Source organism: Leptodactylus fuscus, chromosome 5, assembly GCF_031893055.1.
Source record: "Leptodactylus fuscus isolate aLepFus1 chromosome 5, aLepFus1.hap2, whole genome shotgun sequence".
Taxonomy (NCBI): Eukaryota; Metazoa; Chordata; class Amphibia; order Anura; family Leptodactylidae; genus Leptodactylus; species Leptodactylus fuscus.
Window position 1 is genome coordinate 29,680,340 of NC_134269.1, and position 60,948 is coordinate 29,741,287.

The 60,948-nt window shown below is 43.6% G+C and overlaps 3 protein-coding genes across 6 annotated transcripts; 1 reads left to right on the forward strand and 2 right to left on the reverse strand.

Moving 5' to 3' along the window:
* Positions 1–23,011: 23,011 nt before the first annotated feature.
* Positions 23,012–25,008, reverse strand: LOC142204792 (tumor necrosis factor receptor superfamily member 23-like). Its single transcript, XM_075276116.1, has 3 exons — positions 24,872–25,008; positions 24,239–24,370; positions 23,012–23,097 (listed from the first exon to the last, which is right to left on the reverse strand). Exons 1-3 carry the CDS (start codon positions 24,930–24,932, stop codon positions 23,030–23,032), a joined length of 261 nt encoding a protein of 86 aa, XP_075132217.1. The 5' UTR covers positions 24,933–25,008; the 3' UTR covers positions 23,012–23,029.
* Positions 25,009–31,473: 6,465 nt separating this feature from the next.
* On the reverse strand, positions 31,474–46,984 carry CHMP7 (charged multivesicular body protein 7). 4 transcript variants are annotated; one of them, XM_075272703.1, is made up of 12 exons: positions 46,919–46,984; positions 45,595–45,870; positions 44,820–44,988; positions 44,359–44,544; positions 44,094–44,227; positions 41,770–41,818; positions 41,243–41,362; positions 41,003–41,101; positions 39,310–39,370; positions 38,229–38,366; positions 37,671–37,769; positions 31,474–34,579 (listed from the first exon to the last, which is right to left on the reverse strand). In XM_075272703.1, the coding sequence occupies exons 2-12, from the start codon at positions 45,843–45,845 to the stop codon at positions 34,542–34,544; spliced, it is 1,344 nt and encodes a 447-aa protein (XP_075128804.1). In that variant the 5' UTR covers positions 45,846–45,870; positions 46,919–46,984; the 3' UTR covers positions 31,474–34,541. The 4 variants fall into 4 exon arrangements, with proteins under 4 accessions (XP_075128804.1, XP_075128805.1, XP_075128806.1 ...); XM_075272704.1 differs by having other exon boundaries at positions 46,887–46,973; XM_075272705.1 differs by lacking the exon at positions 46,919–46,984 and adding an exon at positions 46,867–46,884.
* A 165-nt stretch (positions 46,985–47,149) lies between these two features.
* Positions 47,150–58,721, forward strand: GINS4 (GINS complex subunit 4). The gene is made up of 8 exons (XM_075276117.1): positions 47,150–47,201; positions 47,502–47,614; positions 50,984–51,070; positions 51,152–51,265; positions 56,679–56,776; positions 57,050–57,138; positions 57,221–57,311; positions 58,253–58,721. The coding sequence occupies exons 2-8, from the start codon at positions 47,522–47,524 to the stop codon at positions 58,347–58,349; spliced, it is 669 nt and encodes a 222-aa protein (XP_075132218.1). The 5' UTR covers positions 47,150–47,201; positions 47,502–47,521; the 3' UTR covers positions 58,350–58,721.
* The last annotated feature ends 2,227 nt before the right edge of the window (positions 58,722–60,948 follow it).

Here is a 60,948-nt window from a genome sequence, read left to right on the forward strand (position 1 = left end):
TCTTAGGGAGGTGCACGATCCGCTGCCTTTGGGACTCCAAGACCAGGATAATGTATATACCAATTTCAGGTTAAAGATGGATCTGCGACACTCCTCTTCATTAATAAAACTTTTACTTTATTCCATTATCCAAGACAATACAAAAACTCCATGTAAAAGGTAGAAAAAACAAAAAATACAAAAAGACGCAATAAAAACCGCTGTCAGTGAAACATAGCTGACGCGTTTCAAGACCGTCTAGGTCTCTTATTCATAGCTGTTTAAGGTCTGCTGATGCACTGGTGAAATGCTACATATATACCCTTATTCAACATGTGTAAGCTATAACACTAATGACACTTGACATTAACAAAAAAAGGGGGGAGCAACCCGCCTCTAATTATGCATGTGACCAGAAAGCTTCTCCATCATAACACAACCATAGGTGAAACGAAGAATAACTATTAATACAAAAATATAGTTACTAAAGATCCAACCCAAACACTTGGCTAAAAGCTCAAATCTCACCTTATATAATTAGGGCTGTAGTCGTGTCTAAGATCGGATATTACTTCCTGGTTCATGTCTCCGGAAGCAGCTTCCGGAGACATGAACCAGGAAGTAATATCCGATCTTAGACACGACTACAGCCCTAATTATATAAGGTGAGATTTGAGCTTTTAGCCAAGTGTTTGGGTTGGATCTTTAGTAACTATATTTTTGTATTAATAGTTATTCTTCGTTTCACCTATGGTTGTGTTATGATGGAGAAGCTTTCTGGTCACATGCATAATTAGAGGCGGGTTGCTCCCCCCTTTTTTTGTTAATGTCAAGTGTCATTAGTGTTATAGCTTACACATGTTGAATAAGGGTATATATGTAGCATTTCACCAGTGCATCAGCAGACCTTAAACAGCTATGAATAAGAGACCTAGACGGTCTTGAAACGCGTCAGCTATGTTTCACTGACAGCGGTTTTTATTGCGTCTTTTTGTATTTTTTGTTTTTTCTACCTTTTACATGAAGTTTTTGTATTGTCTTGGATAATGGAATAAAGTAAAAGTTTTATTAATGAAGAGGAGTGTCGCAGATCCATCTTTAACCTGAAATTATTACTATTGGTGAAAATTAGGCTCTCTAGTGTCAAGTGGGTGGCCCTGGGCAGAAACAGAGAATCTGGGACTGCCCACTTGGCAGTAGGGAGCCTAATTAGCATATATGGTGGTGAAACTGACAGCACCGATTACTCAGGAACGGTGGGGGCTAGAGAAAAAAAATTCCAACTGCATGGGAACCACTGGAGCAACACCTATTGAAAAATGCAAAGAGTTGGGCTTGATGAAGGTGGTGAAAGGTCCTCTTTAAATGGAGTATTCCTGCAATACCAGAGACAACCTATAGATATAAGTGGCGCTGTTTTTGGAAGAAGGCAACCATGTTCTTGTAATCTCAAACAACCTCCCACTGTTGGAATTTTTACTCTAGCCGTTCAAGAGCAATCAGTGCTGTTAGTTTTGGTCCCTGATATGCTATTTAGGCTCTGCACTGTCAGGGGGCGGTGTCAGGCAGAAGCAGAGAAGGGGCGTGATTCTGAGCTCTGACAATGGCTGTATCTGATTGGATAACTGAATCACACACCCCCACACACACACACACCTGACACCGCCCACCTGACATTGCAGAGCTTACACAGCACATCAGGAACCAAAACCGCCTGCGCTTATTGCTCAGGAATGGTGGGTTTCTCTGGGAGTGCCTAGCATCTTCTGGATTTATAGTAGATCAGTTAAATAGGAGACTGTTCTCTCTCCAGACTTCAATAAAATATAGCTTTTAATTCATCTTTTAAAAATTAACAAAGACGATACAAGAAAGTGAAAAAGTAGGAAATAACAAAAAAAGTGCTTAAAACCGCTATTCAGTAGGTTCCCACGCTCTGACAGTGGAATACACATTGGCCTGAAGAAGACGCTTCATCATCATCGAAACGCGTCGCCTATCATTTTATCTTCTGTCATTGGTACCAATAAAGTGACGTTACCAATTAACCCTTGGACTCTTCACTCAGTAGCGCTCTCTCTATTCCCGGTTTTTACCCCATTTGTATTCTATGTTTGTTCCCCCCCCTTTGGATGGTGCCCGGGAGGAGCTGCAACTGATAGATCATTATCTTTTTCCAACATACAGGCGCCAGTCCTTTTTATATTTTTAACCTAGATTTTGCATGTAGGGGTGTGTAAAATATCCAATATTTGGGTGAAACTTGTGATCACGTGTTGAGCGGCCTTAAGAGATAGGTCTCATAATGTAACATGATAGGAAGAGCCAGCGTCTTATAAAAACGATATGGAGGTTTATTAATGTCTTCAAGGAAAAACAGGAACAGGGAAACTTCCAGAATAAGAGAAATATCAGTCAATGTCTCATTAGCTTACATCAGAGAAGCTCATAGTTCGGTTTCCTCATCTGGATATCTTGTAGAGTTACCGCTTGGTTCATGCTTGATCATCTAGTTGATGGACTCTGGGATGGTCACGACGTCTTGTCCAGTATAACAGAGAGAGCAGGCAGACCTGCCATAGATCCCCCATGGATGACCCCCCCCCCCCCCCCTGTGTGTGTCTGTCACTCATTTATGCTCATGAGAGGGGGTGTTGCCCTCCATCTTGTTGCTTTATAAGGACACTCTAAAATGGTGTATCCTAACCGCACCCATATACCCAAAATATAGAAGAGTGAAGTCAGCAGACTATTAACCCTATGTATGCCATGAATATTGTAATATCATAATATTTAACAGGGTGAACGTGGTCCACGAGGATAGATGCATACTTGTGTTGATCCATCGAGCCTTCCACAATGGTGAGTGCACCCAGATGGCTGATGACACGCGACTTCTGTGATTGGTTATTTAACGGTGATGTCAAAAGTAGGCGGTGGTCACAATAATATGACTGGACTGCGTATAAACTACATGGCAGACACTTTATACCGTCATGTTTATTTACTTCTGTAATGGAAGAAAAGTAAAAAACATGGCAGAAGAAAACTTCCGTCTTTTTTTTTTTCTTAGTTTGGGGTGAATGCAGACAGACACCCAACAGAGGAGTCTCTTTTAGCATTTGTCATTTAATGTCTGTTGCTCTCATCCTGTGACGGGAAAGAGCAACGGACATTAGAGGGAGTCTATCACCTTCCCCAGCCACTTTAAACCACTGGTATTTTGCTGTTTAGGCTCTGAATACAAGTCAGACCACAGCTTTGTAATGTTGATGAGCCCCCGGGAAGGTGTTTTAATTGACATGCAAATGAGATCCACGGAGCACAGGGAATGTAGTCTTCAATTCCTGAGCACAGCCAAGTCATCCATAAACTCTTCCATCCTGGCTTTTAGTTTGTTTCCTTGGACAGTGGAAGATTCTGAGGTCACTGAGTGTTTCGATGAAATCCTGCGCATGCGCAGTATGCTTCTGTAGTCCACGATGTGTCTGATCATACTGAGAAGAAAAAGGAGGCTTGTGTGTGAGGACTCTCACCTCTTCTTCTCTTTTAGTTTTAGGGCGATACTCATCAACAGTGTGAACCTAGCCTTAGAGTCCAGCCTAAAAACAATGAGCTTCAACCAGAGTCCTTTCCCTTCCAGAAACCAGTAGGTATCACTTCCCCTGACACTCCTGATTCTCATGGCAAGAGCCTGTCAGCAGACCACAGAGTCACAAGCCAGGGTTAACCAGATGAGTTCTGTGCGGATTAGTATTATCTCACTAATACTCGGTCTCTCCTGTTCTGATGCTTACAGGTCACATGCCAGTCTCTAGTTCCTGGTCCCCTGTTTTCACACAGGAAATGTCACTGGCCTTCCGGGGCCGAAATTCTGCAGTGTATGGAGCAGGCAGCAGATAGTCCCATACACTGTCTAGTGGCTGTGATAGCTTACTGGCTAAAAACAACTGGTCAGCAGAGGTACCAGGAGTCTGACTAATCTGATCCAAAGTCTAAGTCATCAATATCAAAATCCCGAAAAGCCCCTTTAAGTACCAGACCCTCTTATACTATGACCCCAAGGCAGTTGTCTCTATGATATGGACACCAAGAATTGCATATAAGATATAAAACTTAATAATTGTATCAGAGCTCTGCCGTGTCATCTTCAAGTCACTAGAAGTAGAAACCTTTAACCCATTTCCCTTAAAGACACAGCCACTCCTAAGACAAACATTCCAGGTAGTAAGGCTACATTTACAGTAACAGGAATATAGATGGCACCATGTAAGTAGAAATAACATATTGGTGCCATTTTGGCTGCTAGAAGTAGAGATCTGTGGCGGTATTATACGGCTCTTACATAGGGAACCATATTAACCTGGCAGGTCCTCTATAAAAGAAAAGATCAGATGTAAAGTAAAAGGCCCCTAAAGGTCTCCACATTATTATATGGCAATCTATTACATACACATTTGGTATCTCAATAAGAATATCTATTAACTATGTTACCTGTTATAAACTGTAGTGAAGTTAATATTCTTACCAGTGACTGTATTTGTCAGCTATCCACCGCTTTGGTCCTTAGCTGTGTCACATGACTAGTACCCTGTTTCCCCGAAAATAAGACGGTGTCTTATATTAATTTTTGCTCCCAAAGATGCGCCATGTTTTATTTTCAGGGGGTGTCTTATTTTTTTCCAAGAAGAATTCACATATATTGCTAAATATAAAAATTTACATTTATTAAATACTGTACAGTATAAAAATATTTTTATAGATTTGTAGAGCAGGCGATTTTGGACACAGGGATACCTAACATGTACGGTATGTGTTTCACAGTATTTACATACTTTTATATGTGTTCTAGGGAAATGGGTTGATTTGAATTTTTAATACTTTTATTATATATATATATATATATATATATATATATATATATATATATTTTCTTTTTTTGCATTTATTAACCCCCTGTAATACATTGCAGACAGGCAGCCTGCCTTCAAAAGAAATGACGATTTTTTGCAATGCAATTGCAAAGGTCTGATCACTAATGCAATGCATTGCATTAGTGATCAGACCTTTGCAATTGCATTGCATTGCAAAAAAATCATCATTTCTTTTGCAGGCTGCATAGAGCAGCCTGCAAAAGAAAAGCACTGCAGACAGGCCAGGGAGCCTTTACAAGGCTCCCGGTTGTCAAGCCAACGTGATGTCGGCCTGGAGCATGTTCCAGGTGCCGGAGGTCACCGGCGCTAGAAGGGTTAATGCCCACGGTCGGTGGCATAGTTAAACACCGGGTGTCGGGCGGCCGCCATAGCCGCCTGGTGTCTGCTGGTGTCAGCAGACATCCAGCGCTAATGCCTCCGGTCGGTGCCCACACACGCTCCCATAGAAATGAATGGAAGCGCCCGACACGCCGATTAACCCCCCACTTGCCGGCTACTTCCATTAATTTCTATTCACTACGTCTTACTTTCGGGGGAGTGCCTTATATTAGGCAAGGCAGCAAAATGTCTGCCATGCCTTACTTTTGGGGTACGTCCTATTTTCGGGGAAACACGGTAATAAGACTCTCTAGCGGACAGGGTTCCCTTGAGGTTCTCTCAAGTCAGGGACGCTAGCTATAAGGGGTGCAAAAGTAGCAGCTTCCAAAGGGTCCCAAAGGTCTCTCTGTCACATAACATATATCACTATTCTAACTGACTCAAGGTAGGGGCACCATTACAGATTTTACATTGCGGCCCTGTAATGTTATGGCTCTGCATAAGGTCCTGAGGAGGTGGTTCAAAAATCCACATAGACCTTTGCAGAAAATATATATCCTACCAATATCACTGCCATTGTACCTGCATGTTCTTTGATAGGTATGTCACATGGCATAAAATTGATTCCGCTTGTGAACATACCGCGAGGGTAGCCACGACAGAATGCCAATGCATTGCACCAGCATCCAGTAGCGGCATTCTGCTCCAGATTAGGCCCGAATGACTGGGCCTAATCAGGAGAGAGTTTCGCGCCGTGGCTGAGTCAGCCGCGGAATCCACGGGAAGAAGGGGCATGTGGCTTCTTTTTTCCGCTACTAGCAATTAGAAAAAAGAAGCGAGCATCTCTCATTGAAGTCTATGCGAGCCATTTTTGGCAGTGGATTTTGAGGCGGATTCCGTATCAAAATCCGCTGCCAAAAAACTGTGTGAACTAGCCCTTAGGAGCCCAGCAGACGTATGAAACTAGGTTCCTGCCACAGTTGCTGGGGGCAGATTACTCAGCAGTTTATTCCCCTAGATGTCATTAAATTTAAGCCATACTAAAACATATCACTGTACAATGAGTGTGGTGTTATTTCAAAACACATGTGGTGCACAAAGAGCTCAGATACAAGAAGTTACAATATAAACGGAGTTTTATTGAGGAATACATCATTTCTCATTCACATTGTAAGTCAATAACAATCAAGGTCCAACCATTGTTGACTCACATACAACCAAAAATTTATTTTATCAAAGTTATTTTATCAAAGTATTATGCAGCACTGTACAGATATTCATTACTCAAATAAGTCTCTCTCCCTATTAGGGCTCACAATCTAAACTTCTAAATACAGTTTTCCCTTGCGGTGCTAATGCAGAGTCCACACTGGGTTCTAGGGTCTGGCTAAACACTGTTCCTCTAAACCTTCATGTCGTAGCCAAACTGCCACGAGTCCATGTCACGAGTTTCCACACACATAGGTCATTCTGCAGAACTGTACATTATCATTAAGTCACATTAGATCCTGTCCCCATTAGGGCTCACAATCTAAACAGAATACAGTTTGCCCATTAGATGCTAATGCACAGAGTCAGCAGCGGGTTCTGGGGTCTGGGAAATCACCACTCTTCAAAACCTTCATGTCATGGCCAAACTGCCACAAGCTACTGTCGAGTCCAAACTGCATCAGCACCTTGAGGGAGCCCATTCTAATGAAGACAATGTCCTCCACCCATTTCCAAAACATTGAGGGGCCACTCAAAGAAAGGGGCAGTCGGACCGAAGCCACAGACGGTTGTCTTCATACTGTATTTTTATAATTTATTTTATGGAAATTTGAAAATAAATAAAATGTTTTGAATTCTAATACTTTTTAGCAAGGATTTCTTAAATTGAAACTCATTAAGTTAAATAAAATTTGCTGTTGAGTTTCCACACACATAGTTTGTTCTGCAGAACTGTACATTATCATTAAGTCACATTAGATCCTGTCCCCATTTGGGCTCACAATCTGAACAGAATACAGTTTGCCCATTAGATGCTAATGCACAGAGTCGGCACCGGGTTCTGGGGTCTGGGAAATCACCACTCTTCAAAACCTTCATGTCATGGCCAAACTGCCACGAGCTAATGTCGAGTCCAAACTGCATCAGCACCTCGGGGAGCCCATTCTAATGAAGACAATGTCCTCCACCCATTTCCAAAACATTGAGGGGCCACTCAAAGAAAGGGGCAGTTGGACCGAAGCCACAGACGGTTGTCTTCATCCTGTATTTTTATAATCTATTCTATGTGAATTTGAAATTAAATACAAATTTTTGAATCCTAATACTTTTTAGCAATGTTTTCTTAAGTTGAAACTCATTAAGGTAAAAATAATTTGCTGTTGAGTTTCCGCACACATAGTTCATTCTGCAGAACTGTACATTATCATTAAGTCACATTAGATCCTGTCCCCATTTGGGCTCACAATCTAAACAGAATACAGTTTGCCCATTAGATGCTAATGCACAGAGTCGGCACCGGGTTCTGGGGTCTGGGAAATCACCACTCTTCAAAACCTTCATGTCATGGCCAAACTGCCACGAGCTAATGTCGAGTCCAAACTGCATCAGCATCTCAGGGGAGCCCATTCTAATGAAGACAATGTCCTCCACACATTTCCAAAACATTGAGGGGCCACTCAAAGAAAGGGGCAGTCGGACCGAAGCCACAGACGGTTGTCTTCATCCTGTATTTTTATAATTTATTTTATGTAAATCTGAAATTAAATAAAATGTTTTGAATCCTAATACTTTTTAGCAAGGTTTTCTTAAGTTGAAACTCATTAAGGTAAAAATAATTTGCTGTTGAGTTTCTGCACACATAGTTCATTCTGCAGAACTGTACATTATCATTAAGTCACATTAGATCCTGTCCCCATTTGGGCTCACAATCTAAACAGAATACAGTTTGCCCATTAGATGCTAATGCACAGAGTCGGCACCGGGTTCTGGGGTCTGGGAAATCACCACTCTTCAAAACCTTCATGTCATGGCCAAACTGCCACGAGCTAATGTCGAGTCCAAACTGCATCAGCATCTCAGGGGAGCCCATTCTAATGAAGACAATGTCCTCCACCCATTTCCAAAACATTGAGGGGCCACTCAAAGAAAGGGGCAGTCGGACCGAAGCCACAGACGGTTGTCTTCATACTGTATTTTTATAATTTATTTTATGGAAATTTGAAAATAAATAAAATGTTTTGAATCCTAATACTTTTTAGCAAGGATTTCTTAAATTGAAACTCATTAAGTTAAATAAAATTTGCTGTTGAGTTTCCACACACATAGTTTGTTCTGCAGAACTGTACATTATCATTAAGTCACATTAGATCCTGTCCCCATTTGGGCTCACAATCTGAACAGAATACAGTTTGCCCATTAGATGCTAATGCACAGAGTCGGCACCGGGTTCTGGGGTCTGGGAAATCACCACTCTTCAAAACCTTCATGTCATGGCCAAACTGCCACGAGCTAATGTCGAGTCCAAACTGCATCAGCACCTCGGGGAGCCCATTCTAATGAAGACAATGTCCTCCACCCATTTCCAAAACATTGAGGGGCCACTCAAAGAAAGGGGCAGTCGGACCGAAGCCACAGACGGTTGTCTTCATCCTGTATTTTTATAATCTATTCTATGTGAATTTGAAATTAAATACAAATTTTTGAATCCTAATACTTTTTAGCAATGTTTTCTTAAGTTGAAACTCATTAAGGTAAAAATAATTTGCTGTTGAGTTTCCGCACTCATAGTTCATTCTGCAGAACTGTACATTATCATTAAGTCACATTAGATCCTGTCCCCATTTGGGCTCACAATCTGAACAGAATACAGTTTGCCCATTAGATGCTAGTGCACAGAGTCGGCACCGGGTTCTGGGGTCTGGGAAATCACCACTCTTCAAAACCTTCATGTCATGGCCAAACTGCCACGAACTAATGTCGAGTCCAAACTGCATCAGCACCTCGGGGAGCCCATTCTAATGAAGACAATGTCCTCCACCCATTTCCAAAACATTGAGGGGCCACTCAAAGAAAAGGGGCAGTCGGACCGAAGCCTCAGACGGTTGTCTTCATCCTGTATTTTTATAATCTATGTTATGTTAATTTGTAAATAAATAAAATGTTTGCTTTACATTAGGAACTGAAGGGTTTCTTTTAGTGACACATTCCCTTTTAAGAGCACTGTGGGGTGTTGGTGAGCGGATACAACACATAATATAGGGGACAGTTTCCCTTTAAATCCATGACAACGATTTCAACCAACAATTAAGTTGCTTAAAAGTGTTGTCAAACAAGTCATGTGCACATGTACCAATAATCTACAACATATAATGCCATCTGATAGTGGAGACCTAACCCCAGGAGATGTGAGTCCTTCCTCTGGTCGGAGCCCAAGTGTCTTGAGGTTGTCGTCCACTGCTGAGGATCAGGACTCCGGCTGTAGTGAGGTAGAGTTCTTCTCCGTCTAGGATCAGGTCCATGTTTGCAGGTCTGTAGTGACTGTGGACAGGAGATGAGCAGTCTCTATAGCACGAGCAGCTTTCTTCACATGGATCCTGGTCTCGCTCCTCTCAGACTTCACAATCTAGAAATGAATCAGAAAGACAAACCATCACCAAAACAAAGTCCCAGTCCTCAGTATTAGCACAGGCGGACTACAATACCCAGCAAACACTTCATTGGTACAACACAAAGAAACTCTCTGACATAACAGGAAAAGGCCTATCCTGAATGGGGACTTCTCATCTGTCCCACATAAGTCTGTGTAATATGTTAGGCTGCTCTTACACGGCCGTAATGTAAGTCCACAAATGGTCCACAATTCAGGGTTTTCAATTGCGGACACATTATATTCAGTGCGGCCTCTTACACCACCGGATATTTTATCTGTGGTGTGCCGGGCCGCAACCGAGGTCCGCACTTTATAGAGAAGGTCCGCAAAGGCCGTGAATTCACGACACTGCACGGACTCGCCCATAGAACTCTAGGGGCGAGTGCGGCAGGACACGGGCGTCTGCGGTGTCTATGTTGCTGATCAGCAACTTGTGGACAGTAAAATCAATACGGTCATGTAAGACCAGCCTTATCTGGAGTAATAAGGGGTTAAATTATTTATCTCTTTGGAGCAAAAACAACGTCCTTGTTTCTCCTACATTTTGTCCTATGTATGGACGGAGCTGTATTGGTTAATATAATCGGTAGAGATGAGCGAGTACTGTTCGGATCAGCCGATCCAAACAGCACGCTCCATAGAAATGAATGGATGCACCTGGTACTTCCGCTTTGACGGCGGCCGGCCGCTTAACCCCCCGTGTGCTGGCTACGTCCATTCATTTCTATGTGAGCGTGCTGTTCGGATCGGCTGATCCGAACAGTACTTGCTCATGTCTAATAATCGGCCATTATGGCCAACACTCTGCAGTTACCTAAGCTGACTACAGGGGGCGCATTTTTCTGTGATTTTACTATCTACAGGAACCATCAGGGTCATTGATATGATCTTGAGCCCCTTGTATAATCCTGGAATAAACTCTACATTTTTCATATTCTGCCCCTTAGGCTTGGTTCACACATCAGTATGCCATCCGTCCGTTTGAATTCAGGTTGAGACTAAAAACGGACTCATGCACATACTGATTGTATACTGACACCTTTATATGCTGATAGCAAACACTGTGCGCCCCCTAGAGGACAGATAAGGAGATTAAAAGTAGCAATTGTAACAGAGTAGAGATAAGGACATTTATTATATGAGATAAGGACATGTTTGTGAGTTTGGATGTTTGTGTGTTTGGATGTTTGTTCCTCAATCACGCAAAACCCGCTCCACCGATTTGGCTGAAATTTTCCACAAACATAGTTAGTACACAGGATTGTGCAATAGGCTACTTTTCGTCACAATAGCGCACATACGTTTTTCCCAGGACCCCCACAAAACCCAAACTCACATCACTATCTCTGCAATCTCACACACTTTGGACCATAGTAAGCCGCAAAAATTGATATTACCCTTTACAGCAGAGGTTGGCAACCCCTGGCACACGTGCCAAGAGTGGCACTCCTGCCATATTTCACTTGCACACCAGCAGCACAGGACCTGCAAGAGTTAAATGAAGTCGGAGCGTCCCTTCAGTGCTCTGCTAGAGCTGAAGCATAAGGACACTCCCCTTCTCTCACTGCCCTCCAATGAGAAGGGTGCAGGAAACCCAGGGGGTGGAGCTTAATCGCTCAGGTCTCTGCCTGCTATAGCGATAGCTCCTGCCGTCTGCATCCTGCAAAGGTTCCCCGAGGAGGAGGAGAGGAAGCTGCTAGCAAAGTGAAAGTAAGAAACACACAGGTCCCTTCCTTTAGTTCCTATTTTCATTAATGTCAGGCATTTAGGGTTATTAGTTTAGTGTTAGTAACACCATGTGCCTCACATTAATAGGAATAAACCCCATCATGTCCCTCATATTAACCCCTGTGTGCCCCATATAAAGGTTAGTAATATGTGAGACATATGGAAGTATTAATAAAAGACCTCAATAATGAAGATACTTAATTATTACCTCCAAGTCTCTCACATATCAGTAACTCTTACACAGGGGTTAATGTGAGGGATATGATGGGGTTAATTGCTATTAATAAGAGGCACATGGAGGTACTAAACTGTCATGCACAGGGCCAGACTTTTATCCACAATTGGTCCTGTACATTTCAATGGGCCCATACACATAGATCCTGTTTTTGCGGCTGTGTGTCCGGGACAAATTGAGCTGTAAAATATAGAGCAGGTCCTATATTTGTCCTATACCTTCCCTACACCTGTCCTATATTTGTCCTATACCTTTCCTACACCTGTGTATTTGCAGCCCTGTCCATTTATTTTTAATCTATAGGTCAGTGAAACCCATATCCGTGCCATTTCTGTGCAGGAGGCCTAAGGCTGAAGTGCCACGTTGCGTTAACAGCGTTTTGGTTGCAAATTTTGCTGCGGTTTTATGAGCCAAAGTCAGGAATGAATTGAGTAGAAGAGAGAAGCAGAAGAACTTCTTGTATATTCCCATTCATTTTGTAGCCATTCATGGCTTTGGATCAAAAAAACCACAGCAAAATCTGCAACAACAAAAAAAATGCGTTTTCACAACGTGGAGCCTTAGGGTGTTTCTTTTTGGGTAGTGACATCGTGTACCCAGGTGCTCCTAATGCCAAATGCAGTTCCTGGGCACCAGCACGGTCATGGCCCGTGCACACATGTATTTTTGCATTGTACACGTGTATAGAATACACGTGTAAAAATAACACTCCCATTGACTTCAATGAAATCTTTTACACGTGTAAAAAATGCACCAAAAACTTTCATTGAAGTCAATGGGAGTGTTATTATTACACGTGTATTCCATACACGTGTACAGTGCAAAACTACACTCGTGTTAACTCAGTGTGCACAGGCCATCATTTTGGTGTAAGTGTGACACCTATTAATTCCTGGATGTGGTTTAGCTGTTACCACTCCACCAGGAATTAAATGTGGCTGAAATTAATCCAAATTTCACTTACAGAAAAGTGCAGGTACTGCCGCGCTGGGATGTCGCATCCAGGTACATAGTGTGTCACCCCTGTACAGATGTCTCCTCACTCTGCTACCAGTCACATATGTTATCACTAATTGTGGGTTACATATCTGCTTACATCGCTTCTAATGGAAAAGTACAGGTGTCTCAAGGCAAATAACAATAAACATGTGACTGAGAGCACAGTATGGCTTAGTTCACACGTGGAGCATAATGGCGGATTTTGGCACCAAGAATGACATGGGGAGCCGCGTCACTCTCAGGTCAAAACCCGCTTGCCACAACAGTCGGGGCTTCCCCTTCCAGAGTAGGCTCAAATGAATGGGCCTACTCCGGAGGTTGCTACCACCTGAAGAAAGGGCAGCCCGCCCTGGCGGTCTCCATAGACGACCATTGTGAGGGGCCGGATTATGACGTGGATTATGCACCATAATCCACCCCTCTGTGCCCATGTTAACAAGCCCTATGACAGCACCTCTACGTTACAGTTTGTTCTATATGACTTTAGTGTAGGTGTCATCAGCCTAAAAATTATTGTGCGGCACTCCGAGGACCTCATCTTTGATTTTTTAAATTTATATCGGCACACCGAACAAAAAAGGTTTCCTACCCCTGCTCTACAGCCGAGCCCCTAACCCCACACAATCACAGTTACATATACTTTACCACTTTCCCCCTCACCTTAATGATACTCCAGGAAGCTACCTCTTTAAGGCAGCCATGTTTGCTGACCCCCACCGCTCTGACGATCCGCGACACCGCCCACCCAGCCACTCCACTCTGTCGCCAGGAACATGCGCATCTTAGCCACCTACAGAACGTGTTTCCAGCACGCCCCATTTTGCGCCACCACCGTAGGCCGCAGCACCCGAACTACTCTCTCCAGCCCGCCACACTCCCCGACGGCACTCTCACCGCACTGCTGTTTCGTCTTCACGATCCATCCACCTTCCCTAGCTCTCCACGCCAACGACACTGGTAAGTTCTGATAGCATGTTTGCATTGGGACTACTTCTGGCCTGTATACTCCCATGTACCGTTTCAACACACCACGGACACGTAACGGTGGATAATAATGTCACCAATCTGCCTTACTGCCCACCTTAGAATTACCCGGCGTCCCTTCACATAAACTAGAAGTGAAGATTGGCGTCCCTGTTCTACTCATGCGTAATCTGGATGCCCCCGATTGTGTAATGGCAGGAGGCTACGTGTCACACAACTAGGAACAAATATCATTGCAGCCACTATTCTTACAGGAGCAGCGACAGGTGACAGTGTGTTAACCCCACGCATCCCAATTATACCAAATCATTTCCCATTACAATTCACACGACTACAATTTCCCCTTAAATTGGATTTTACAATGACCATTAATAAATCCCAAGGACAAACGCTGAGAGTAGCAGGAATACATTTACCACACCAGGCTGCTCACATGGACAACTTTATGTGGCTGCTCAAGAGTATCCTGTGCCCAAAACTTACATGTACTGGCGGAAAATAACAAATCCTACAATGTCGTATATCCAAGTATATTCACCTGTAATCCCTCTGTCCCAAAGACACTATGTACAGTTTATACCAACACCGTATAGCAGCTGAAATACAAATTACATTCAACACAAAAGTCTCACGTATTCTCAGAATTACAACAAAAACAAGATACAAAGTTACATTTCATATCCCATCCCTTATACACAGTACGAAAACCTTACCCGCGCCCCTTCTTAGCTCCACCCACTGACGCACCATCTATTAGCCACTCCCCTTACACATATGAAGGAGCCCTCCAGTGTCAGAGCTGACCTTACCTCCATGTTGTCAGGCTTTGGGCCTATCTCTTGCTGGCTCAGGCCGGGCTCTGTTGCTCTTGTATTTCCCTTTCTCCAGACCGGTGTCGGCCAGAAGAGATGGCAGTTGGAACAGAACAAGGGGGCGGGGCTTATGCCTAGAGACAACACGTGCCATAGCTGACCACAGCAACCAATCAGTGCACTGCTTTTAAAACTGAATTGCAATAACGAAAGCTGCAATCTGATTGGCTATAAGGGACCACACCAGTCTGCCAATCTCCAATCGGTTTATACAGTCGGGGTAATGTGCAGGTTACTGAGTCGGCATCTCTGGGGCCCCGAGCAAAGTTATATGTGGGGGTGTCCTTATTCAGTATGTTTAGGCCACGCCTCATGATTACAGGAACTGCCCCCTATTACCAGCTCAATAAATCTGCCCAAAATAGTCTCCCTATGCTACACCCTCTACATGTTACTATAAATTACCACAAGTTGCCCCCAGGTCTGTATTCCCTGCCCCTGAGCACAGGAATAGGTTATTTTTGCTGTAGATCCCTGCACCGCTGCCATAAGCAATGTGGAGGGGACTCTGGCTTATCCCATTCACACATTGCAGAAAAAAAATGTGAATGTTGGACACTGGAGGGCGCTGTTATACAGTGATGTCAATGCAGTAAAAATATATGATTATACAGTGCAAATGTAGGCAGTCTGTTACTACACCAGATTTATCACAGTGACTGATGCTGGATGATATATCTGCTGTATCTACTCACTGTCTGGTTGGGGTTTTTAGCTCAAACTAAATACACTTAATATGCTTTTTGTACAAAAGTAACATATATGCAGCCAACAAGTTGGCAAGATTTAATGAATTGATGATAGTACAACATTCAACCCCCGGAGGACACATCAATCATCCGTTTTCATTTTTCACTTCCTATCTTCCCATGTGTGATCATGGTGATACCAAATATATATATATATATATATATATATATATATATAATTTATTTTTCATGATTTAAAGGGGTTACCCAGTTTTTAGTACTGATGGCCTAGGATAGGACCTACGTGGGTCCAACATCCAGGACCCACCACACTGTTCACCTGCCGTATACACTGTAGCAGTGAATATATATACTGCAGTACTGCCCTATTGTAGAGTACAGTATCTGAAGTCTAAGATGATTGGAGTGGGTCTAAGGCCCCTACTGATAATAAGAGGAAGGGTCACTAGTACGGCACTCAGCTGTCTCCAACATAGAAGTGAATGGAGAGACAGTGCACCTCCACAAACATCACTTACTCAGATGTCTGTATTTTTGGTCTATGTGATGTCTGTTTCTATAAGTCATAGTAGTACATATCACAACCAGTGGCGTAAATAGGAATGGCGGGGCCCCGTGGCGAACTTTTGACATGGGGCCCCCAACAGACACCGACTTCGAAGACCTTGACCGACCCCCTCCTCCGCACTCTATTATGTCCCTTAGTAAGCCCTGCACACAGTATTATGTCCATTAGTGGCCCCTGCACACAGTATTATGTCCCTTACTGGCCCCTGCACACAGTATTATGTCCATTAGTGGCCCCTGCACACAGTATTATGTCCCTTACTGGCCCCTGCACACAGTATTATCCCCCATAGTGGCACCTGCACACAGTATTATGTCCCTTACTGGCCTCTGCACACAGTATTATGCCCCATTATGTCCCCTGCACACAGTATTATCCCCCATAGTTGCACCTGCACACAGTATTATGTCCCTTACTGGCCCCTGCACACAGTATTATGCCCCATTATGTCCCCTGCACACAGTATTATCCCCCATAGTGGCCCCTGCACACAGTATTATCCCCCATAGTGGCCCTGCACACAGTATTATCCCCCATAGTGGCCCCTGCACACACTATTATGTCCCACTGTGGACACCCATAACCAATTATTATACTCTGGGGTCTTTTCAGATCCCAGAGTATAATAATCGGAGACCCGGGGGAATAAAAACAAAAAAATTACTGTTACTTACCTGTCCCCCGGCTCCTGCGCTGTTGGCCCCAGCTGCCGTCCTTCTGCAATGATGTCAGACGTCACATGACCCGGGACGCAGGCCGGGTTCATGTGACGTCAGAGACGTCAGAAAGGACGTCAGGAACGAGGCCTGGCAGGATCGCGGAGAGGTAAGTAACAGTGTTTGTTACGTTCCCTTACCTCTCCCGGTCCGCCAATCATTATACTCGGGGGTCTGCAAAGACCCCGAGTATAATGATCGTATTTGTGGGGCCCGCGGTGTCACTTACCGATCCCGGCCCAGCCAGGATCGGCAAGTGAATAGAGCCCGTAACGGCCTATTTAAAAAAAAAAACGCAGCGGTAGCGGCTGTCACCGGGCCCCCTAATGGCCCGGGCCCTGTGCCTCTAAGGTAGTTACGCCCCTGATCACAACTCACACCGATCCACTGTCCGCGTGGGAGAAGGGGCAGCATATCCTATTTTAGTCTATTTTTAGGGGTCAAGGACCTTCATTGACACAGGAATGAAAAACTATCTGTTTGTAGCAGACACAACCTGGACATCTGAGTGAAAAACATTTGGGACTTTGGAGCTTTATATGTAAAACCTCAGCGCCAATAAAGATAAATTATAACATTATGCAAGACAAACGTATGGAGTAAGTCAGAATATTAAACGGGTTGTCCAGGAAATACAGTTTTTTACCTGGAATCCAGGGTAGGTGAAAAATAATATATAAAAATACTCACCTGTCCCGGCGCTCTGGTGTCTCCCACCATTGTCCCGCAGGTCCCCTGGGCTTCTTCTGGCAGAAGTCCTCACCGCATGACCAGTGACGTATGGAAGTGATGTCCCGGGTCTTTTCTTTAGGTTGAGGACTTTTGCTGGAAGAAGCCCCGGGCATCACAGGACCAGGCAGCAGTGGGGGGCGCTGGAGCACCAGGAAAGGGTATGTTTTTTTTTTGTTTTTTTTAATCTTTGGGACAACCCCTTTAAAGGGGTAATCCACCTTTGCAGTACTATTGGCCTATGTAATATTAGATTTAAGAGAGTCCGACAGCCAGGACCCCTACAGATCATCTCTTCCAGGACAAATTGTGGCTACGGGTTTAGGTACTGCAGTGCTGTCCCATAGACTGTCCTGGAACAGCTGAACTGTGGGGAGGGTCTCTGTTGTTGGACCCCCACAAATCCACTATGAATGGCCCATTCTAAGGATAGGCTATCAACATAAAGTATATATCTCTCTTTTAAGGGGCCATTTTCACAGTGGAAAAGAAAGAGGAACTCCTCTTCATTCTCTGGCCGCTGGCTACCTGCAACGGGATGCTGATGTAAGACATTGGGATTCCGTTGCGGCTTTCCACTGCTGAATAGCCCAAGATTAATGGACCTAATCGGCGGGGAGGCACGAGCCACAGACTCCATAGCTAAATGAGCCGTGGCATCCTCAGCAAGATCGAGCAAGACGCTTACCGTATTTTTCAGCTTCCTGCTGCAATCTGGGCAGACTTTATGCTCATTCGGGGTGAAATCTAGATGTGAACAGCCCCTAACTGATCTGATGCCATAAATAAAAGAATACACTGGACACGATTGTAAAGGACCACCCCGAGGCCTCATATAAAGCACAAAGCAAAGTATTCTTTATTTCATCTCTAAAATATAGAGAAGTACTCAATCTGTATGATTTTATATAAGTCATTTTTCAACAGAAAATATCATAAACCCCCCGAAATATCTGGAACCCCCACAACATAATCCAATGATGAGGGATTATACAAATTGTCCACTAGAATTATATACAGACTAGTGCACATTACGGGACATCTGTATACAGCCTTATAGACAAGTGAAATGCTTTATACATGAGGGCGGTGCCAGGTTTAAAGTGCACTAAAGAGTTAACAGTAGTACAAGAGAAGGGGAGATCCATCTGTCAGGGACAACCGGACTCCCCAATCTACAGAGTGACTTATTGGGGAAAATGTATCCCATGCCGTATCAGTTTTATAGTGTACAAGGCATGAAAAAATTGCAAAAAGTCAGGTTATGTGCCAAAAAAACATGACTTTTTTTTCTCTTTTTGCACCCTGCCCACCACTTTTGAATATAGTGGAGGGGGATGGAGTGTGTGCAGGGGCCACTATGGGGCATAATAGTGTGTTATAGAAGGACCCTTCATGAGCTCCACATTCAATCTGACCACAGCCAGGCTGAATCTAGACAGGACTGGTGGCAGTCGGTGCTCCCATTCACTTTGGCAATCTCTGGTGTCCCCATCGAAGATAACGGAGCGCCGACCCCCAACAATCCTGCCCACATTCAGCCTAGCTGCAGTCAGGGTGACTGTGGAGCATGAGAAAGGTCCTTGTTGGACAATCCCTTTAAGCCAAGCAGCGACTTAGCCAGGAAATGCAGCCACATAAGGACGATGTTTCCTGGCCCATAAAACAGCCCCCTGAACCTGGCCTAAATCCAGATAAGACCTGTTATTATTCTCAGCCATCTAATACATGGACAGGCCGGGTCCACCACAACAAGAGATACTCTCTACTCTGGCCAAAAAGGCTTCAAACAAAGACTAATATACAATGAACATGTATCAGGTATCTACAGGGTAGGTGATAAACGTCTGACTGCGGGGGCCCACCGATCACCAGAATGAGGGTCCCGAGTCTCCCCTACAGTAAAGAAGAGTCCATGAGCCCCACTGCTTCATTCACACCAACAATAACAGAGTAGTCAGCTATTTCTGGTCAGCCCTGTGGACTTCGACTCCCCAGCGATCGGACAGCCTGCAATACCCAGAACAGCCACTACTAGGTGTGCAGCGCTGTGGTACTGAACGAACACTTGTTTTGGGTTTTTTTTTTGTACTTGCACTTTGACCACAAGGGGCCTGCAAGAAAAAACAGAGGTCATTAAAATTACTTATTTACATGTGTTATTAAAGGTATACTGTAGATACAGCAAAGAGAGTAAAACGGAAAAGGAGTATATATTACTAATAGACTGGTTGATCTGTGTCCACACATACCTGCCAACTCTCCAGGAAGCTCCAGTAGTCTCACAAATAAAAGTGCTGACCTCCTGGACTTCCAGAAGAGCAGGCAAATGTCTCTTGCTACCGGGGTAATGGTTGATTTATACGCGATGTGGGTGGTTTATGTGCTGGTCACATCTGATGGATGCAGGTTTAGGATTCATGTCACAAGAAAAGGGGCGTAGTAATGTCCAGAAGCCGTTTGGCTTAACCCTAAAATTTTCAGAGCAAGATGAACCATGACAGTAACCCATTGGACCTTGTAATGAAGGGGATGCTGTTGATATAACTATAATGAACGACCACAATGTGAACAGAGCCTAAAGAGTTGTGTAAGATTTAAAAAACATGGGTGCTTTCTTCCATAGACATCACTAACCTTGTCCATAGACTTTGTCTAGTATTGCACATATTCCATTACTGAATACCTTTCATGATCACCACCAACTCCAAACTCTTTGCATACATAAATAGGCGTCACTGAATCTGATGCAGTTGGATTTTTTTTTCTATAGGAGCGCCCATATAGTTGATTGTAATGTGTCCATACTCTTCAAGGCTATGAAGGTGACCAAGGCCAAATGCAGATGGAATACTTACAAAATAATGACGGTGATGATCGGAATAGATCTGTCATCTAGGCAACAATTTTTCTGAAGAATTAGTATTACTGTCCTTCTCTTCAATACTTTTTGGTGTGGAACTCTCATCTTTCTCCTGTATGTATAAGAGGGAGAAATTAGGTTCACTGCCATTATTCTAGGACCATGTACACACAATAAGCAGCAATAATGATGTAGCCGGCACCTCTGTCACCCACAAGGATATTTTCATGGCCTATGAATGGAGCGGGAGGTCAAGCATGCACGCTGCTCTATTCATATCCGAATAGCTCTGTAGACTTCAGTGCCCTGGATTCTTAGAGTTAAGATGGTTACAACATGTCTTGAGGTACTACTGGCTAGGATAATGAGTCCTCCAGCCTTTTCACTACTCATCAAGCACAGTGCCATATATTGTGTAGTGGCGGTGCTTGGTATTGCAGATCATTTGAATAGGACTAAGGGCTCGTTCACATCTGTGCCCGGTCTCTGTTCTGCAGGTTTCCGTTTTTTGCACAAAACTGAGCAGGAGACAGAAACCTGCAGGACTCTTTCATACCCATTCAAACGAGCCCTTAGTCCTATTCAAATGATCTGCAATACCAAGCACCGCCACTACACAATATAGGGCGCTGTGCTTGATGAGTAGTGAAAAGGCTGGAGGACTCAGTATCCTAGCCAGTAGTACCTCAAGATATGTTGTAACCATCTTAACTCTAAGAATCCAGGGCACTGAAGTCTACAGAGCTTTTCAGATATGAATGGAGCAGTGATAAGAGCAGCGCTGCGGCCCCATCCAATGCATAATTCAGAGCGGTGCTGCATGAGCTCCCATTGAGCACCTCCTGCTGTATAACCACCTGGCCATATATTGGACTCCATGATCAATGTGACAGGTTCCCCTTGAAAAAAAAAAGTGCATTAGCCTTCTGTTCACACTGACCTTGCGATGTCTGGATTTCCGAACATAACAGAAACATACAGCAGAACATCCAATGATGAAAATGATGCTGAGAGCGGAAATGATCCAAATTGTAGCTGGAAAATGAAAGAATGACATGTCCTAGTGAGGAGATAAAGTGAGCAGAACATCTTGGAATCATTATTGAATCTTAGGGTGTCTTTGTGTATTAGGTAAATGTTGGCTGAAGCTTCCGACATTGGATAGAGGATATATTGCTGACCTTAAGGGGGCATTCAGATGGGGTAAAATGGCTCAGATTCTGGCGCGACTCTACGTGAAATTTACACGGTGTCCGTGGCAATTCCATGCGGGATTGGCACCAGAATCCGCACGGTTAAAAAGCCTTCCCATAGAACTCTATTGAGAGGCTTTGTAACCGCATGGATTCTGGAGGCAATCCTGCACAGAATTTGCGCAAACACCACGTGAATTCCGCGCAGAGTCGCGCCAGAATCCAAGCCATATTACCCCATGTTAATGCCCGCAAAGACTGGAGGGGGGGGGGAGGGATTACCACCACCTTGAATGTAACCAGAGGAATATCAGCCAGACCCCCTGATGGATGCAGACTCCCTCCCCCCCCCCCCCCCACTTCCCTCTCATACATGCCGGAGATGGTCGAAGTACAGCACTCATTTCAATGCAGCAGGTGTGAACCTATCGTGTCCCCAACCTGTTTTAACAGTAGTCAGCCTATAATGTACTAGTATGGGGATGTGGATCTGATCTAGGAGTAGACCTGGCATTAAATACAGCTGACACCGGCGGGTGGCATTGATAACAGACTTATCCATAGACATGGTCAGTGGACAAGCTGAGGTCAGGGCAGGCAGAGTTTGTTCATTGCAATAACCCAGGCAAAAGTCAGGGCAGGAGGAACAGAATCAGGTACAAGAAACAGATCCGAAGTCCGGAAACAGGTAAACAGGCAGAGCACAGAGAAGAACTTCTGGAACCCACTAACAAGCTAGGAACATTTATTGCTCAGGCAATCTGTCACAAGTTCAGGAGATTGACTGGGAGCAAGGACAGAAACACAGAACCCATGATAAGGAAAGAAGAACAACGTGGTGGGCAGAGAGAGGATGGCAGCAAGAAAGAACAAGTGGCACAATATTTATTTAAAGGGGTTGTCTCATCACAAGGATGCTATCTATACTGCTAGTTTATGTGGATTTAAGACTTTTCCTAAATGCATTGCTTTATCAAAACTGCTTTGTTTGGCCGCTATCTTAATTTATTCTCACTTCATTGTTTACACCCCGTTTCTATGGCCCTTGGGATTATCTGCTTATTTGTCAAGTGATGTAGCTGCCTGCTCTCAGGGAGGGAGGGGCTGGGAGCAGCTCTGAGCTGTTTGTGTCTGATAAGTAGCGGAGCTTCTCAGATAGGGGAGGTGAGAGCTCTGAGCTCTTATCAGTCGGTTTAATAGAATTTGGCTGATAAGGGCTGAGATAGGGAGTCCGTTATCTCTGTATGTAATGCAAACTGACTCAAACCCAGCTCTGCTACATCAGCTTCATACTGTGGTAATTCATTTACAACCAATCCTGTGCAATTGAAACCCTGCCCACCAATATGCCGAGAAAAGCAGGAAGTGAAGAGAGCACAACAGCCTGCAGGTTAGTGAAGAAGCGTCATGGGAATACCCCTTTAACTCCCCTCCATTATCCCGGCTATGCCAGTGTATCCCAGACTGGTGAGCGTCCTAGATACAAGTATATTATGCCTATATATTGTTACCAGGATATAGATTGACATTTCCCGTTGCCATCTTACCTGAAAGTTGAGATGTTACGGTAACACATACAATATCAGACGTTGCATTACAGCCACGTTGTAAAACCTGTCCCTCAGGACAACTGGAAGACAAATAAGCAAGAGCTGTAGACAATGACTTGTAAGACTAATATCTCTGTCTAGGATAAGGAAGTTGTTGGAGGGATTTCTAGTAAAAGGCACAGAATGTACACATATGCAAATCTGTAACATGAGACAGAATAAGATAAGGAGAGGAGGATATTATATCTGTTTTAGGAGGATAAATATCGGTATTTCCATCTAATATAATAAATTAGGTCCCACCATTATCGATAACCATGGGTATATACTATTCTTATCACTGAGAGTGCTTACTATTGTCCATATATATATATATATATATATATATATATATATATATATATATATATATATAATCTTATATATTGTATGTCAGCATGTATATATTAGGAGAGAACTCCTGGACATTACCACCTACCTTGATCTGCATGGCAGACACTGACTGCATGGGGAATCGGGTGGGCAGTAGGTTCCCCCTTTGCACTGACATAAAGTGTTCTTAGTGATATTACATGGACATCCTGATCTGTGAAGAACTACAAAAATTAGAGTCTTGATTTTTCTGTATTCTTCTGCGGCAGGTGTATAAACTCTACATGGAAGTAGAGTCTACATGACCACCATTAAACCTACAGCCAACACCGGAGACATATATACAGTCATCATGAGGTAAATATCTCCTCTCTATATATTCTTCTAAGTAGCATTTCCCAAGTCTCAATTTTCCCCTTTAATAGTGTAAGCTTTGTAGTCCCACAGTTAGTATAAGAAGGAGGATATGTATAGGATTAGATCAAGGTTTGTGGATGAAAAAAATACGACATCCATGTCATTAAATGTGCTAAAATGATGTAGCTCAAATAATACTGCCGTATTGTGCTAAAGTAATATGGCCGTATTCTGCTTAAAGAATTCAGCTGTGTTGTGTTAAAATAATACTGCCAAATTGTACTAAATAACACTGCTATATCACTCAGGACCCAAGACTCTGAATGTATGAATTTTCATGTGCTTTAGAGTAGGTTAACAGGTTTTGCTGAAGGGATCTCTGATCAACGGGGATCTAGATGTGAGCAATTAAACATTGGTGGTCTACCCTAAGAAGACTATCAACATTAAAGTCTTGGAGAACCTCTTAAAGTAATAAAAGTTGGTACGTACCTGCCCGGCATTGTGTACAAGTGAGGCATCGATTCAGGCCATTTGGGTACTCGCTATATGTCACCCCAGGATCGCACATATGACAGATCCCTTGAGTGTAAGGTATCACACAGTCTTTCTTCACAAAGTTTCCTAAAGTGGAGAAAGCAAAAAGTTCATCAAATGATTTTAACTAGTCTAATCAGCAGAATGAAATGGGGGATCTGTTGTCAACCGTAACCTACATGGCCAGGTCAGGTCCACCAGACCAAGGGCACCTTGCAATTTCCGGTGATTCCCATGACCTCCACTGTAGGAGGGCCCTCTTAGACTGTAATTTCCTACTGTATTATAAGGTCAAATAGCGCAGGCACAAAGAGGGGGGGGGGGAGGCTCCTGCTGCAGCCAGTCATCTTACAGCCAGACATAGAACATTGAGGAGTAAATGGGAGACATAGTTGTGTTCCTGGGACACATACAGTAAATTTCTTTATATATTTCTCATCTTCTGAGACCAAATAGGATCAGTATAGGGGGGTTTTCTGGGATTGGAAGGACTTGACCATACAATGTATAGTGTATGTAGTGAAGACTACAATATAATATTTTCACTATCCAGATCTTCATAGTTGGACAATCTTACATATAACTCACCCGCAGGACATTTCAGACAGTAGATGTTTCCATTCCTATAGTACGAGGCGTTAGGCATCATAGTTTGTGTGACATATGGTTGACATGCTATACTTTTCACCTACGAAAGAGAAAATCTGGTCATGACCATAGCACCCATGTCCATGTACCTGTCTAGTTGGGTCATGTTGAACAATATTGTGCCCAAAAAGACAGGAGTTCGCCAATGTAAAGTTCCACAAAGTTTATGACTTATGTTTAGTCATGGATGAGATCTTCTGTAACCTGGGTCCACCTCATAGACATGATGGGTAAGGTGGGGAAGGTTTCCAATGACTTTAAACCTATGTGAGGTTTTACTTTAGTCCAGGATCTTAGGCCTGGCCAAACAAATGATCAAAAGCCAAAAAAGATGGGACGACATGGACAAGATTCTCTCAACAAGATATACAGTATATCAAGGATTGGAGAAAACCCATACGAGCAATGAATAGGGTAGTTTTTTTAAGAAGGACCAGACCTCTACAAGATCTATAGGGACAAACATCCCAATGACTGTATTCACATGTCAAACAACGGCCGTGTTCTATCTTTGTCCATTTTCATGGACTCCTGGACCCATCACAAATCAATGGATCCATTCACAGATGTAAAACGGATTGATGTTTGTTAAAAATGTTAAAAAACAGCCCATCAACCCCTTCCCGTCATAACATACATACTCCGGGAAAAATTTCTGAAAGAATTGTGTTTTTTTGTTTGTTTTTTTAAACATGGACCCCCTCCCCCCCAAAAAAAACCACATTCAATCAAAACATTATATGTACCCAAAATGGTGCCAAATGAAAGTCCAACTCATCATGCAAAAAATAAGCGCTCACTTGGTTATACCTACAGAAAAAGAAAGTTATGAATATTGGAAGGTGGGGAAGAAGAAAATGAAAAAAGTCTCCGAGGATTAACGTACTGACGACCCTGCGTCCTTAAAGGGTTAAAAACGGGTGCAAAACCGATGAAACTTGTCTTAATTCTGACACTTGTATTGAACTCTTTGCTGAAAAAGTAGCCATTGGCATCCAACAATCCATGTGGCAGATAAAGAAACGCAACCATATTATTTGTGATATCGTGTTGTGCGACTAAAGTCGCCACGTAACCCTAATTCGATACTTAGGATGTAGATACGAGAGGTCCGCACTACCAGATCTCCTCGCTACTAGTGATATCTCAGCGAGACACTTCAGATATGGATAGCATTGCAGGCTGGATAGATAAGACTGCCCCAGGTGACCAATATTGTAAGATCCCTCTGGATTATCCATCTACTCACCTGAATTCTTATATGCATGCTGTAAGAAATACTCACCAGATATAGCAGAACTGAGCAGCAGAGGGTCAGAGCAGAGCCCAGGCCGTATGTACACGGGTATCCCTTAGAGAGCTGCATGCTGAGCTGTGAGCAGTCCCCGCTCTACCTGCAGTCACCTCTATGGAGGAAGTTGCAAAAAAATGAATTAATTTGAATAGAACTCCAGGGAGAAAATAGCATGCACTTCCTCATAGGTAAGGGGATGTCCCATTGTCACAGTCATAGTTAAACATCATTTGTAAGTTCTTTGTGCTGACTCTTCATGTATTTCTAGTTTGTTATTAAGTCTCCTTGCAAACATCTTATTTCTAAACTCAATAACTTCATATTTGTTAATCTATCGTTGTACTCGGGTCTTCTTCCGGCGCTGGGATCAAACTTCTAGGCCTTGGGCAGCCAACTGCACATGCCCGCCTGCCACAAAAAAATGCTTGCTTACAATACTGTGTAAGTGGCCATTTTCTTGTGGCCGGCGGACATGCGCAGTTGGCTTTGGCCGAGGCCTAGAAGTTTGAAGCCACCGCTGGAAGAAGACCCGTTCCTGAAGAAGATGGAGGCAGTGCTGGAGATTTCTCTTGCAGCATTGGGGACGCCCCCAGTGCTGCAAGAGAACTCATTTGCATACCAAAGAAAATCAGGATTTCTACCGAACGACGATGCGGAGAAGACATCTAAAGGTAGGAGAAGAATAGCCTTTCTTAAGGCTATTCCTACGTGTTAGGGTGAATTCACACTGAGTAAACGCTAGCTTATTCTGAACGTAAAACACGTTCAGAATAAGCGGCGTCTAAAGCAGCTCCATTCATTTCTATGGGAGCGGGGATACGAGCGCTCCCCATAGAAATGAATGGGCTGCTTCTTTCACTCCGTGCAGTCCCATTGAAGTGAATGGGGAGTGCCGGCGTATACGGCAAGCTCTGCTCATGCCGGAGCGTACACGCCGGCACTCCCCATTCACTTCAATGGGACTGCACGGAGTGAAAGAAGCAGCCCATTCATTTCTATGGGGAGCGCTCGTATCCCCGCTCCCATAGAAATGAATGGAGCTGCTTTAGACGCCGCTTATTCTGAACGTGTTTTACGTTCAGAATAAGCTAGCGTTTACTCAGTGTGAATGCACCCTTAGGGACAAAAAATTGAGTTTTAATGATAGGATCCCTTTAAATTCAGGAAGGTGAGGATACTCAAGAATTACAACCCTTCACTTAACTGTATGATAACCACAACTCCCTTAAAGAGGACTTTTCATGTCCTCGGGCACATGCTGTATTATATACTCGAGAAAAAACATGATCTGATGTTGACGCCAGCAAATAAGAGGGAAAAACGCGGTGACTTTGGATAGATCCCAGTATTTGGAGATGTGTTGGGCATTGTTAAAGGATGTGCAGTGTTATAGGGTCATTCCTGGAGAAACTGCAGGAGGTTTTAAGGCTGAACTATAGGTGATACTTGATGAAGGTGTGACTGGTGGACTAAATGACAAAAAAGAAAGGGAGCTTTTGGCAGCTTGATGTCCAGTGATGGTGACGTTTTACACGCTACCTAAGATACATAAAGGGGTGACCCCTCTATGAGGGCGTCCTATTGTCCCTCAGATTGGGAGCTTAACACAGAATATCAGCATTTATCTAGATCTTGCACCCCTTTGCGTTAGGCCTTTCATCTTATGCTAGATGGATGTGTTCATGAAATTGGATCACCCTGGATAGGGATGTGTCTTTCGCTAGCCTGGATGTTGAGGCGCTATATTCTTCTATCCCTCATACACAGGGTTATGAGGCTGTAAAATACCACCTGAGATCTAGGGGGGCTTTTTGAAATCACACAACTCCTTTGTTAAGAAGCTTTTGTCCTTTGTTTTGGAAAGAAACATCGTTTCCTTTGAGGGGTGGACCTTCCACCAGCTGAGGGGAACAGCTATGGAGTGCCCAGTGACCCCCACATATTCTAATCCGTACCTCGGCTGGTGGGAGGAAACCATGGTTTTTGCAGAGGACAATCAGATTTGGGCAGCTAACGTCGAACGTTGGATTTGATATATAGATGGCGTGTTGATTCTATGGAGGGGTCCAAGAAGGAGTTTGATGTCTTTGTAGCTGCACTCAATATCAACCAACTGGGTTTGAGATTCACTTCGGAGTTTGGTGGTGACTCTTTAACCTTCCTGGACCTCAAATTATCAAGCGGTATAAGAGGCAACATACTAACATCTGTGCATAGAAAGAAAACAGCGACCAACAGCCTTCTAAATTGGACAAGATGGCATCCTACTCAGCTTAAACCGGTAGGCGAGTATTTGAGGGCAAGACGAAACTGCTCATACTTTGAAGATTTCGTGACTCAATCTAGGGACCTTTCCCGATGTTTTTTGGAGAAGGGTTTCCCAGAGAATACTATCGAACGGACATGGAGGAGAGCTAGGGACACAGAGAGACACCTATTAGCACCTAAAGTGATGGTGGTGGATGATTTTCAGACTAGGATCATAGGAACCTATAATATCCATCAACAGGGGGTTTTACCCATTCTAAAGAGACATTGGAGAATTTTACAGGCTGATCTTGGGAAGGTAGTTGGGGCTAGGCCTAAGATTACTTATAGACGAGGCAAAAATCTTAAGAATCGTCTTGCCCACAGTTATTTGAGGCCTGAACCGAATAAAACCACATGGTTAGGGAGTAAGAAATCAGCAGGCACTTCTAGATGTGGTGGGTGCACTGCATGCAATTTTATAGAACAAACAAAAACATTTGCGAATACGTCAACAGGAATGGTTTATCAGAATAGGAATTTTGACAATTGTACCACCATGGAGTTGTGTATCTACTTCGTTGTCCGTGACCCCTTAACTACGTAGAGAAGATGAGGAGACAACTGAGAAGGATGATCAAAGATAATGGGTGTGATATTATCAATGAACGTGATACTCCATTTGCCAGACATTTTAACCGGTATCATCAAGGTGATGTTTCAGGTCTCAAGTTTTGTTTGGTAGAGTTGGTTTAGCCGCCTCCTAGAGGAGGAGACTGGGACAACCTGATCCTTAGAAAAGAAGTACTATGGATTTATAGGCCGGATACTTTACAGCCGAATGGTCTGAATGAAATTCTAGACTTTACTTGTTGTATTGATTAAGATCAGTTGATGGGTATCTTTGTCTCTCACTCTGCCAAATCAGTATCCCTGCGCTATGCTGAGGAGGTCCAAAAGACCGAAACAGCGCTGTCCATAGCTGGGAATCTGTTCCTTTTGGAATAGAAATACTAATTTGGCAATAAACTCCGCATCATGTCAGTAGGCTTATTAACTGAGTCATGCATGATGTTAAGGGGGCTGTCTCTAGAGGGCAGCATACAGAGGCACTGTTCTCCTAATTACATCCTGGAGAATAGATTTGCATATTTTTTTTACCCAGAATCCCTAGCAGAGCAGGAATGACTTGTAAGTCTCCGTACGCCTATGTAGGCACACACTCTCCCTAATGTGTATGATTATCCCCTGACCCTGGGTATCTTTAGTGATATCCCCTCTTTTTTGCTCTCCCACCCTCTGATTTAGAGTCTAGGGATCCAGTTGAGGGTTGTGTGTAGTGTTGCCTCGCCCTCCTGCCCGATTGATCAGGTGGAGTTTCCCCCGTTTTTACGTCTGATCCATCCAGATGAATGGTGTCAAGGAAGGGGGAAGGTTCATTTGATTTGTTGTCCTCTGCTATACACAGTAGGTGGCTGTAACTACCAGTATTTCAATTGATGCTGGTAAATCCCTTTTCCTTTCAGGGGATTTTTATGCCCTGTTTTTCCCTTGTAGTATTGTTACCCAAGTTCACATATTTTTTCTGGATACACACAGACATGTATAAATGATGGTATAGTGGCTCTCCCCTTAGTCATCATATGATATGTATAGCAGTAAGCGACTGGTATTCTACCCGGTATTTTTTTTATAGATTATGAGCCCCATATAGGGATCACAATGTACATTTTTTTTCCTATCAGTATGTCTTTGTAGAATGGGAGGAAATCCACGCAAACACGGGGAGAACATACAAACTCCATGCAGATGTTGTTCCTGGCAGGATTCAAACCCAGGACTCCAGCGCTGCAAGGCTGCAGTGCTAACCACTGAGCCACCGTGTTGCCCGGTATTTTATTTTGTCAGTGGCGGTGATTATAATATGTTCGAGATGTATTGTTGACTCCTATGGGTGTATCCTAATAGCGCCGCTAGCGTTATTAAGATACACCCATGGTTCGGTTTAGCTGCTCACATCATAGTGTTACGCCTAGGTGGCATTGCGCATGCCCGGAAATTAATTCTAAGCCTCGTGCCAGACTGAAAAGATGGTGCGACAGTGTGAGAGAGTACCGCGCATGTCTCCAAAGGTGCGTCACAGGGGTAGCAATGATTGGTTGCCTTGCGGAGAGTAGGCGGAGCTTGGGTCCGTGTTTGTTACCGCCGGCATCAGAAGCGGTCACACTACATTTCGCTCAGCGTTGTTTGTGAACAGCAGATTTAACTGCTACATGCCGTTGAATCCTCAGCCCCTGATGATTCTTTATTGAAGAAACGCATAGGATGATTTATTGTAGTGTATCTAGCTACATGTCTTGTACAACGAATTGCTGGCGAGACTGGTAGTTTACCTGGGGGAGTACAACCCTTCTGATCCCTGTTGGCGTTAGGCCAGTAGCCTCAGGGTAGGAGCGGATTGCTATTCCCTTTTGCGTGAAGTTTTAGTGTCTTCAGCTAGGACTATTTATATACCAAACCTGTGAAACTGATTTGCATGGAGTCATAACCATCTACACCTATAGATGCATCCCATACTTTTATTTGCCTTGCAGCAGCTGCCTGGCACTAGTCACCAAAGTTTTTTTTTGCAGGGAGGGTGTGGATTTTAGACACCGATTACCTATCCTTCGATTAGTAGGGGTCTGACTCTTAGCTGATATTGGGAACTACCACAATGTACAGAGCCAGAAGCAAACAGCGCCATACACTGCTGTGGCCATTCTGGGTTACTGCAGTTCAGCTCTCACCCAGCCCAGTTGCTATCAGATCCTTGCACTTGCCCATTTTTTTCTTCCCCAATTTCAAGAACTGAATGCAGACTTGCTGCCTTATACATCCCATTGCTTTCCAGGCACCTTGGCAGATCAGAGTTATTTTGGGGCAGCCTGAACAATTGCTTTTCCCCACCATTTGTAGCAAGTGACCGTAAAGAGAAGCCATGACACCAGATATCATAGTCAAATAACTTTAATTAAATACAGTAAGAAATACATTGGCCATATTACATACACCACATGACATCAGGACAAGGGTCTGCTCTTCATAAACAGCACCACACTCACCATAGACAAGTCCCGATTTTGCATCTCATCTCCATTTACATAAGATGGTTTTATTATATTAATCCTTCAGATAGGCCATCAATTGAAGACTGTCAGGGGTCTAATACCCGGCCCCCTGGGTGATCAGCAGTTTAAAGACACTGCAGTGTACAGGTGAATGTTGTGGCCTCTTCATGTAAAACTTAGTATAGCGCTGTACATTGTATAGTGGCTGCGCTTGGTATTGCAGCGCAGCCTATTCTCTTGAATGGGACGAAGTTGCAAACAGGCCATGCGACTAATGAACGTGACATTACATGGCTTGTGAAGCAGAAGTAGCACTTAAAAACCTGACCAGGGGTGTCCTACATGTTGTACTCCCCAGATCTACAATTAATGACCTGTCCTAAACCCCTTTATAAGAAGCTGGGCTGCAATACCAGACATTGCTCTTGGACAAGAGGGGCGCTGTTTCTGGTTACGTTCCCTTAATTTCATACAATTGCTTTAAGACATTGTCAATTTTAAGATGGCAACATATTCTTCAACACTGTGCAATTTTGAGAGGTTACATGCGTTACCCTATGTGGCTTATTAAACTATATGCCCATTTTTTGGCTCAATAGCCTGTTTTCTGTATATGGGTTGTGTCTCTTGTTTTTTGCCCCTTTCTTACGTTTCCTTCATTGCTTTGGGCATATTTGCCCCCTTCCTTCTGTGAGCCCACCATTCTTCGTGGATAACTATATATTGTAGAAGACAAGGAGGTGTGGGCAGAATTTGGCTACAGCGCGTATATTTCTTTCATGTCCCCATAGTGTTAATCTCCAGTCAGTTAGATGGGCTTGGGGGTGGGAACCATTTTGGCCACTGGGACGCTGAGCCAACACTTATCACTGCTACTTCTCTTGTAAGGCTCCATGTACATGATCCGATGCTCCTTCGAGAGGGCATTGACAATGGGGCTGCTCCTATCCTGCTCCGTGTCATTGGAACAGATTGGATTGGAAGCCCCCATGGAGGTAAGTGCATCATGGTACAAGTTGTACACTCATTCATAAGCATGGGCCATTAAGCAGAACTCTTCCCTAATCCTAAACATACCAGGGGCCCTGCTTCGCAGCAAAGCAGGAAAGTAAGGACAGTTTAGTGCCTAGCTAGCTGTGAAGCTGACTATAGACATGAGCTTTCAATATAGTTGGATTTGTAGGCCATCCATCACCTATAGGCAACCAAAGAGTCTATCAATATACCTTGTTGCCAATTAAAGGGATCCTGTGCCAGTCCTGCCGCAATGACGTCACAGATATCACGCAGGTGACTGCTGCAGGTCAGTGGTGATGCTTACATGTATGACACATGACTGCTGCAGAAGTCAAATGAATGAGGTGTGTGATGTCATTACATCGGTGTGGATCATTGTACTAGCAAATGGGAGATTTGATGGGTAAAAAAAAAAAAAAAAAAAAAAAAGAAGAAATGGCCATTTTTTAATTTTATTTCTTCAAAATCCATACTACTTCTCCTTATATTACAGAAAGATCCAAATTGCCTGCACAAAAGTTAAACGATAAGATTTCAACTTCCTGAAGTCACCAATAGAGGGAGCCCCGGCGCTCTCTGCATCCATCTGTACATTGAAATAAACAATAAAGCAGTATGCAGTAAGCCCCTATGCTCCCCCTAGTGGTGGCTTTTTAAGCCAATCCTCACTATTTAGGAGTTAAATGGGCTAAAAATATTAATGGCCTATTGTGATCAGTATGAGATCACCAAGAACCTCACCGATCAGCTGTTCTAGAACACAAAGAGGAAGTCCGCTGCATTCTGTGTGCAGTGGCTGAACCTAGTCATTGTAGGTTAGTTCTCATACCAATGAATGGGAGCCGACCTGCAGTTTTCTGGTCTGGCCACTACACAGAGAACAATGCTGTCTTCTTCCTGTCTCTATGTAGCAGCTGCTGAGAACAGCTGAATGGTGGGGGTGCCAGGTCTTAGACCCACACTGCTATGATATGGATGACCTGTCCTTAATATAGGTCAATATGTTTAACCCAAAAATAAACCTTTAAAGGACAAGCTCATTTAGTTAAAAGGAACAACTTTAACCTACAAGTTCTCTATAGTCTTTGTTCAGCTCCTTGGCACCCTCAGCATTAAGGAGAATCCTTTAGGCACTGTAGACCCCCAGAAAATCCATGCAGTACTAAAAGCTTTAAGGTTTGTATGGGGTTCTCCTTTAATACAAATTCGTGACCATGTACTATGAACAGATCAAAACCCAAGAGTCCACCGATTTAACAGTCCTTTATAACACCACAGAATATAATCATTGGTATAACGTAAAGTTCTACGCCAGACAAATTTCCGTAATCCATAAAAAGAAACTACTGGGATCTTCTTACATATCAGGGCCCTTCCTTAATTCTGCCCTACCTTCAGCAAGTTTATAGGTCCTTAACGCAGTTAAGTATCTGCATGTTACTGACACACCCTCTCTGACATCACTTCCTGCTTTACAGCCATTGGCTGAAGCTTCACCTCCCTGACTTCCTGCTCCGCTCAAACCAAAGCACTCTGTCTATAATATTGAGAACTCTCTTCTTCAAAGTATGGAAAGCGAGCCCTGAAAGTGTACAGAGCGCCATCAGAATTGTGTACTAAATGCATCCAGGGGACATGCTGAACAGGAAGTCTGGGACAGATAACATCAGCCAATGGCAGCAGAGCAGGAAGTGATGTCAGAGATTGTGCCTTCTCCTGTACAGCCCAGTAACATGTACTCGTAGTGGTCACCTTCTGTGATATTAAGGACTTACAATGTATACAGCAACCTAGAAACTAGCTGTAGTAGAAACAGAGTGAAAGAATGGCCTGATAGGTTACATGACTGCAGTTGATCCTTTTGGTTCATTATTACTTTCCCCACATACAACACCCTCATTGGAAGCCTTGATGTCACAGTTGACTGTGAGTCGTCCCAAGATCATTGGAAAAGTGCACGTCGTCTTTGTGGAGAGGCCTCTGAAGAGCAAAAGAGGACAATCATATGTAGTGTATGACTCAGGAGAAAGCAGACTTAAAGAAATAGAAAACATTATTAAAATATAGATTAACAAAACAAAAGATTTGCTTTCAAAGATACACCCCCTATATAAACTGGAGCCAGCTGATCACTGTAGGTCCAGAATACCAAACCCTTGCTGATCAGCTGTATTCGCTAAAGAAGTTTCAGCTGGCCATACATTTTTTCTATATTGGCTACTACAGGGCAAATATAGTATTACATGTCCGCTATAATAGTACTATAATGACTAATCATGTAATGCTAATACACAGTTGGATAACACTTTCACTTGACTTCTTTTGTTGCGTAATGATGCGTACCCAAACAACAACGTACCCCCTATTCCTGGTTCAGTGATGGTACGATCTGAGAATTGGGGTCACTTGTACCACCTTCTGAATGAAGTAGCCATCACGACCTGTCTCCATGTTCCTTTATATGGGACCACACCGACACAGCTACCTCCAGCAGTCCCATAGAAAATAATGGTGGTACAGATGGGGGTACAAGGGACCCCAGTACTTATAACTGGACGTGATCCCAATGGGTGTGAAGTCTGAATGTAAAGTCTGCTGAAAGTGTACAGTTTGGAGTGGCTGTCTGTATTAGCTGAAGACCCCCTTCTATGCCATAACAGGACACATAGACCCTCTGAAAATGAAATATTATTTGTATTTAGCAACATCTAAAAGGTCTCGGATATAATCTATGGAGGTGTAAATCCCAAACAATGAGAAAATCTGTTTGTTTGTTTTTTGCTTGTTTAACCATAAACTTATCTCTGACGATTTCTGTGTAAGACACATCTAGAAATACTAAACACACAATATGTCCTTCTAGCTCTAAAGGTCAACGTTACAGGGGTGTGATATATATATATATATATATATATATATATATATATATATATATATATATATATATATATATATATATATACATATACATATATATATATATATATATATATATATATATATATATATATATATATATATATATATATATGTATATGTATATATATTCTATTTAGAAATTTGTGTGTCCATTTTTGCCTGGACAACCCCTTTAAGTCTAATTTTTTTACTGTACTGCATTGTGCAGCCTTACGTTTTTGTGGATTGTGTTGTCTGTTTTTGGTTATTATTTAGGCTCTAAAGTGAAACAGTAACTTTATTTTTGCGGTTCTTAAGCTTACATTGATATTTTTTTAAATATTTACTTATTTTATTTTTTACCTCTGCAATCCAATACATCATTGCCTGGCAGGGTAAAACCCAGCTTTACAGGGACTTTCTAAAGGTATGATCACACAGAGGAAAAGGTCATGGAAACCTTTTCCGCCGTGTGAATTCAGTGCTGTTCACCGCGACGTAATGCCGATGCTTTTTTTTTTTTTAAATGTAGATTGTGCACCCCCATATAGGGATCACAATGTGCATTTTTTTCTATCAGTATGTCTTTGTAGAATGGGAGGAAATCCACACAAACACGGGGAGAAGATACAAACTCCTTGCAGATGTTGTTCCTTGGCAGGATTCGAACCCAGGACTCCAGCGCTGCAAGGCTACAGTGCTAACCACTGAGCCACCGTGCTGCCCCCTTCTGTGCATTCATATTGAACAGATCCTCCAGCAATGGCCTGGGGTTGCATGTTAGTACAGACGTTGACAGGGTAATGTTTAGAGGGCTGACCAGCACAAGACCTGCAAACCGGCAAGGGTGGGGAGTGACAAGCCTGACTCAAAATGGGTGAAAATGGGGAAATTTCCAAAAATAAATCTATTTAATAAGTAATAGTTCGGTTGTTTGGCTACTAAATGAGATGAAGGTTTATCCTGGAATATCCCTTTACGTTCTCACTGTGTGGTGGCATTGTGGTGACACATCCTTGGGGTACTACGAAAGCAATGAAAATTAAATGTGACTGTCGCATTTCTAATATGACATGACACGTAGCCTACAATGTAGTAAAGATTTTGCATATTTATCTTGGATTTTGCATATTTATCTTGGATTTATAACCACAGCAAGAACAATAACAATCTTATGGTCTGGACCCAGGAAATATAGAAAGAAATATCCTGAGCTTGCTGCCAGGTCACGGGAGAACGACTTAAAGAAGCCGTACAAAGTCCAACACAGCTGGGGCCAAGCAGTGAGGAGACGCTGGCAAGGAAAGGGTTGGAAAGATATCAGTCAACATGGAGTTACCGCATGAAGGTTGTTATGGAAAGATTTGTGGAGATGCAGGAGGAGGTTTTACATGAGATATTTTCTTACATACACAAGTATATATTTTTATCTATCTCCCACCTGCATCTCCTCAAGAATCCGATCATGTACATGGAGTTTTTATGTTTTCCCCAGGCTTGTGTGGGTTTCCTCTAAGCACTCTGGTGATCTCACACTAACCTTATAGAAATTGCAGGTCATTCTGTTCCCTCCAAAAGTCACCATTTCTTGCACTGTACCACACAGGCTACTGCTGATGATCAGACAGACTCCTGTCACACAGTTATAACCAAGGAGCTCACAGCACAGCCTCGCCATCTACATACTTTATAGACAATGACAATCCTTCTCTACAAAGGTCTATAAATATTATACTGCCCCAGCAGGCAGAGACGGTACTGTCTCTAACTGTCCATGTCACGCTGTGCTGAGGGAAACAGAAATCTAAAATGAAGATGTGTTTTATCAGAACAGTGGACAAACTGGACTGCAGAGAAATATACATACAAGAATTGAAAGACAAGCAGGTCAGGACAGTGGAAATAGGAAAAAAAAGTGTATATCGCTGGAGTTCTTCTTTAAATGTCTGATATATATGGGTCCTAACTGTATGGTTTCAAGAACAGAGGTCCTCTGACACTATCCGACTTGATATATATGGTTAAATGGATGGTAGATATGGCTTGTGCTACACTGTGTCTGTAGCTTGGTGTCTGGGATATTCCATAAATGTCTATGGTTGGAATACCCCTTTACTGAGGATGCTGCACATGTATAATGTTTAGTTATAGTCACGTGTATACAGATCCTCACCTCGATCACTCTGCCCCACTGCGGGACGTACTGGAGAACCCATGAAGGGACCACTAGGGACATCAGGAAGGGCAGACAGCAACCCGCTCATGTCCAAAGCTAGGAGGAATGGAGACAGTGAAAGACCTCAGGCCTAAGTCCAAGGAAGAACATCTTCACAACAGTAATATTATGTAAGGCAGCGGTGAATGGATCCAGTCACTGGACATTTTCTGCAGATGTTTAGATATTTTTTCCTAATACATACACATTGTGGCTTTACTTGCTACCTGCACCGTGCTCCAAGGGTCCACTGCCTACTCCCTCCTCAATCCCTCCCATTGCAGCATGACTGACTGGTCTAGTAGAGCTTACATTATGGTTATTGCCATTGCAATCTTGCACCATGCATTTCAGAGGCAGTACATGCACATTGGTTTACCTGGATGTGGGTGATGGCCTCAGTACTTACTGCACATTCCCGTACTCCACCATGGACTTCCAGGAGACCTGGGATGGCTGTTATGATGGTTTCAGTGGCACCAGACCTATCAAGTTGAAATAGAAAATTTTGCTCACCTGTGTTATCCGCTCGATGACCAATAGGGGGGCGCTGTGGAGAGGTAATTATTGGACCAGTGGGGACGTCTGGAAGGTCTACTGTTTCCTCCTTAAGTATTTCATTCAGTTCTCTCTCCAGCTCATCTGTGTCCACATCTGGAACAATGCAAACGTTTTATTAAATGGTCAGTAACTTCTCAACAAGCTTTGCTTACATACAGATGACTATAAAGAAACTCTGTAATATACAACAGCAGGTGACATTACTTAAATTTATACATTACTATAGATAGAAATCTATGGAGAGGGGAGAGGGAGAAGTCAGCAGTAACACAAATAGAAACTTTCACAACCAAAGTACTATATTCACATCAGTACATGTCAGTCCTTCTCTATATATGCCCTGCGGCTGAGAGAGAACAAGTGATGGAGCAGATTCTCCTTTACTAACTGTGTGCAATGTATGGCAGCTAGTCTACTCCCACCAGCTCAGAGAGAACTGCAGGGGACAACATGACGCAAAACATAAATCACATAACGGCCAAAAATAGTGTTACACAATACTGATTTATGCAAAGTTTAAGATTTGGTACACAATCCCCACCCAATGTTATGTATTTAAGCCATTCCCTGTATACTGAAAAAAGGTAGGCAACTTTCTAAAACATCTCTGCTTGCGGTCAGTGAATGGAAACCTTCCCGTTCACATCACGAGGCTGAAATCTTGTTCTGATGGGGTCTAGCCGCAGGGCTTACTGAAGCCCCCCAGTGAGTTTTCAAAAGACATCCATTTGGGGGTCTTATGTTTGATACACATGCCAGAAGATTTTGCATCAAACATAACACTAAAAGACAATGTGAACACAGCCCAAGAGTAAATGACAGAAATCTTCCATGATGTGCTCATCCTAATCTACGTCCCATGTTGTAAATCACCATTATCAAGCGCTAGAATAAGGAATACGTTCATCCCACAGAGCTGGGAGGACACCATGACAGGAGGACAGCGGTTATTCTACTGCTGTGAATGACAGATGACAGCACCGGACTGTAATAACACTAGTGTGAACACAGCCTTATTCTTACTATAGCTACTTACCCAGATTACTGGTCCCTACTCCGGCCAGGGTCTGGTTGATGTCATCCTGCAGGTCACAGAACTACAAGAAAATAAATATTGTCAGATAATATAAGACTGAATAATAAGGTATTTTTATTAATCCATCGTCAAATTATGTAAACCCAAACAACAAATAATCAAAAGGAGAAAAAAGGAGTAAGAAATTATATTAGAACATAACGAAATATAAAAAGTGACCAAGCAGCAGGGATCCCCAAATACTTTGATGGGGTTGGACACCACCTAGGTCTACAGCACCATTTATTACCATTTCTGTTATTGGAAGGGAGGCGGGGAGCTCTCACCGTCATAAGTACCCCTGGGGATAGCTGGACTACGTGTACCAATACTCTAGACCAGTGATGGTGAACCTGACCGAGTGCCCAAACTGCAACCCAAAACCCACTAATTTATCACAAAGTGCCAACACGGCAATTTAACCTTAACAATGTGCAGATCCAAAATTGTACACAATTACAGACCTGCAAAATATGGTCATTCGAATGGAGCTTTATAGAGCTTTCTGCTCCACTATGACCCTCACATAGCCCAATCTGCTTCACAGTGACCCCCACACAGTACAATCTGCTCCATAGCACAGTGGCCCCCACATAGTATAATCTGCTGCACAGTGACCCCCCACACAGTACAATCTGCTCCATAGTGACCCCCACACAGTACAATCTGCTCCACAGTGGCCTCCACACAGTACAATCTGCTCCATAGTGACCCCCACACAGTACAATCTGCTCCACAGTGGCCTCCACACAATACAATCTGCACCATAGTGACCCCCACACAGTACAATCTGCTCCACAGTGGCCTCCACACAGTACAATCTGCTCCACAGTGGCCTCCACACAGTACAATCTGCTCCACAGTGGCCTCCACACAGTACAATCTGCTCCACAGTGGCCTCCACACAGTACAATCTGCTCCACAGTGGCCTCCACACAGTACAATCTGCTCCACAGTGGCCTCCACACAGTACAATCTGCTGCACAGTGGCCTCCACACAGTACAATCTGCACCATAGTGACCCCCACACAGTACAATTTGCTTCACAGTGGCCCCCACACCGTACAATCTGCTCCACAGTGACCCCCACACAGTACAATCTGCTCCACAGTGCTCCCCACACAGTACAATCTGCTCCACAGTGACCCCCACACAGTACAATCTGCTCCACAGTGACCCCCACACAGTACAATCTGCTCCACAGTGCTCCCCACACAGTACAATCTGTTCCACAGTGACCCCCACACAGTACAATCTGCTCCACAGTGCTCCCCACACAGTACAATCTGTTCCACAGTGACCCCCGCACAGTACAATCTGCTCCACAGTAACCCCCACACAGCACAATTTGCTCCACGGTGGCACGCACACAGTATAATCTGCTCCACGGATGGGTGCCCAAAGAGAGAGCTCTGAGTGCCACCCGTGCCATAGGTTCGCCATCACGGCTCTAGACTATTGTTTCTGGCACTAAATAGATGTAGTATGGCTGATCCTGGGAGCTGTGGCTGACATTATATATAACTACAGCAGGTATTGGTCAGTATGACTTATATTTGTGGGCTGTGGCACTGTGCAGCAGATGCTACATGTGAATACTAGGACTGTCACTGACGTCACAGACCATATACCGTATATGATGCACTCTTATTACCTCTTGTATCTGATCTACTAGACTTTCTGTTTTCTCCAGATTGACGTCCTTCATTGCTGAACGCAGAGCAGAGACCCCGACCTGATAGGCAGACACCACCTAAAAGAAACAAATCCATTACATACAGGTAAAGTGTACAAATATCAAAGTTTTCATCTTGTAGTATTATTTATGGTATTTGCACTTTATTGGTACAGGTTTATTATATTTAATCACAATTTGGTTTCTTTATCCTCTCACCTTGCGGTCGGTCTCAGCCATTGATATTCTCTCCAGGATGCTCTGTATCGTGTCCAACTTGCTCTGCAGGGCCGATATTCGTTTCTCTACCTGTCTCCTACGACGAAGACATCGCAGCGCCTAAGGAATGACAGAAATTTAAGGCAAGTATAAACTGGGTAAATTATAATGTAGAGATTTGCTTTACATCAGCCACGTGAACACTGCAGTCTGTAAAGGACTCTGACTTTAATGGGAGAATGTTGTGGGCGTGCTCTGTGACCCATACAGAGGTCATTGTCACAAGGAGGGGAGGGGGTGAATTCTGGCCATTACCTGTGTTATATATCTATATAGCGGCGACACCTTTCATGGAAATCCTGCCTGTGATGATAAAGAGATGACTACAGAAAAGTGATCTCTACAGAACAGGAAGTGTCCGCACGCTGAGGAGCCAGTGGTCAGTGTGAAAACTGCAGGATTTCGGGATTTTAAAAATATAGATAGAAAATAAGAATAAACGTCACCTGACAAAGAATGAGACTCACTTGAGGTTTATTTCCGGCCTTATTAAAGCTTCTTGCCTCTTCTGTCAGCCTGCAGGAAAAAAGAAATTGATGATAAAACACATTGCATTTTTTTTTAAATCTCCTTTATTTAGTCAATGTTTATTTAATATTTTGTGCCCCCATAAGGATATTAAGGATAATAAACCTTTATGAGCCAATATGGGTTCTAAGGATACTGGGAATCAAGGATGCCACGTATCACTGGTATAAGTGATTTAACCCCTTCCTGACATCTGCCATAACAGTTCTTGCAGATTAAGTATGGCAGCCACTCAGATCCTCAGATCTCTGCTGTATACAGGGGTGAACCTGCCCCTTTCGCCGCCCGAGGCGAATGACAGAAAGCCCCCCCCCCCCGGGAGGAGTGGGCGGAGCGGAGGGGGCATGGCGGAGTGGAGGGGCTTATTGAAGGGGCGGGGCTTAGCAGTGTTCGCCGGCAGAGAGCAGGCACGGAGAGGACCTGCTCACTGCCTGAGCGTGAGGTGAGGCTGCTGGAGCAGCGCTGCTTCAGCGGCCTCTCCAATCCACTGCTCGGTGCTAAGCCAGTCCAGGACAGCTTGTCCTGGACTGGCTTAGGTAAGCAAAAATGCCGCCCTCCCCGGGGCCCTGGCATAGCGCCGCCTGAAGCGGTCGCTTCAGGTCGCCTCATGGAAGGTGCGGCGCTGGCTGTATATGCTTGCACAGTTCATTGATATTAAGGTCCCTGAACGAGATCTGAGGTTGGCGTCCCAGTGCCATGACAGCTGGGAGCCTACTGGAGGCTGCCAAGCTTGTCAGGCATTAATTTGTAGGACAGGCTGAATGATATTTTTGAAATGCATTATCATTGTATTGCATTGCATTACTGATCAGGCCTCCTGGGGTTCAAGACCCCTGAAGGGAAGGGAAGGGAAGGAAGGAAAGGAAGGAACAGTAAAAATTCAAATCACCCCCTTTATATAAAATATATAAAAGTAAAAAAAAAGACTGTGAAAACACATACACATTAGGTATCCCTGTGTCCTAAAATGCCCGATCTACAAATTTATGTCTGCTCCTGCAGCAATACAATCTCATGCAACTGCAAACTCTGCAAGGATGTACCAGTAGGTTCTTGCAGAGTTAACTGCGTAAATAGTCAATGTGTTGTTTGGCATGGGGTAAAGAGCCGTGAAACATGACAAGAGATATCAGTCAAACAAGAAACCCATCTGCGGAGGGCGCTGTTTTAGAGTTTCTGCTCCTTATCAGTACAAAGCACGGTACAGGTTGGTAAAAGAATGAAGAAAGATTTTTTAAAATGTGGAAAATAATTCCCAGTGTTCCCAAAAACCACGTGCAAGGGTGCTTGGTTAACCACAATAATTTCCAAAATTGAACCAACTAAGTAAATTTTACATTTCAGAACACAACATTTTAGCACACAGACATAACTAAATCAATCAGTATGTCCATTTTAGTAAAAATAATAACATTCCCCATGAAATAACGGTTTTTAGAATGCTAAATTGCATAATTCCTCTATTACTCTTCCTGGTTCAAACTATTGCCCTTACCAAACACACTCTGACACCCTATTGTCATTGGGAATGGTAAAGCCCTGTTGTAAATGTATTTACCATATATACTCGAGTATAAGCTGAAATCTTCAGCAGTTTTTTTTTTTTTTAATTTAAAAATAAAAGTTGTAAATCCCTCCTTTCCCTAGAATACATATAAAAGTAGAAAATGACTGTGAAACACAAACACATTAGGTCTCCCTGTGTCTGACAGTGCCCGGTCTACTGAATATAGAGGATCTGCAGAGCTCCTGTTCCATCGGGAAGGGGTTAATAGGAGCACTGCAGATCCCCTATAGTCAGCCAGACTGAATTCCAAGTGGGGAGGAAAAAAAACTCAGTCCTCAAGCTCAGGAAAGGGGCAGACAGACAACCAAAACACCCCCTCCCCTTCCCCATCACCCAGCAACTACTGCACCCAAAAACCATTTTAATTTTTGAAATTTTCCAGTAGCTGCTGAATTCCCCCCCCCCTCGGCTTATACTCGAGTCAATAAGTATTTCCCAGTTTTTTTGTGGTAAAATTAGGGGCCTCGGCTTATACTCGGGTCAGCTTATACTCGAATATATACGGTATATATTTCCAAAAGAAATAACAGAGGAACATCAGGACACAGGGTTCAAACAGATGCTCTTGAATTTCTATTTCATTGAGTAATTTGCCAGAGGAAACATCCCATTTTACACTGATAGGTAACTATCTAATCTGATCTAACAGTAAAGTAGATCCAGTATAAGCAGGTGACCAGAATTTGCGCTACTTACTTAGTCGATTCGTCACATGCGCTTTGCAGTCTCTCAGATAGCAGCTTCTCACTTTTCCGTAATTCGTAAATGCCCAGATCGGTGTCTCCTATGGGCGTCACCTGACTGTTTCCTTCTTGGACAAACTTGACAAGCTGTGACATAAGAGATCAGGGTCAGGGGCTCAGTAATGGCACAACTAGAAAGTATGTGGGTTCTGATGGGATAGGAGAAGTCTCCATGTATGAGATTATATAGTAAGATATATAGGGGTAGACTCACTCACCTTCTCACCACTTCTTTGTAGAAGACAGACCTTCTTGTCTCTCATCAGCTGCAACAGGACAAGCTGAAATACAGACTGAGATGGAACCAGATCCTTGCAGATTCCATGGACATCCTCCTCACAGAGTAAGGGGACAGTGCTCAGAGGAGAGGAGCGATACTTCTGGAACACCAGATCCGCCTGTTCCTGGGGGAGAAGCAGGAAACAAAGAGTGTTGTATTATCACAGAGAACACCACCAACGTGAAGTGAAAGCACTATAATGCACAATGACGACTAAAATCAAGGTCCGATTGTGGTTGTCAGGATAAACTGGCAGTAGGGGACAGAAAGAAGAAAATATGACTGCAGGATCAGACTACACTTGTCTTTTTTTTGTAGTCTGTTACCACAGAGACACATATTCCCATACCACAGACTCCTTTCTAACCTGCCTCCTTGCAGCAGGAATTATAAACTAACCTTTAGGACTTCAGGAACCACAAAAGGCTCATCTTCATTGGGCTGTCCACCTAGAAAGGAGTTCATCGTCCAGCGTAGAGGTTTGACGACCAGTTGTCTCATTCCCCATGAGACCCAGCCACTGGTGATACCTGCCATAAAATCCGACTCTCTCTGTAGGGAACCTCGCCTGTCAAAAATAATCAGGAACAGTTTGTGTAAAACTGGAAACTTCACAAGTTACTGCTAAGACAAGTGTTAATCTAGAAACATCAGCCTTAAAGGGATTTTCAAGAATAAAACAAAAAAAGACATGACTCCTGGTCCATTGGTTATTTATGGAATCATAGCTCAGCTGCAATACAAACTGTGGACAAGTGTGGAGCTGTTTCTGGAAAAGAGCAACCCTTTTTCCACTCCTGAACAACCCCAGGTGTATTAGTTCATGACATGTCCCAGAAATCAGATCCCCATGGATCATCTGTTTGTTCGGGTGCAGCCTCTTGACAGAAAACCAAGCACGCTGCCACACATTTGGTATCACAGCTCACTTGTATTTGACTAAGCTGCAAACAGACCATGTGACCAAACATGATGTCATAGGGCCTGTGAAGATGAAGCAGAGCTCAGTGAACATTGCTGCTGCATCAAACAGCGGATCTATGGGGGTCTGCCCTGTGTGTTGGACCGCACTGACCTTCAATTTATGATCTAAGCTAAGGTTAGGTCATCAATTGATAAAACCTGGAAAACCCCTTTAACACACTTTACGTAGCATCCATCACCCAGTCCTCACCTCAGCATTTCCTGGACGACTGTTCCTAGACCTAAAGGTATGCTACCCTTGCGGGTAAAGTCTGTTTGTAGCTGGCGCAATGTGACGGTGAGAAGTCCCTGAGCCTTGGCATGTTTTATAATAAGAGACGTCCAGTAAGCCATCTTACTGTCCCAGTTTAAACTGTCCACATCGCGAGACTGCTTGAAGGCAGAGAACAAGAAGGACATTCGTTCATCATCGTCCCACTCCGGGGGGAATGACGAGGCCATGGCGACTCTACATCAACGAGTAGATCTGAAATAGAGATGTAATAGTTATTTGTTGATATTGGGTAGAAGTTGATGATAGTTTTGTGATTTTACAAAGGGAGCAAGAGACCGTAATGTGAAATGTGGATTTGGATGTTTACAAGCCTAAAAACAAGGATGGGTAAATGTTATTTGTGTTATATGTTATTCCAAGCCGAGAGGAAGGGACATTTTGTTCCCGAAACATGTCGCTATGTTTGGATTTTTTTCTGCTCTATTGGTGACCATGTAAACCGTTTTTATGGATTTCTAAATAAAAGTTAAATTTTATATATTCATCGCAATTTTGGATTTCATCACCGGGTTGAAGCTGGAGCGTGTTTTATATTCGTTTGCCGCATTGATCCAGGAGTAGTCCACCTGATATCCGGGCTTCCCACGGTGACTGTGTTATGTTACGGTGAGCTGAAAAAGTTTTTTTGTATCTGCTTTTAGGACCATCATTAGGCGTCCGGGGGCCACTAAGGAGCATTATTAGGTGTCCGGGGGCCACTAAGGAGCATTATTAGGTGTCCGGGGGCCACTAAGGAGCATTATTAGGTGTCCGGGGGCCACTAAGGAGCATTATTAGGCGTCTGGGGGCCACTAAGGAGCATTATTAGGTGTCCGGGGCCACTAAGGAGCATTTTTAGGTGTAGCTATATGGCACGCACCCTATACTTATCCCATTATACTGTAGTTATATAGCATGGACACTATATGCCTCCCTATACTATTAGTTATATATACTGCACCCTATATGACCCCCTTATACTGTAGCTATATAGCAAGCCCGCTATATGACCCACTGTACTGTTATATAGAATGCACCCTATATGACCCCCTTATACTGTAGCTGTACAGCAAGCCCCCTATATGACCCCCATACATGACCATAACAAGAGAAGTGAAAGTGAAAGCCACAAAAGAAGAAAACAAAGTAAGAACTGTCTGTCCTATGTGACATATTGTACAATTACAGCCCAGCAGAGAGGCAGCTCACACACTGTAACAGAAGCTCACCGACAGCCACTAAAGTAAACAGGAACACACACCATAACCACGGCAATCCAGCTGTCAGGCGAGATTTGACCCTCCCCGGCCACCGTCCAGACACTCCAGTGTGAAGCACTCAAGATAGAGCGTCTCGCGAGTCTACGAATCTCTTACATGCCACCTGCTGGTAGTTACTTAGTACTACAGCTATCCTACAGTTACAGCATAAGGGGGAAGAGAACTGAGCTCCGCCCACCCAGTGACGTCATGAGCTGAGCTGGCGGGAAAAGCGGAAAGTGATTGAGCAGCCTCCTCGGTTGTCCTGTGTGCGGTAACTGTGCGGTAATGTTGCATGCGGCTTGTTATGTTGTGTCTGCTTGTGTGTATACACACTGACCATTAGGTATGAGGTTTGCTATGGGTGCAGATATCTGATATGTCTATACAATAAGGCTATGTTCACACTTAGCACATATCACGTAGGAATTGCATGCTGAAGTACAATGTGAACACAGCCCTAAGCCAGTGTCACAGTAACCTACTGTAGTTGTAAGTGACTGCGCACCAGCAGACCCCTGGCTTATGCTAGCTTACACTTGGTGACATCTTGTTCATGACGTCATTGTTTTCTCTGGCCCTCAGGTGACGCCGTGCTGTGCATTATGGAGGAGGACTTGGGCCTGTCAGACCAGGACTCTGATGCCGGGAGTGAAGAGGTCCTGACCCCCGCCGAGCTCATCAACAAACTGGAGGAGGTGAGAACATGGGGTGTATATGAAGATTAGGAGACAAACCGCTTCTTTGGAGACCTGTCTCTTTCCATGGTTACAGACTACACATGGGCATGTAGTCTGATCGTGTGACCCTCGTGCTCTTGTGTATGACATTGTGCTCCTCTCTTATCCGTGTCAGTAACATTACTCTTACGGTAAGGATCCCTTACTGACACCATAGGCTTCCATCTTGCCAGAATCACTCTACTATTCACTTTAGTTGTCATGTCTGCGCCCGGTCCAGCTCTGCTACATCTTATTCACAAACATCCACTACGCAGTGGGTGAATTTCATGGGGTAACTACATTCGTATCGCCTCTAGGACTGTTGTCATACATCCCTTGTTGGCAGGGATTTTCTGAGACTTCTGTATTGATTATCCATCCTTATGTGGTTTGATGGAGGGGTCTGACACACATTACCCTGCTGATCAGCCAGGTGAAGGACCTCTTTGCTGTACTGATGACATCACTTTCATTGGTCACGTGATACAGGAGCAGCTCAGTCCTAATCAAATGAATGAGGCTGAGCTGCTCTATCAAGCACAGGACCTACAATGTGTCCTGGGTATTCAGTGAGGAGGCTGCACTTAACCCCCTGAATGCTGCATCCTCCTCCACTAGCTGATCTATCGGTGTCCTGAGTGTTTGGCCCTATTCTAAGGATAGATCAGCAATATAGAAGTCCCAGATAACCTCTTCAATGTGTATTGGGGTTCTCCGACCTCATATGGGCTCCGTCAGTCCCTGAGCACTTACCGTATTTTTCGGACTATAAGACGCACCAGGTTTTAGAGGAGGAAAATAGGGGAAAAAAATTTTGAAGCAAAAAATGGTAAAATATTTAATATATGGGAGTTGTAGTTTTGCAACAGCTGCAAGGCCACATTGACAGGTGACCCTGCAGCTGTACGGGGACTCATAGAGTGTTTTTTTTTGCGGGGCCAGAAGTACTTTTTAGTTGTACCATTTTGGGGAATATCTATTGCTTAGATCACCTTGTATTGAAAAAAAACCCGGTGGTTTATGACATATGATTTTCTACTTTTATATATATATTCTAGGGACAGGAGGTGATTTAGAACTTTTATTTATTTTATATTTTTATTATATACTAGCTGGTACCCGCGACTTCGTCTGCGGTGATTGTAGGAGTGGGTATATACAGGTGTGGGTAAGGTTTTCGTACTGTGTATAAGGTATGGGATATGAAATGTAATTTTGTATCTTGTTTTTGCTGTAATTCAGAGAATACGTGAGACTTTTGTGTTGAAGTTACTTTGTATTTGAGCTGCTATATATACAGTGTTGTGAGAAACTTTACATAGTGACTTTGGGACAGAAGTATTTGAAGTTAACCCTTTCCCGTCGATGGCATTTTTTGATTTTGGTTTTTCATTTTTGACTCCCCTCCTTCTAAACCCCATAACTTTTTTATTTCTCCGTTCCCAGAGTCATATGAGGTCTTAATTTTTCTTGGGACAAATTTTTCTTCCTGATGCCGCCATTAATTATTCTATATAATGTACTGGGAAGCAGGTAAAAAATTCTGAATGGGGTGGATTTGACAAAAAAATGCATTTCTGCGACTTTCTTAGGGGCTTTGGTTTTACGGCGTTCACTGTGCAACCAAAATGACAAGTCCCCTGTATTCTGTGTTTTGTTACGATTCCGGGGATACCAAATTCATATGGTTTTATTTACATTTTGACCCCTTAAAAAAATCCAAAACTGTTAAAACTTTTTTTTTTTTGAAAAGTCGTCATATTCCGACAGCCGTAACTTTTTTATACGTCCGTGTACGGGGATGTATAGGGCGTCTTTTTTGCGGGGACGGGTGTACTTTGTAGTTCTACCATTTTCGGGAAATGTTATTGCTTTGATCACTTTTTATTCAAATTTATATCAGAGTCAAAAGAGTGAAAAAACGGCGGTTTGGCACTTTTGACCATTTTTCCCGCTACGGCGTTTACCGAGCAGGAAAAATATTTGTATAGCTTTGTAGAGCGGGCGATTTCGGACGTGGGGATACCTAACATGTATGTGTTTCACAGTTTTTAACTACTTTTATATGTGTTCTAGGGAAAGGGGGGTGATTTGAATTTTTAATCCTTTTTATTTGTTTTTATATGTTTTTTACTTTTTTTAAAACTTTTTTTTTTTTTTTGCATTTATTAGACCGCCTAGGGGTATTGACATGGGTGGGCGGTGTCGCGGATTGTGAGAGCGGTGGGGGTCAGCAAACATGGCTGCTCCGGAGCGTTAAAGAGAGCCTCCTGGAGTATCGGTAAGGTGAGGGGCAAAGTGGTAAAGTATATGTATATGAGATTGTGTGGGGTTAGGGGTGAGGCTGCAGAGGGCAATAGGAATTTTGTGGCTTGCTATGGTCCAAAGTGTGTGAGATTGCAGAGATGATGGTGTGAGTTTGGGTTTTGTGGGGGTCCTGGCACAAACGTATGTGCGCTGTTGTGACGAAAAGTAGCCTATTGCGCAATCGGGTGTAGTGACTATGTTTGTGGAAAATTTCAGCCAAATCGGTCGAGCGGGTTTTGCGTGATTGAGGAACAAACATCCAAACACACAAACATCCAAACTCACAAACTTTCACATTTATAATATTAATAGGATTTTTAAAGCTTTTTTTTTTTTTTTTTCAATACAATACTAATTAGCCTCATTAGGCTCCCGGCTGTCACCCGAACAGGTCGGCTCCTGCGATATCGCCGCGCAGGAGCCGGCCTGCAACTTTACAGGTAAAGAGAAGGAGGAGAAGGGGCCACCGATACTGACCCGGCATCCGCTGTACTAGAGAGGCGGATGCCGGCACGGGATAGACGCCGGGGCCTGAGACATCGCTGCGCTCCTCTGCCCTGCATGAAGCCAGCGGCGGGGGGACGGAGGAGCGGAATAGCATCGCCCCTGCCGCTCCTGGCTTCATGCAGGGCAGAGGAATGCAGCGATGTCTCAGGCCCCGGCACCTGTGATGGCGTCTATCCCTTGCCGGCATTCGCCTCTCTATTACGGCGGGTGCCAGGCGCTACATTCAGACTATAAGACGCACCCTTCATTTCCCCCCAAATTTTGGGGGAAAAAAGTGCGTCTTATAGTCCGAAAAATACGGTATACTGTGTGTCCTCTCCTATCTGGCCATGACTTACATTGCATTGTGGGTCTGTTCAGTACTGAAATAAAAACATAAGGTTGTCCTTTTCATCCCTGGTACTCCGGTAAGTGGAGTCCTCTTGCCAATAGTGAAATCCAACAGATCTCTAAAATTTACAAAAATTCTGCCATGATTGGATGTACCTTGTAGAATATGTCAGTGTGACCACTTCCCTTCTCCCACTACAGGCCTGGCTCAATGAGAAGTTTGCCCCAGAACTCCTAGAGAGTAAGTCTGAGATTGTGGAGTGTGTGATGGAGCAGCTGAATCATATGGTAAGCCTGCTGCGCCCTGGTCTCTGCTGTCACTCGCACGTTACTACCGTGACATTGATAGTTACCTGTTTACCTTCCCAGGAACAAAATTTGCAGCGAGCGCGACAGGGCGACCTGAAGATAAGTTTCCATCACATGGAGATAGAGAGGATCAGGTTCATGCTCAGCAGCTACTTGAGGAATCGCTTGCTCAAGGTACCTGACATAGTATACATGATGAACTGACACTCAAGGCAGAAGCTTTTTGGGCACCCACACCCCAAAGTCACCCATATGTGGTCACTGCTTATAGGTAGATCCCTAAGTGTCTTCTTCCAGGCTGCCTGTGTGCTCTGGTCCTGTGCACAGGTTCCTGTGCAGGTTGTGACGCCCTCCGGCACTAGTGATGCTGTAGAGAATGAGGGTCGGATTTTCTATATTTTATAGAGAGCAACATTAAGCCAACTATGGGGGTGTATGGAAAATTCACTTTTCACTTTTTAATACTAACAGCCTATCCTTTATAATAGGTCATTAGTGTTAAATCTGCAAGGGTCTGAAACCTGGGACATCCAAAGATCAGATGCTCCTGGTCAGTGTGACTCCGGGTAATTTTTACATGCTGGGAGTCGCACTGTTCACTCCCTGTACAAAAGTGTAGCAGTAACCTTAGGTACTGGAGCATTGCTCCATAGACTTCAACATTTATGTGCAGGATATTAACCACATGAGGACCGCCGTACGTAAATTTACGGCCTCATGTGCTGGTACCTAAAGACCGGACTATTGCCGAAATACGTCCGGCCTTTAGGTACCTTTCTGGCGGGGGGAGGGGTGCGGGGGGGACAGGGGTTAGGTGTTACTAACACCTAACCCCTTCCTCCATAACGTCCAGTCGGAACTGAGTCCGACTGGACGTGTTAACCCTTTCGATCGCGCCGTCAAACATCGCGGCGCGATCGAAAGGGATCCGCCGACAAGTTAACCAGATCGGCACCCCCCGCGGCGAGATCGGGGGGTGCCGATGTCAGTAGAAGGTAGTCTGGGGTCTGGCCAGTGACCCCAGACTACCGGAGCCCCCACATACCTGGTGATCCTGCCAGGCGGTGGAGGAAGTGAGCGATGTGTCTCACTTCCTCTGCAGCTTACAGGACACGAGCAGGTTCATGTCCTGCTCGTGTCCTGTCTGCTACTGTGTAGAATCAGCTGATGCTTTCATCAAAGCATCAACTGATTCAAGTGTCCTAAAGGGACACATGAAAAAGTTAAAAAAAAATAAAGTGTATGAAAAAAGTAATAAAGTTCTAAAGTCCAAAAATCCCTTTTTTCTATACAAAATGAATTATATAAAAAAAAGCACTAAAAATTAAAAAAAGCAATGCATATTTGGTATCGCCGCATCCGTAACAACCTGTACAATAAAACTGAAATAATATTTAATGTACACGGTGAACGTCGGAAAAAAAAAACGGAAAAAACTCGCCGGAAATAATGATTTTTTGCCATCTCATCCTACAAAATATGCTATAAAAAGTGATCAAAAAGTCATATTCACCCCACAACAGTGCCAATAAAAAGCGCACATTTTCCCGCAAAAAATAAGCCCTCAACCAACACTGTCAACCGAAAAATAAAAATGTTACGCCTCTCAGAAGATGGCGATGCAAAAATCACTGATTTATGTCCCCAAATGTGTTTTTGTTCTGCAGACTTAGTATCGCATAAAAAAATAACATAAATGAGGTATCGCCGTAACCGTACCGACCCGCAGAATAAAGGACACATGTTACTTATGCTGTACGCTGCATGGCGAAAAATTTAAAATGTAAAACTCAATGCAGGATTGATTTTTTTTTTTTTTTTTTAATCCAGCAAGAAAGAGTTAATAAAATGTAATCAGTAAGTTGTAGGCACCCAAAGATGGTGCCATTACAAATTGCATCTCATCCCGCAAAGAATAAGCCCTTATATGGCCATGTCACCAGAAAAATAAAGAAAATATAGCATCTAGCAATGTCAAGGCAAAACCCCCCAAAAATCGCCAAATTATTAGAATACAACTGGCGGCGTCAGGAAGGGAATATATAAGCTGTGCGAGCGAATATCAGGGGACACCTCAGATTTACAGCTTATGAGCGAAAAAACACCAGAAGTGACCCCCAAAGTGACCCCCAGAGTGACTCCCCCAATCATAGGAGCTACTGGGACATAGTAGGGAATTTGGTGTCTGCAATGTTCTCCGCACAGCTTATATATTCCCTCTTCGCCATCCGCTGTGCAGTCACGTCCGGATACTAATACTCACTACACCCCCTGATAAATTCTTTGAGGGGTGCAGTTTTCAAAATGGGGTCACTCCTTTGGGGAATCCACTTTTCTGGTACCTTACAGGCTCTACAAACATGACATGGCATCCAGATACCAAACATCAAAATCTGTACTCCAAAAGCCGCATCGCGCTCCTTCGCTTCTGCGCCCTGCTGTGCGCCCAAACTGCAGTTTATGACACATGTATGACACTGGTGTACCCGTTATATCGGACGTAATGTCATATGTGAGTATAAACTGATATTAGGGCACAGCTGGACGCAAAAGGGAAGAAGGGTTATTGGGTTTTTGGAGCACAGACGGTTTGGTTTTTGGATGCCATGACACTTTTGTAGATCTGAAACGCCAGTAAAGTGGAATCCCCTGATATGAGACCTTATTTTGGAAACTACACCCCTGAAGGATTTCTCCAGGGGTACAGAGAGCATTTTTAACCCCCAAGTGTTGCTATAACTTATTATCCATAAATGAATACGAAGCTGATTGTGAAAGGTGAAAATGACCATTTTTCCAGGAATACGTCATTTCAGTGCGTAATATGTTGTGCCCGCCTTGTATCAGAGATGAACGCTCTAAAAGCTGTTGTGCCCGGGATACCCGCTTACCAGTTTTTGGAGTGTCTCTGCTGACATAAGTTGGGCACAACATATCGGGCACTAAAATGGCGAATCTCTGGAAATTTTTCATTTTTAACTTCTCATTATCAGCTGTGATTTCATTTCTGGAAACTAAATAAATGCAACACTCAGGGGTTAAAAATGCTCGCTACACCACTTGATAAATCCCATGAGTGGGCTAGTGTCCAAAATGGGGTGACATGTCTGCGGATTCCACTTTATTGGCAATTCAGGGGCTTTGCAAAAGTGGCATGGTGTCCTAAAACCAAACTGTGCTCCAAAAACCAAAATAGCGCTCCTTCCCTTCTGTGCCCGGCTGTGCCCAAACAGCCATTTATACCCACATATGGCATTAAGTCCGTTATCCGGGGTACACCAGTGTCATACATGTGGGCATACACCGCTATTTGGGTACCCAGCAGGGCGCAGATGTGAAGGAGCAATATGTGCTTTTGGAGTGCAGATTTATATTCTTTGTTTTTGGACACCACATCACATTTGCAGAGGCCCTAAAATTGTCCCTACAAAATGGGGTCACTTCTTGGTGAATTCCAGTTTACTGTCACCTGTGTAGTTTCTAAAATGGGGTCACAATGGGGGGTTTCCATTGTATTGATACTTTAGGGGCTCAGCTAATGCGACATGGCACCTGAGAACTATTCCAGCCACATCTGCTTTCTAAAAGCCAAATAACGCTCTTTCCATTCTGAGCCCCACCGTATACCCATACAGCAGATTATGGCCACATATGGGGTATTGCCGTGTTAAGAAGAAATTGTGTAACAAACTCTGGGGGGCTTTTAATTCTTCAGCTACTTGCAAAATTAAAAATATGGCGCTAAATGGACGATTGATTGGAAAAAAAAAGTAATTTTTCATTTTTACGTCCCATTGTTAATAAAATCTGTGAATCAGCTGTGAGGCCAAAATGCTCACCAAACCCCTAGATAAATTCTATGAGGGGTGTAGTTTCCAAAATGGGGTCACTTTTAGGGGGTTTCCACTTTATTGGTACACTAGGGGCTCTGCAAATGCGACATGGCACCTGAAAAATATTCCAGCAGAATCTGCCCTTCAAAAGCCAAATAGCGCTCTTTCCATTCTGAGCCCCGCCATGTTCCCATACAGCAGATTATGGCCACATATGGGGCATTTCTGTGTTCAGGAGAAATTGTGTAACGAACTTTAGGGAGCTTTTTTTCCTTTATCCTCTTGTGAAAATGAAAAATTTGGGGCTAAATTGACAGTTTGTTGGAAAAAAAGTAAATTTTCATTTTCATGTCCCAATGTTAATAAAATCTGTGAAACAGCTGTAGGGTCAAAATGCTCACTCTACCCTTTGATATGTTTTGTGGGGGGTGTAGTTTCCAAAATGGGGTCACTTTTAGGGGGTTTCCACTGTATTGGTACTCTAGGGGCTCTGCTAATGCGACATGGCACCTAAAAATTATTCCAGCAAAATCTGCCATCCAAAAGCAAAATAGCGCTCCTTCCATTCTGAGCCCCGCCATGTTCCCATACAGCAGAATATGGCCACATATGGGGTATTGCCGTGTTCAGGATAAATTGTTTAATAAACTTTGGGGGGCTTTTACTCCTTTAACCCCTTGTGAAAATGAAAACTTTGGGGATAAAGTGACATTTTAGTAATTTTTCTTTTACACATTCCAATGTTAGTAAAATCTGTGAAACAACTGTACGGTCTAAATGCTCACTATACCCCTTGATGAATTCTGTGAGGGGTGTAGATTCTAAAATGGGGTCACTTTTGGGGGGTTTCCATTGTTTTGGTACGCTAAGGGCTCTGCAAATGTGACATGGTGCCTGAAAATTATTCCAGCAAAATATGCTGTTCAAACACCCAGTGTCACTCCTTCCCTTTCGTGCACTGCCGTGTGCCCAAAAATCAGTTTACACCCACATGTGGGGTATTTCTGTGCACGGGAGAAATTGCATAACAAAATGTGAGATGCATTTTCTCCTTTAACCCTTTGTGAATGTGTTAATTTTAGGTCTAAATGAATGTATTAGTGAAAAAAAATGAAATGTCTAAATTTGACCTCCATATTATTTTTATTCTTATGAAATGCTTAAAGGGTTAACAAACATCCCAAATGCTGTTTTGAATAATTTGAGGGGTGTAGTTTTGAAAATGGGGTGATTTATGGGGGTTTCTATTATATAGGCCTTTATAATTCCTTTCAGAACTGAAGTGGTCCCTAAAAAATTAGTTTGAGGAATTTTCTTGTAAATCTGGAAAATTGCTGTTACACTTGTAAGCCTTGTAACATCCAAAATGAATTAAAAGACGATCAAAAGATGATGCCGATATAAAGCAGAGATATGGGAGATAATATTTATTCATGTATTTGGATGGTATGACTATCTGCCTGAAAAGCAGAGAATTTCACATTTTGAAAATTGCAATTTTTTCCAAATTTCCATCAAATTTGCTAGTTTTTTTATAAATAAATACAAAAATATTGATTAGTGTATACCACTAACATGAAGTATAATGTGTTACGAAAAAACAATTTCAAAATCACTTGTGTAAGTTAAAGCGTCTCAAAGTTATTGCCATTTAAAGTGACACATGTCAGTTTTGAAAAAAGAGGCCCGGTCCTTAATGTACTTCTGGGCCTGGTCCTTAACCGGTTAATATAAGATTCTTCCCATCTCCTTAGATTGAGAAGTTTTTCCCACATATTCTGGAGAAGGAGAAATCAAGAGGAGAAGGCGAGCCCCCGCATCTGTCTCCTGAGGAGTTTGCCTTTGCCAAGGAGTAAGTGTTGCTGTTGTTTTCCTCTCATTTTTGTATCATTGTATATTACAGCACTGGTCCTAAACCTGTGACTCTGTCGCAGAACTACAACTCCTACCGTGTCCTGGTAGCGTGTGGCTGTCAGTGCATGCTAGGAGTTGTGGTTTTGCAATAGTTGGAGAGCCACATGTTGGAAACAGCTGTATTACAGAATATTTTAAGCAGGTTTGTAGCACTACGTGAACAGATTTTCAGCATTACTGTAAAACAAACCTGTATCTCTTGTCACTGCAGGTATATGACAAACACAGAGACTTTACTGAAGAACGTGGCCCTTCGTCACATGCCCCCAAACCTGCAGACAGTGGACCTGCTGAAATGTGGTAGGTAGCTCCTCCGCCTCTACACAAAGATGAGCATGAGATGACCTCTATTACCTGGGTAACATCAATATCCTTCCCATAGTCCCCAAACCAAACATGGACTCGTTTGTGTTCCTGAAGGTGAAGACGGCCCAGGAGAATATCCTAGTGGAACCAGAAACCGATGACCAGAGGTGAGGAAAGCATGGAGCATGCCATTGCTTTATAGCAGGGGCAGGGAACCTCGGCTCTCCAGCTGTGGCAGAACTACAACTCCCAGCATGCATTACTTGCTCTGCTGTTCTTGGAAGTGAATGGAGCATACTGGGAGTTGTAGTTTCACAGCAGCTGGAGAGCCGAAGGTTCCTTACCCCTGCTTTATAGCATCCTTGCTAATCTTGTGAATAAAGGGACTGCTTCTTCTTCAATCCCCATACTGTCTAAGGTGAATGATGTAGTCACCAACTGGGTGCACTGTTCACTTTATTCAGCCTCCGAATGGGGACCCGGTTGGTCACATGATCGGCCGATTCACACACCAAGGGGAAATCTTTTTCTATGTAAGTCTATGAGAGAATTACATTAAGGATCTCATAGACATGCGAAGAAAGAGTGACTTCCAGCTGGTAAGTGAATGGGCTGTCAGTCTGACAATTACATGACCAATAGGGTGACCCTTCAGAGGCTGAATAACGTGAATGATGTCACCCAGTAAGTGACTGCATCATCCCTGTAAATTAGTATGCTGTGTGCTACAGATCAGTGTCAGGTTCTCACACCTTACCGTGTACAGCAGCCATCACTGTGCAGGGACTGCAGCCTGCCCTATTGACCTGAACGGTGCCATTCTGCATGTACCAGCACAGTGGGTGACCAGGTGGCACCACAGTGCAAAGAAACCTGACTGTATTCTGCATATATACTAATATACTTCCTCTGTCCTCCTCATTCCTAATGATTTATTACATCACAGACATTGCCACAGTGGATAGAATTAGGATTGTCTCTCTACAATCTACATTACTGTGCAATTTTAGCAAAACTTCTAAATGTTTAGTGAATAATCCACAATGTCAAAGGGAAAAATTACTTTCAATCATGACCTTTATTCTCCTAAACCTTTGTCTGCCAACAGTGAATACACCATAGACATGGAGGTCGGATCTCAGCACCTTATAAGATATCGCACCATAGCCCCTCTTGTGGCCTCAGGAGATGTAAATCTCATCTGAACGACCAACAATCAAGCAGTGTGATGCCGAAGATTCGAAAGATTGCAAAGCGCAATACTAAGTGTCACCAGTAGGGGGCAGATGTAGTATACTGAATGATGCTACCAGCAGAGCAATGCTGAGCTTTCAATGAGCTGTGCTCTGCAGACAACCTACAACGTACCCATTGTGCTACATGTCTACTGGTCTTCTATGGATGTTACACCTGGACCTGAGCTAGGATTTGGGGACATTGCTTCTATGTAATGAGACTGAATGGAAAGGCCATAGTGGCAGTATACAGGTGTAATACCTGATATACCTGCATGCTCTGCCAGGTAGTCCTTGTCCGCTGATAATACTGCATCAGACCTAGCTATCTGATCTAGACCAGGTAATACGGACAGATACTATTAGGTCCAGATGATGAAATGTGTAAAATAAATAAAATATATTTTTTACATTTTGTACAAATGGATTGCTTTATAGTTATTTTACAATGCATGACCTAGAAAATACACTGTGTGAACAGATACAAACCAGTCTATGTGAACGTGAGGTCTTACAGCTGAATAATATGGTACTGGGTGCAGGCTGTAATGTCTATGGCATTGCTTCAATGCAAAAAAATATAAAAATTAGCAAGTTGGCAAATAGTAATGTGTTGTGTGTGAGCTCTTATATAATAATAATTAATAATAAATTTTATGTAGCGCCAACATATTCCACAGCGCTGTACAATTTGTAGGGTTCAAATACAGACGGAAAGATACATTACAAAGAAAGTCATTTCACACAATGGGACTGAGGGCCCTGCTCGCAAGAGCTTACAATCTATGAGGTAGAGGGGGTGACACAAGAGGTAGCAGGGGCGGCATTGCTTATACAGAGGTCAGACACTTTTGTAATAGAGGTGACTGTCATTACACAAACATAAGACTTTATGAGCCGTCACCAGTCGTGTCCTGTAACATGTGGATGGAGCTTGGACATATAAACTTATCATGAGATGACATCATATCACGTGGGAGCGGGGACAGAGGAGGGTTAGATTTTGGGGATTCTAATTATAGTATGGAAGGGTTTACGTTAGACATTGTGATAGACTTGTCTGAAAAGATGCGTCTTTAGTTTGCGTTTGAAACTTTAGAAATTGGGAGTTAATCTGATTGTCCGGGGTAGAGCATTCCAGAGAAGTGGTGCAGCTCGGGAGAAGTCTTGTATACGAGCGTGGGAGGTTCTGATAATAGAGGATGTAAGTGTTAGGTCATTGAGTGAACGGAGAGCACGGGTTGGGCGTTAGACAGAGATGAGGGAAGAAATGTAAGGAGGTGCGGCATTATGGAGAGCCTTGTGGATGAGGGGGATATGGATCTGTGTCTCCATGGTTACAGACTACAATCACATCCAAGTGTAGCCAGATCCTGATCCCCAGATCCCCTCTTCTTTCTTTAGATCAGGGGTCGGGAACCTTTTTGGCTGAGAGAGCCATGAATGCCACACGCTTTAAAATGCAATTCCGTGAGAGCCATAATACCCCAGTGTATAATAATCGGAGACCCAGGGGGGGATAAAAACACTGTTACTTACCTCTCCCTGGATTCGCTGCTGTCGACCATCTTCAATGCGGTCCGGGACGTCATGTGACTGGGGGTGCGCTTTGCGACGTGTATGGATGCAGGCCCTGGTCATGTGACATCTGGAAAGTCACGCAAGGAGGCCTGAAGCCTGCTCGGACCCCGGAGAGGTAAGTAACACTGTTTTTTATGTTCCCTCACCTCTCCTGGGCCTCTGATCATTATACTTGGGGTCCGAAAAGACCTCCGAGTATGATAGTGCTTGTGGGGCTCGCGGTCCAGTAGTTACACCCCTGTCTGCGAGCCAGATGCAGCCATCAAAAGAGCCACATCTGGCTCGCGAGCCATAAGTTCTTGGCCCCTGCTTTAGAGCAATAATAATGGTTGCAAAGTGTGCATGTCCTCAGATCGATGACCAATGCTGAACGCTTTCTGCTGCGCCGTGTTGTTACCTCTGGGTTTTTGGACCATCCACTCGCCCCGTGGCAGCTGCTACCGGCATACAGTAACATTGCTGGTTATCCTGTTCAACCAGATCTCCTTCAGAGACAACTTTCATCTTTTTGACCTCTTTAAATCACTGCGCAGACCGGCCGGGTTCGCTCAGGGCTAGAATATCTCCTACTCAGCAAATATTTTACTATTGTAATGGATATAACCTTTCTACAGAATTGTTTCACAACTGTCTGCATGCCATACTACTCCGACCTAGTTTAGTTACAGTAGTTATATGAGGTCGGGTCCCCCTGGGGGGGGGGGAGGACAGCTGGGTGTTATATGGAGGATTGCTTTGCAATAACTGAGCCCAGCAGGCAACACTGAGCTGTAACCTGTCACTCAGCAGCCAGTGATCAGGCAGGGGGAGGGCGAATGGAAGTAATAGACCTGAGGAATGTGATACTGCAATGTCACCGAGTTCACAGGCCTGTAATATGTAAAGAAGCCTTGCATCAGCCAGATTCTGTAACCTCCACATACAGGCCAACAACTGTAGGTGTCTCCTGTCTCATACCTTCCATTACCCCCAGGCCGTAAATGAACCT

Bases quoted from the DNA above. Each gene is read 5' to 3' on its own strand.
- LOC142204792 (XM_075276116.1), bottom strand. From the start codon at position 24,932: ATGATGCCTAACGCCTCGTACTATAGGAATGGAAACATCTACTGTCTG. The intron at 24,371-24,871 runs GTGAGTTATATG...TCTCCACTTTAG, and splicing joins CTGTCTGAAATGTCCTGCGG to GAAACTTTGTGAAGAAAGAC. The intron at 23,098-24,238 runs GTACGTACCAAC...TTTGTCTTCCAG, and splicing joins TTGTACACAATGCCGGGCAG to TTGTCCTGAGGGACAGGTTT.
- CHMP7 (XM_075272703.1), bottom strand. From the start codon at position 45,845: ATGGCCTCGTCATTCCCCCCGGAGTGGGACGATGATGAACGAATGTCC. The intron at 44,545-44,819 runs GTTAGTTTATAA...CTTCTCCCCCAG, and splicing joins TGGTTCCTGAAGTCCTAAAG to GAACAGGCGGATCTGGTGTT. The intron at 37,770-38,228 runs GTGAGCAAAATT...CATTCCTCCTAG, and splicing joins TCATCGAGCGGATAACACAG to CTTTGGACATGAGCGGGTTG.
- GINS4 (XM_075276117.1), top strand. From the start codon at position 47,522: ATGGAGGAGGACTTGGGCCTGTCAGACCAGGACTCTGATGCCGGGAGT. The intron at 51,266-56,678 runs GTACCTGACATA...CCATCTCCTTAG, and splicing joins TGAGGAATCGCTTGCTCAAG to ATTGAGAAGTTTTTCCCACA. The intron at 56,777-57,049 runs GTAAGTGTTGCT...TTGTCACTGCAG, and splicing joins GAGTTTGCCTTTGCCAAGGA to GTATATGACAAACACAGAGA.